Here is a 72089-nt window from a genome sequence, read left to right as displayed (position 1 = left end):
CTTCTTTTTACTGATTTTATCTAGCTCTCAGCTCCATTCAACATTAAAATGACATACTTTTTCATGAATCATTTATTCACATAAATTCCAAATAGTTTAGCTCTTGTCTCCCTCATTAGGCAGATTATATAGACAGATTGCTACCTTGAGCCAATCATCTTTCTTATTTTTTTTTCTCCCAGTGTTCTAAATTGTTTCTCTGGCTTTCCTTGTCTAAACAATGCTTCTTGCTCTGCCTTCTTTAATAAAGCTAAGTGATTGCTGATATGTCATCCTCAGGATGCTTGATGGGGCAAACAATTCCAATATGCATCTAGCCTAGCTTTCAGTTATCTCAGATTTAAAAACCATAAAGTCTCTGCAATTAATCAAAGGTGCATGAAAGAAAATAAAAAGTTGAAACCTATGAATATCGCATAAAAGAAACTGCTATCCCTGCCTTAGACACAAAACTAGCCGGATGACCTTGGTCCAATCACACTCTGTGTGGGGAGGGGGAGGGGGACAGAGAGAGAGAGAGGGAGGGAGGGAGAGAGAGAATTAGGAATATTTAAAGATACAGGAGAAATCATACATTGAATTGAATTAATAGAGACACAGATTCTATTTGGACTTTAAGAAAAAAATCCTAGTAGAATAGTGGAATCAACTACTCAGAGTGGTGGTAGGCTCCCCTTTAATGATGGATTCAAGTCAACCAGTCAATCAGAATAGAGCTGGAAGGGACCTTGGAGGTCTTCTAGTCCAAATCCCTGCTCAAGCAGGAGAGCCTATATCATTTCAGACAGGTGGCTGTCTAGACTTTTCTTTAAAAAAAAAACCAGTGATAAAGCACCTACAACTTCTGAAGGCAAACTGTTCCACTGGTTAATTGTTTTCACAGTTAGGAAGTTTGTCCTTAATTCCAGGTTGCTTCTCTCCTTGCTTAGTTTCCATCCATTGTTTTTTGTCTTGTCTTCTGGTGCTTTGGAAAATAAATTCTTTGTGGTAGCCCCTCAAACACTGGAATATTGCTATCATGTCACCCCTACTTCTTCTTTTCTCTAGACTGGCCATACTCAATTCCTGCAACCGTTCTTCATATGTTTTTGTCTCCAGGCCTTTAATCATCTTAGTTGCTCCTCTTTGCACTTTTTCCAAAGACTCAGCATCTTTTTTGTAATTCCAGGTGTGGTCTTACTAAGGCTTTATTAAGCAGTATTACTATTCATGTGATTGTGATTCTATGCCTCTGTTAGCTTTTTGGCTGCTGCCACACACTGCTGGCTCATGTTTAAGTGATCATCCACTAGAACTCCAAGGTCCCTCTCACAGTTACTGTTTTTGAGCTAGATTTCACCTAATCTGAACTTGTATCTTTGGTTTTTCCTGCCTAGATGTAAAATTTTGACCACATTAAATTTCATGTTATTGTTATTGTTTTCATTGTTCAAGTCTGTCAAGATCTTTTTGGATCCAAAGTTTGTGTTCTGGGATGATGGCTATTTCTGCCAGTTTAGTGTCATCTGCAAATTTAATAAGTTCCCTTTCTATTCCTTCATCTAAATCATTTAGGAAGATATTGAAGAGTTCTGGACCTAAGACAGAACCTTGTGGTTCCCCACTGCTAACTTCCCTCACTTAGATGTAGTACCAGGGGTGAAATCTAATTTTTTTTTGCCACCAGTTCTGTGGGCGTGGCCATTTTTTTTCATTTTAAAGCATTTTTAACTAGTAAAAAATGCTTTAAAAAGTAAAAAAAATAAATTCCGATGATCAGCACCTGACCAGCCTGGACTCTCTCACCAAGCCAGATCCAACACCTCCTAGCCCCAAAGATTGCAAGCCTTTCTACCTCAGCCACCCAGTCTGGGAGATGATGAGGGGGGGGGGGAGAAAGAGAAACAAAGTGCTGGGCTGCTTCCCCTTTTCACTCACCCCGACCTTCCTGTTGCGGATTTTCATGCCTTGCTTCATGTGCCCAGGATTGTCACCATCGTCTTCTTCTTCCTCCTCCTCTCCAAGTGGAAAAATGCCAGGAGCAAGTGCAAAAAGAAGTGCTTGCTTGCTCCTGGCCTTTTTCCATTTGTAAGGAAGCTTTCGTACCTGTGAAGGCAAGTCTCGCTTCCTGCGCTAAAAATCTCACCAGTTCCGCGGTGCGTGGGGCTCGTGTGTGTGTGTGTGTGTGTGTATGTCGGGCATGGGCTGCTGCGAAGACCAGGAGCAAACACACACACACACACACACACACGCTTTAAAAGAACTTTGAATGAAGGCGGGGGTGGATTGGAAGGGTCATTTCCTTCCCCCTCCCTGCCTCCGCACTGACATTCAGTGCAGCACACACACACACACACACACACACACACACACACACACACACACAGAGAGAGAGAGAGAGAGAGAGAGAGAGAGAGAGAGAGGTCTTAAAAGACCTTTAGAATGACTTGGGGCTCCTTCAGGTTGGCCTCCAAAGAAAAGAGGAATGAAGGCGGGGGTGGATTGAAGGGGTGAATTCCCCAACTCTGGTTCAGCTGACCGGGGATGGGACGGCAGGCACAGGCTGCTGGGAAAGACCAGGAGCAAAAAGACACACACACACACACACACACACAAGCTGCGTGCACAGCAGTACTGGTGAGGTTTTTAGCGAGCAGCACAGGAAGCCAGACTTGCCTTCACAGGTACAAAAGCTTCCTTACAAATGGAAAAACGTCAGGAGCAAGCAAGCGTTTCTTCTTGAACTTGCTTCTGGCGTTTTTCCACTTGGAGAGGAGGAGGAGGAAGAAGAAGACGAGGGCGACAATCCTGGGCGTGTGAAGCAAGGCATGAAAATCCACAGCAGGAAGCTCGGGGTGAGTGAAAAGGGAGAGCAGCCGAGCACTTTGTTTCTCTGGAACCGGTAGAAAAAAATGCTTTAAAAGTAAAAAAAAAAAAAAAAAAAAAAAAAGTTCCGACGATGGGGCATTGCTCAGCTGATCATCGGAACTTTTTTTTAACTTTTTAAGCATTTTTTTACTACCAGTTCTCTGGAAGTAAAAGCAGGAAGTAACCATGACTGGGTGGGTGGGCGGAGCCTCGCGCCGCCATCGCTACCAGTTCTCTGAACCACCAGCCATCATCGCTATCGGATTGGCCAATCCGGTCTGAACTGGGAGCATTTCACCCCTGTGTAGTACCATTAAGGACTACTCGTTGAGTATGATTTGTCAGCAAGTTACAAATCCATCAGGTGGTGATACTATCTATCTCACTTTTTCTAGTTTACCAAGAAATAGGTTGTAGTCTACTTTGTCAAATGCCTTACCGAAGTCTAAGTATATTATGTCCACATCACTTTGCTGGTCTATTAATTTAGTCACTTTGTCAAAGAATGAAATAAGATTGGTTTGGGATGATCTGCTTTTAACAAAACCACTTTGGCTTCTACGTATAACTTTGTTTCTAGACAAATAAAGTTCTTTGCAGACCTGTTTTCTGATTATTTTTTCCAGTATCTTCCCAGGTATTGATGTTAGGCTGATTGATCTTTAGTTTCCTGGGTTTTTATTTTTCCTTTTTTGAAGATGGGAACCACATCAGCTCTTTTCCATTTGTCTGGTAATTCCCCAGTGCTCCAGAATTTTTGGAAGATATGGTACAATGGTTCTGAGATAACATCTGCCATCTCCTTCAGAACTCTGGGTTGTACAGTAGCTCAAAAAGTCCCGGTGATTTATGTTCATCAAGATCAGACAGGTGTTCTTTTACCATTTTCTTGCTTTTTTAATTTTTATTTCTAGTCTTTTACAGTTATGCTTTGGTAGGTTGGGCTATAATTTATTTTTACATGAAGACTGATGCAAAGAATGAGTTAAGCAGCTCTGTTTTCTCTCTGCTGCCTGTTATTTCTGTGCTATTTTCTCTCTTTAGAGGGCCAACTGTTTCCTTGACTTTTTTCTTGTTGTTTATATGTTGAAAGAAACTTCTTTTTTATTATCTTTGACTTTTGTTGCAAGTATTTGTTCATTTTGAGCTTTGCTTTCCTGACTTCACCTTTGCAGATTTGGGCTATTTGCTGATATTTTGACTTGGTTATATGTCCCTCTTTACATTTTTTGTATTTGTCCTTTTTGTCTTTCAGTTTATCAGAGAGATCTTTGTGCAGCCATGCTGGTTTCTTCTTGGATTTCTTTTTTTCTTTTTCAGTGGTATTGGGTTGGACAGTCAAGGTTAGATATTCTTTTTCAGAATATACTTTCAGTATGTGGCATCCAAAGTTGGACTTGATGACTTAAATGGTCTTTCAAATGCTAAACATAATAGATATGTCTTTTTTTAAAAAAAATTCAAGGCAAACATACCATGAAAACAACTCAGAACCATACATACACTTTAGAAAGAAATTAAGTACAGGACATTTGGAATAAGTGAGTAATTCAACAAGATAGTACTAAAACTCTCATGGTGTTTATCTGTTTGTTTGTCTCTTCAAGTTAGCCCCAACAGTGTTGAGGCTGTTTATGTTTATGTTCTGTTTCAAGGTTGTTGATATGCACACAGAAATATGTCATTCAAAGCTGACAGATTTACTGCAGTTTTAGGCAGATAACAGCAGACAATAATGTGAATCAAATGTCTAGCATTCAAGAGAGGCAAATACAGTCTAAGAAACAATAGTGTAATCCAAATACATTCCAAGAGTCACAGGATGCCAAATTGAGTAGACAGCTGGTCCAATGGTCAAGAGTCACAAACAAGAAGCAGAAACAAGATGCAAGAACTGGAAAATCAAACAGTTACCTCCAACAAAGACTGGAAGTAAAAGAGCTATCTAAATCTCTGGAGCCAGCTAGCTACAATTACACATGGCTCACCCTTTGTTTAATGAGAAATCTCATTGAGGAACATTGTTCTGCTTGTCTCTGGATTCACCTAGACCTGAGGCTTGAGGTGTATGCCTTGTCATCCTACTGCTTCAGCTAAACAAGAGATGCCTATGGCTGATCATCTTCCACTGAATCCTGGCTCCCTGTTTTCTGAGGCTGACCATTCTAAAGCATATGCTCAGCTGAGCAAACATTGTCAGATTCCAGGTCAGAAAGACTGTGGATTATAACCCATTAAAACAATAGCACTTATATGCCTTCTCTAAGCATATTTTCCCCAATAATCTGAATCCTCATTTTACTGACCTTGGAAGGATGGAAGGATGAGTCAACCTTGAGCTGGTCAGGACTGAACTCCTGGCAGTTGGCAGAGTCAGCCTGCAATACTACTAATCACTGCACCAATATGATTCGTTATATTGTAATGCTCCTTATTACATTATATTACAACAATATTTTAACCAAGGTATCTAAAGCCTGCTAACTTAAAAAATGTGTAATAAACTGGACAACTATTACTCCTATGGAATTGAAATGTACACAGTGTTCAGACCAATTTTATTTGCATAGTTGTGGCCATTGAAGCATTCTCACATTCAGTATTGATTTCTGAAGCTCCTTGCCAGTTTCCCACCAGCAAAGTCAATAGGGAAGTCAGCAGGAAGTTGGATGTCACTCCCACTCCCACTCCCACTACTTTTTGTCCACCTGTGATCATTCTATTTATCTGTTTAGGTAAATATTGACTTATTATTGAAGTTTGTTTGCCACTACAATTATTTTCCTATTTGTGATACATACTCTTCTTAGATGATCATAGTACCATTCAGCAATAGGATAAATAAAAATATTTAAAGTTCTTTCTGGTCATATCAGGCTGCTTCTTTCTCTCAAAAAATGTCCCAACAAGTCACAGGGTTTTCTAGTAATTCATAAATGGAGAAATGGCAAAATGAGTTATTCATTATTCCTAAATCTCCTAAATATGACCGAGTAGAAGCATGAGCAACTCAGTTCAGACGAATTCAAAAAGAATGTCCTACAGTGCCAAAGCTTTACAGCAGTGGTGAAATCCAAATTTTTTTACTACCGGTTCTGTGGGCATGGCTTGGTGGGCGTAGTGTGGCTTGATGGGCTGGCAGGGGAAGGATGCTGCAAAATCTCCATTTCCTCTCCACTCCTGGGGGAAGGATATTGCAAAATCTCCATTCCCACCCCACTCTAGAGCCAGCCAGAGGTGATATTTTCTGGTTCTCCAAACTGCTCAAAATTTCCGCTACCAGTTCTCCAGAACCTGTCAGAACCTGCTGGATTTCACCCCTGCTTTACAGCCCATGGAAAATGAAATGCAACTGAAACTAAACATCCAACCACCTATTTTAATATTCTCTTAGACTTCTTATTATAGTTGAACTTGCCAACATCAGAAAAGCTGATTTGCAAACTTTCCATTTCACCTACAAAGAATTTCCATTTTAGGGAGATGTTAAGACTGGTTGAAGAAGAAAATGTGTAACATTCTCAACATGGGATCTTTTTTTTTTTTTTTTTTTGCTCAAGTAAAACACCTTCATTTTAAATAAATGAAAACAAATGAAAAGAACAAACCATTAACCTTTAAGTTTCAATGTAGTCATATCTCTTTTTTTAATTTGTTTCAAGACTGTGTTTAATTACCCATGCAAAATAGTACAACTGCATAACACAGAAAATACACCGTTCTTATTTTAAAAAAGTTATATATTGGGTTACATTGGTGCAGTGCTAAAAGATCCAAAGAAGGCCTATGAAGAAAACACTGCTGAGACATAAATATTTAAATATAGGTTTCTTGTGAAAATAATTTTCTCCATGGCTAGAATGAAAAGAATTTTTTACTGAGAATCTGTAGAAATAAATAATCAATGAGGTATCTGTTTCAATATAAAACTGTAATTTACAGAACTGAATAATTATGCCATTTTAAACATAGGCCAGATGTTTGATTATTTCTGACAGCAATATAAAAGGTTCTAAGCTTCTATATTATATTTGTTCTTCAGTAGCACCTATTCAGTGTCTAGGTTATCATGATCACTTATCCAACTCAGTGCATGTGTTACAATAAGAACTCAGCCACCAAGGGCATACTGCAATGGTTATCATATTCAAGGTAAAAAATATAATCAAGAAAGTTTCAGTTTATTACAGTCATAGACCAGAGACCAGAACAAATAAAAAGACTCAGTGAATATCCAATTAAAAATTTCAGAATAAAATAATAACAGATAAAATCTATGTTAAAATCCAGCCTGTCAATTACACATTTCACATCCTAAAATAACAACCCATAAACTGTGAGGCCCATAGTCAATTTAATACTAAAATGCAAAGGAATAAGCAATGCAAAAGGTTTGCCACATTTGTTGTATAAAGTAGCCATGATGGATTAGACATGTGTTTCTGATGAATCCTCAGTGCCGCTGCTTAGAATCTAGCCAATCAAGATAGTTGCTGCCTGGGTACCCTCTATTTGTAAGCAAAATTAACATTTCAACCAATTACTCAATTAAATTAAACTATTCATATTGGATGGTAGGCTGCTCTATGTTATGAAACTTTGGGATATAAAAATAGCAGTATTATACAAACAGAATAAGGAACAGGTAAAATGAGTTGACTAGTACTGGTATTAAAGAGCTTTTCTGTGCTAACTTTCAATGTCTCTATAATAGTGACCATGACATCAATAGTGCATCTAAGTTGCTCAGAATAAAAAGACTTCATGATGTAAGTGCTGCTAATAAATGTACACACTACTAAGTAATGTCAAATTGTGCCTCTCCACTCTTTACATTTATGAGAACCGTTGCTGTGTAGGGAAGTAATACGCTCTTCAGCAATATCCTCACACACACTGGTTACAATAGCCACTTCTCACACCATAATTTTAGCACTTCAGAAACTTATAAGCACCATTGTCACATGTGATAGTGCTTTTAGCGGCTAAATATCACTCACACATACTGCTTAATGTTACCAATACTTAACTGTGTTTTATATTAAACATAAAATGCTACTTGCAGAGATTCAGTAGAGAAATTCTAATAGCAGTCACCAGAATAATAATTCACGAATGTAGAAATGACAAGGGTGATTATAGTTTCATAAAAGCAAAACAAAACCATATTGAAAGTACAAAAAGGAACATTACAAGTGGGAATAAACTTCACAGTTATCTTGGCGAATTAAGGCATGTGAAACATTGCTAATCAAACTTATTAATCACTCTGCTGGCATTGGATAGAAGTGATCTTAATCTTTAGTCACCATTTGACTTTACTATCATTTTCACTTTTCCATCAGTACGCTGATGATACTCAGTTGTACATTTCCACCTCGGGCCACCCCAATGATGCCCTTGAAGTGATGACCCGGTGCCTGGAGGCCGTACGGATCTGGATGGGGAGAAACAAGCTCAGACTCAACCCTTCCAAGACCGAGTGGCTGTGGTTTCCGGCGTCCCATCATAGTCAGTTGGTTCCATCACTGACTATAGGGGGTGAGATCTTGGCCCCCTTAGAGAGGGCTCGCAACTTGGATGTCCTCCTGGACTCACAGCTGTCTTTAGAGGACCATCTGATGGCTGTGGCCAGGGGGGCTTTTTATCAGGTTCACCTGATCCACCAGTTGCGTCCCTTTCTGGACCGGGATGCCTTGCGCACGGTCACTCATGCCCTCATCACTTCCCGTCTGGACTACTGTAATGCTCTCTACATGGGGCTCCCCTTGAAGAGCACCTGGAGGCTTCAGCTGGTCCAGAATGTGGCCGCGCAGGTGATTATGGGGGTGACTTGATGCTCCCATGTAACACCATTCCTGCACGAGCTGCACTGGCTCCCGGTGGTCTTCTGGGTGCGATTCAAGATGTTGGTCACCACCTTTAAAGTGCTCCATGGCATAGGACCTGGGTACTTACGGGATCCCCTTCTGCCTCCGATAGCTTCCCACCGACCATACGCTCCCACAGAGAGGGTCTCCTCGGGGTGCCGTCGGTTAGACAGTGTCGACTGGCAACCCCCAGGGGGAGAGCCTTCTCTGTGAGGGTACCTACCCTCTGGAACGAGCTGCCCCCGGAGATTCGTCGGATTCCCGACCTTCGTACCTTTCGCCGCGCCCTTAAAACACTATTATTTCATCAAGCAGGGCTGGCCTAAAATATTATTTTTAATGGGTTATTTTATGTTATTTTAAATTATGGGCCAAACTATTTAATAATTTTAAATTGTTTTTTAACTTTTATATTGTTGGTTTTTTTATCCTGGCTATACACCGCCCTGAGTCCTTCAGGAGAAGGGCGGTATATAAATTTAATAAAACTAAAACTAAAACTAAACTAAATCTGGGCTGCAAAAGTCTGGATGGCCATTAGCTGGGACAATGAATTAAGAGTTTTGTGTGTCTCTTCTGTCATCTGTTGGATATCTGGAGTTTTTCAGCCCAGATATGGTAGATCTAAACAAATGCTTTGGACTGAACATTAGGTGAAATTTGCTGATGTTAAGAGCTGTTAAGCAGCAGAACAGCCTATCAAAAGTATCAGAGCATTCTAGAGAGCCACCTGTTGGAGATGATTTAGTTCAGGGCTTTCTAAACAATTCCAGGGCATGGAACATAGTAGTTAAAAAAAAAATAAAAGAAGAAAGAAATCCCAGAACTCCTGATCAAGAGATAAAGCACTAATGGCCAAAAAGTGGAAATAAAATGAAAAGCAAACTGTTTACTGTAAAAAGAGCTGCTATAAATAATAAATGGCAACAAAAGCTTTAGGAATATTGGCTTACAAATTGTTAAAGTTATTGAGCTTTATTTATCAAAATTGTAGTTTGAAGCGTGTGTGTGTATGCGTGCAAGTTTATTGTATGCAAATGATAATCAGTTTCTGTATAAATATATAACTTGATTATTTGGTTAGTTTCCCCAGTTGTCCAATCTGAGAGCATAACTTGAAACTTTAATTTGAAAGTCTACTTTTACCGGTACCCACATTTCCCCCTGAATGGAATATTTTGTTTTAATATCCCTGATTTATCAACATATACCTACATATTTCTGCTCAAGTATATATTGATTTTGAACCCTCATGTGGTAATCCATCTAAAAAATTACTTCTTTTATGCTAAATGACTAATATCCAAACCCAAAGACCATATATTTAAAATGTGTTCTTACTTCGTTTTGATAAACTGATTCTAAAAGCCAAAGTTGGAATGCTCGGCAGGCTCAGGACTCATTTGTTCTCTGTGCATTCCTTTGACAAGGGAACACTATGCCAAGTAAATCCAATTTCCTTTCTTCTAATGTTCCTCTAAATGGTTATAATTTTCTGTTCACATCCTTCTCATTGATTCAATTCCAAAAACATCTCTGAAGACTGTATGAAGCTTTAGGTTATTAAGGCTTTTTGGTGTAATAAAAGGATGGGGAGGGTGAATGGGCTGCTATTTTCAGCATCTTCAAATTGTATTTCCTTCCCATCACATCTTCACACTTGTTTCTTTGCTGCTATGCTTGCAGAAATACTAATATTATTAGAATCTATGTCAGATTGCCCAGGCACAAGAGCAGAATTAAGTCTTCACATATGGTAAAACACTTCTGATGTGGAAAAAAAACCTGTTTGTTCTACATATGTGTAACCCAACATTCCCCATTTCACACGTTTGAAATAAAACACCATCCAAAATATCTTAATTTGCATTTCTTTGCATTCTGTGATGGTAGTTGCTAAGGAGAAATGCTGTATAAATATATGTGCTTGTAAAAAATAAAATGAAAAACTCCACTGACTTATGTAGGCTTCTTGCAAAAATGTAGGTGTCAGCAACAAGCACATGCAAATATATATATTAGGAGAAAGGAAAATGGAAAATGCATGGAAATTTTCATTCAAGTTGTTAAATGATAAATCGTCCAAAATAAAGGGATTGGTAAGAATATGAGATAAAACAAAGAGAAATGCCTGGAAAGCCTAGCATTATTAGATTCCCTTAGTATTTCTATAATAATATGGTTTAGTAAGTTATTTCCCTTTGTGTTCTCAAATATTTCTTTTTTCACTGAATTGAAAATTCTGGAAAGAGTGCAGAGAACAACAAAGATTAGGGAGATAGAGGCTAAAATATGTGAAGAACGATTACAGGAATTGGGTTTCTCTAGTCCAGTGAAAAAAAGGACTACAGTTGACATAATAGTAGTATTTCAATACTTGAGGGGATACCACAAAGAAGAGGGGGGGCTAACCTATTTTCAAAGCATCAGAAGGCAAGACAAGAAAAAATGGATGGAAATTAATCAAGGAGAAAAGCAACCTAGAACTAAGGAGAAATTTCCTAACAGTGAGAACAATTAACAGTGGAACAGCTTGCCTTCAGAAGTTGTGGTTGCTCCATCACTGGAGGCTTTTAAGAAGAAACTGGGCAGCCATTTGTCTAGAATGGTTTAAGATGATCTGCTTGAGTAGGGGTTGGACTAGAAGACCCCCAAAGTCCCTTCCAACTCTGTTACTCTATTGATTCAGATGTATATAAACTACAAAATATAATTAAAAAAATTAGATCTTATAGTCACCAATGATGAGCTAAATTAGACTAGCCCCCACTTTGACACTCTTTCATGAGGCCCTGAAGACCTGGTTTTGCCAATGGGCCTGGGGAACCCAGAGTGGGCTGGAGCCAATCAAGTGATTTATTTGACTGACTGCTGTTAGGGGTGGGGGGAGGATTTTTTTTTTTTTATTGTTGTATACAGGTTTTTAGTTTTTTTAAAGCTGCCCAGAGTTACGGAGAGTGAGTGGGCAGCCATATACATTTTCTAAACAAATAAATGCTTCCAGTAGTCTCAAAGTTGAATCAAAAGAGGATGGGGGAATGATATCATGCACCTGCTGTCTTCAAGCGGTGACGTGCTATGGCTCCCAATGCTCTTCTCATTCCCTGGGTTGTCCAGAGCCTCAGAGCCTGGGTCTTAGGCTGATGTTGTGCAACGCCGTGGTTAATAAAGCCCCCCTCATTTGTGAGCTGATTCAGGAGGGGGGAGCGGACCTGGTGGGTATTACAGAGACCTGGTTGGGCCTGGAGGGGGGGGTCCCCCTTGTAGAAATGTGCCCACCGGGTTTCTGCGCATTTCATCAGCCGAGGGCCCAGGGTAGGTGTGGGCTGGTGGCGGTTATTGTAAAGGAAGGTCTTGATCCTAGAGAGGCCACTGTACCTCAGATAGCCAGCTGTGAGTCTCTCCTTGTGAAGTGGGGCCATGGGAGGCAGATGGGCTTGCTGATTGCATACCTGGCTCCTTGCTGTGTGGCAGCAACCCTGCCCGAGCTCCTCAATGTTATAGCCGGGGTGGTGGATGATACCCCCAGGCTTTTAGTCATGAGGGATTTCAACCTGCCGTCCATCGGTGAAGCATCTGAGGTGGCTCGGGAGTTCATGGCTTCCATGATGGCCATGGACCTGACCCAGTTAATTCAGGGCCCCACTCACACAGGAGGAAACACGCTGGACCTGGTTTTCGTCTCTGGTCAGTGGTTGAATGGCCTAGATACAGGGGATATAGTCATTGAACCCTTGTTATGGTCAGACCATTCTCTTCTTACACTTGACTTCCTGACTGCTACACCCCACTGCAGGGAGGTGGAACCAACTAGGTGGTTCCGCCCCAGGCGCCTGATGGATCCTGATAGGTTCCAGATGGAGCTTGGGCCATTTCCTGAGACTCTGGCTTGCGACTCGACAGAAGACCTGGTGGTCGCCTGGGATAGGATGGCTGCCGGTGCTTTAGATCAGGTCGTGCCTTTGCGACCTCTGACCCGGCACCGAATCTACCCAGCTCCTTGGTTCTCCGAGGAGCTGAGGGGGATGAAGTGCCGGAAAAGACGCCTAGAGAGCAGTTGGAGGGCTAGTCGTTCCAAATCTGACCATAGACTAGTGAGGTCTTATATCAAGACCTACTTAGTGGCGATAAAAGTGGCGAAGTGTAACTACTTTTCCGCTCTTATCGCATCGGCAGATAATCGCCCAGCTGCCTTGTTTAGGGTGACCCGCTCCCTTCTCCATCTGGGAGCGCAGGAAGACCCCTTGCAAGGACATGCTGAGGATTTTGTGCATTATCTGCACGATAAAGTTGCTCAAATTCAGGAAGGTCTGGACTCTGACTGGGTGGATCCAGGTGGGTTGTCCGAGGTGTGTCTTGAGAATGTTATCTGGGATGAGTTTGACCCTGTGACCCCCGAGGACATGGACAGGATGCTGGGGAGGTTGAACGCAACCACATGTTTATTGGACCCATGTCCCTCTTGGTTGGTGCTGGCTACCTGGGAGGTTACACGAGGCTGGCTCCAGAGGATTATAAACGCTTCTTTGAGTGAGGGTTTCTTGCCTCCTGCCTTGAAAGAGGCGGTGATAAGGCCCCTCCTCAAGAAGCCCTCTCTGGACCCAGCTGTTTTGGCAAACTATTGCCCAGTTTCCAACCTTCGTTTTCTGGCAAAGGTTGTTGAGAGTGTTGTGGCGCGACAGCTCCTGCAGTACCTGGATGAAACCGTCTATCTAGATCCATTCCAGTCCGGCTTCAGGCCTGGGTACAGCACAGAAACGGCATTGGTCGCATTGGTTGATGATCTCTGGAGGGCTCGGGACAGGGGTTGCTCCTCTGTTCTGGTCCTATTAGACCTCTCAGCGGCTTTTGATACCATCGACCATGGTATCATGCTGCACTGGTTGGAGAGGTTGGGAGTGGGAGGCACCATTTTACGGTGGTTCTCCTCCTATCTCTCCGACTGGTCGCAGTCCATGTTGGCTGGGGGGCAGAGGTCGACCTCAAGGCACCTGGTTTGTGGGGTGCTGCAAGGGTCGGTCCTCTCGCCTCTCCTGTTCAACATTTATGTGAAGCCGCTGGGTGAGATCATCCGTGGTTTTGGGGTGTAGTGCCATCTGTACGCTGATGACACTCAGCTGTACATCTCCACCCCAGACCACCCCAACAATGTCCTTGAAGTGATGTCCCGGTGCCTGGAGGCCATGCAGGTCTGGATGGGGAGGAATAGGCTCCAACTCAACCCCTCCAAGACTGAGTGGCTGTGGTTGCCAGCGTCCTGATATAGCCAGCTGGTGCCATCACTGGCTATTGGGGGCAAGACATTGGCCCCCACGGAGAGGGCGCATAACTTGGATGTCCTCCTGGATGCACGGCTGTCTTTAGAAGATCATATGACGGCCGTGGCCAGGGGGGCTTTCTATCAGGTTCACCTGATACGCCAGTTGCGCCCCTTTCTGGATCAGGACTCCTTATGCACGGTCACTCATGCCCTCGTCACTTCCCACCTGGACTACTGCAATGCTCTCTACATGGGGCTCCCCTTGAGGAGCACCCGGGGGCTCCAACTGGTGCAGAATGCAGCCGCGCGGGTACTTATGGGGGCGACATGGCGCTCCCATGTAACACCTCTCCTGCGTGAGCTGCATTGGCTTCCAGTGGTCTTCCAGGTGTGCTTCAAGGTACTGGTTCTCATCTTCAAAGTGCTCCATGGCTTAGGGCCCGGTTATTTACGAGATCACTTTCTGCCACCAATAACCTCCCACCGGCCAATACGCTCCCACAGAGAGGGTCTCCTCAGAGTGCCGTCAGTCAGGCAATGTCGACTGGCAACCCCCTGTGGAAGAGCCTTCTCTGTGGGGGCACCCGCCCTCTGGAATGAGCTACCCCCAGGGATACGACTGATCCCGGACCTCCGAACCTTTCGCCGGGTTCTGAAAATGTTTTTATTTCGGCAAGCCGGGCTGGCTTAGAATTTTTTATTGGTGAATTTTATGGGTAAGGGGTTTTAAATTGGGGAAAGCCATTGGATTTAATTTTGTTTTAAATGCATTTTAATGTTTGTATTGGATGTTTCTTAATCTTGGCTGTTCACCGCCCCGAGTCCTTCGGGAGAGGGGGCGGTATAGAAATTTAATAAATAAATAAATAAATAAATAAATAAATAAATAAATAAATAAATAAATAAATAAATATCAGCCCAAAACAAATGTTTTCAGATTAGTTCAATGGATCCCATAAATTCTATAAGAAAAAGACAATGGTATTTCCTATCATTTGGTTATTTGGGTAGTGTAAATCTTTTTCTGAGCTTTCACCCCTAAATAAGTTGTACTTCCTGATCAATGCTTAAAAGACAAACAAATAACAAACAGCTTTTTCTTGGTTTGTTTTAATCATATAAGAATGCTGCCATAACCTTACATCTTATGCAGATGCCCATGTATTTTTATAGAATAATTGATCAAAATCAGAAACTCACAGTAAGTCATCCTAGACAAGTGTCGGAAGGAAATTAGATGATCTCATTATAAGATCTATATGATGTATTCAAAATGCTGCAAAAAGCAATTGTATTCAGTTGTGCCTTTTCTATTGATCAAACAAAAGATACTAAAGTCAAGAGTTTTCTATGGCTGATTTTATTGAAACTTCTAGAAGAACTAATTCCAGGGGATCCAGTGATTTCCAATTCCAGGAATTTCAGCATATATATGCAGGCACAGATGTTTGCATAGTGTGATCAAAAAAAGACAAGATGGTAGCCGGGATGATGTAATCAAAGCTCCAGTGTTTAAATGTGCATCAGATAAAAATGGGCAGAGTTTCTATTGCACTGTCATGGCCATCATCTTTGACCATACCCTATGGACATCCTTGCAGGGCAGGCCAAGCTAATCGAATAACGATGCAGGATCCCGGGCATGTCCCAAAGGTGCTTCTTCAAAAGACAACTGGACTTTGTTTTTCCTTGAAGACATTTCACTTCTCATCCAAGAAGCTTCCTCAGAACTGAAGAAGGAAACACAAAGTCCAGCTGCTTTTTGAAAAAGCACCTTTGGGATAACCATGACCTGGATGACTGAGAATCTCCATAAATGATCACAGGTATGCTTAATCAATATAACTAATAACCAAATACACTGCTCTCTCAGAAACCACAATTGTTTCAATAACTGATGCTACTAAATTCCCTCTATCTTAGCAATACTGTCCATATTAGTAGTTTCTTTTTTACTTATATAATTATCCATCCTTCCTTCCTTCCTTCCTTCCTTCCTTCCTTCCTTCCTTCCTTCCTTCCTTCCTTCCTTCCTTCCTTCCTACCTACCTTCTCCCTAGTCCTACATGTTAATTTTCCTTTAGCTAATACTTTGAGAGAAGAAGAGTAAAGAAGACTGTTATATTTTCCATTGTTTTTACTATGAATTTATGACAATATGTCTGATTGGGTATAGTAGAAAAAAATTAGCCTGATATCCACAGAAATAATATGTACCACAGCAAGTGATACAGAAGAAAAGATAGCTATTACTTTCTGATGACATATATGATTAAAGGGCCACTACCTTTATTTCATTTGTTCTTATCAAAGCATAGATCTCATTCATTCAATAAAAATGTACATTGTGTACCAATACCTGTTGCAAGATCTTTCTATGGAGACACTGGGAAAGAAAGAGGTAAGATATTAGTTATTCTATTCCAAAGATGAATACACTGTTTTTCCTATGTAATATGGACAGGGCCGGATTTTCCTATAGGCTAACTAGGCTTCAGCCTAGGGCCTCAAGATCAAGAGGGGCCTACATTCAAATTGTTAGCAAAATTAAAATTACACTTTCACTATAGGTGAAAGGGCCTCATAAGTGGAATAGCCTAGGGCCTCTTTTCATCTAAATCCGGCCCTGAATATGGATATGCTTTAATTGATTTTTAACTCATTTTTTCAATTGCACTATGGTCCAAAACAGCATTCAAAAAGAAATAAAAACTATAAATGCACATAAAACCATAACGTTACATTATAACAAGCATGCAAGTTACTAAACTTGTTCAATTATAATACAGTCCATGTGACAAGAAAAGAGAAAGATCTTTAGCAGCATAAAAATGAACACATCTGTGAACAAATAAGATTTTTAGCAATATAATTCTTTTTGCTTAATAGGTTCTTCAGCATGTAATGCATATACTGTTGCATTACATTGAAGGCAGATCTCCTGAAAGAAATAAGAGAATGAATAGGCAGTACCAGAATGTGAGCAGTTTGTGGACCTGAAGAAAAGGAATGGCTTCACACTCAGTAAATGAAAAAACCTAGAATCCAACTCAAACTCAAAATAAACACATCCTCAAATATAGTGAAAAATTAATTCTAAAATTCATTGTGGAGCAAAATCAGTGTGCAGTCCCCTAAAACAAGGCTTTTTGCATGGCAACTACACAATGATGTGTATTGTTAGTGTTAGCCCTGCCCCGGCCTGATCTTCTAGGAAATTAAGACTCTCGATTCCATATGTAGTTAAAAGAATACTTTTACTAAAAGCCAAGCAATTACAATTAATCAAAGCCAGAACTGAGGTTTTGCGCATGAAAGCTTCCCAGTTAACTTTCTTTTTCCATCCCCCTCTGCCATCTCCCATTTGTCCAGTCACATTAAAAAAGTTGTTTTGGTAACTGTCCCTGCAAAGGCAGGCTAGATCTTGAATGTGGGATTCCATTTCCCAAACCCATGACTTTGGGATGATGAGCCAATGTCCTGGGACAGCAGCACTAAGTTTAGTTTCAGTTTCCCTGTTCCCACAGGTCCTTCCTTCCATAGTTTAAGGCAGGCTGGCATCTAGCAAAGCAGGGCTGGAGTGAAGGATGACAGTTCTGACAGACAGTCAGCCTGATGTAATATACAGTATGAATTCTTGACAATAAGTTCCAAAATAATAATAAGTCTGCTTAGGGTTGTAGTCTTAAACACCATTTTCTACATTGCAGAACTTCTATATTCTACCTACGTATAAAAAAACCTTAAGACATTTATTTTTTAGTCCTGCACTTTCATGTCATTGAATTGCTTAGAAATCATTTATTTCAGTGAAAGTTGCTGGTAAGCAAAGTGTTCGTGCTTCAGCATAAATGGAAACAGCTTTAACTGCAAATGAAGCAAAACATATAAGTGGCATAGAGACCCTAAGCCACTTCAGCAGACTCTTAAAATCTAACACAATATTCAATTCACATCTTATTGTCCAAATGCAGGGCACAGAAGTATTTTTATTCATTTTCAGCCAGCAAGAACTTTCTTTTTTTAGTTATTGGGTTTTTGTTTTTTTAAGGAATCAAGAAGAATGCTTTCTTGCTATGCTTTCTCTGCTTTCTTGCTATAATTGCATCCATGATTGTTTATCAAGTCTGAAAGAAAATATTTTCTTGTGTTTTGTTACATTTGCTTGTTAAGAAATCCCCTTGTTTGTAAAATGTGGTATCTTTTTTTTTTTTAATTTGATTTCTATGCCGCCCTTCTCCGGAGACTCAGGGCAGCTTACAATGCGCTTAGCAATAGCCTTCATACTTATTTATACAAAGTCAGTTTATTGCCCCCACAAACTGGGTCCTCAATTTACCTACCTTAGAAAGAATGGAAGGCTGAGTCAACCTTGAGCCTGGCAAGATTCAATCTTACTTTAATTGCAGACAGCTGGTGTTAAATTACAGAGCTCTGTCTGTTGAGCTATCCAGGCTCTTCAACCAGGCTCCAGGCTCCTCCAGGCTCCTCTCTCTAACAAGAGGATACATACGGTGGCAATCTCTACAGTGGCAATCTCTAAAAAGGAGTTTGAAGAAACTGAATCTGCAAGAAGTACTTCCTTTATTAGAATTATATTTAAAACAACCGTACAGCTTTTATTAGTATGGAACTGATATCTAAAGATTATGATTTGGGGGCAATAATAAAAGTGCATTCTTTCTTCTGTCACTGTCTATAGAGCTAAAGGGTTTAAATAGTTTCAAGCGGAAGAGGATTCTTGCTTTCTACCAATCAAGACCAATATGTTCACTGTGGTCTTATTTGGACTGGTAAACTTTTGCCATAGTGACCCATGTTCCAAAGAGTCAGATAAAATTGCCATAATACCCTATATGTGGAACTATCTTTTCTAATCATCCAATAGCTTCTCCTGGTCCAGATAACAGTTTAAGTGCTAGGTAGGGATGTCTGCAGCAAAGATCACGGGTTTCAAAATAATAGGCACAGCCAAGTGAGCAAAGTGCCAGAGCTTTTTTTTCTGTGTATGCATGTGTACACTGTTAGGACTTTGGGGATGGGACTTTGATCTCCTAATCATACCTATCATTTTGAAGCAATAGCTGTCATTGTAGATCTGCCTGGTGCTAGCAAATGCAGTTATCAGATCATACACCATTTATTAGGCTCCAGCTAATAGATAGAGCACTGGATTTCCAGGAGTTAGGTTAAAGTAACATTTTATTTCATGCTTGGCCTTTGATATTCTGACCCCCACCCCCCAAAAATGGACAGTTTAGACTGGCCCAGGAAGAGATAAATGCCTTTCAGAAGGCATTAGAGAATTCTAAAATGCAAGTTAAATCAAAAACCTCTTCTGATTTGATTATAGGTTTCAGGTGTTGATACGTATAATCTCAACCTCAGAATAAATACAAAGACTATTAGCGCAGTGGGTATAAACAAAATGTGCAGAGAACACATGTTAAAAAAATCAATAGAAAAAGCATGAGTCAGTTTGCACAATACCTATTTTTCTTCTACTATATTTTGAATGTCCCATTGTTGTCGGTCTTTGTGTTTATCCCACATGTTCAAAGGTCTTCTTGTTTATGCACTACACCTACCTAGTTCTTACAGTGAATCTTTCAGTGTAAGATGCATCAAAAGTTTTTGTTTTTCAGTTAGCTTACTGCAGAACCTGATGCTGGTTTAGGCTGAGATAGAGTAACTGGTCCAAGGTCACTTAGCCGGCTTCCATGCCTATGGCAAAGCTATAATGAGGCTCTCCACTCCTAGTCCAGCATCCTAATACTACACCAGGCTGCCTGTTCTATTTTGAATATCTAATTGAAACTATATTGAATTTTAATGCCTTAGTTTAAAATGGAATCTTTGTGAGGAGATTGCATATACCTGGTACTGAAGAAAGCGGAATTCAATCCAGGAACTATTGGATAAAGTTATTTTTAAAGAATAATTTCAGTCTTGTTTCAGGCCCATATTGAACATAGAAGTTTTGTTAAGATAAGTATAGGGTGGTCTTTGCAACCATGACATCCTTCTGGGCCAATTACCTAAATTGAGAATTGGGAGCTCTGTTTTATACTAGCTGACCAATTCCAGAAGGTGGTGCTGGAGGATTATCATTATGCTCTGTGGCAGCTTTGTGTTGTAGCATGATGACTCAGGTCCATGAGGATTTGATTTTTTCCTCGTGCTATGAAATACTTATTTGAATCCACTGGGCAAGAACTACTAAGATATGAATTGACCTGTGACCAATATGCAGATAATAAAAACTTTACTTTTCATTTAGCTTAGATAAAGTAGTCAATCAAGACAGCAATGTTCAAGTACCTCAATTTTAAGCTTCAGTCAGAAATGACAAAGATGCAATTTGTGGATAGGTTATCTAACTACCCTGTTTTCCCCAAAATAAGACATCCCCTGATAATAAGCCCAATTGGGCTTTTGAGTGCATGGCAATAAGACCAAGTGCTTATTTTGAGGTTCAAAAAAATATAAGACAGGGTCTTATTTTCAGGGAAACATGGTAGATGGGAGAAGATCAGCCTTTCCTGGCATATATGGTTTCAATATGGTAGTAGAGTCATCATTATCACTATAGGAATAGGTGATTTACTGCTGTAAAATTGGCTACATATTAAGCTTATACAAGTACATGTGCTTCTTAAAATCCACCAGTATAAAGTTTAAATTCACTGAATTTAAATTTACTATTTACTTAGTCATACTGATGGAAATGGTTTAGATTTTATAACGCTAATCCAAAATGATTCATAATTTGAGGCTTTACAATCAATGAATACCACGGTAATATCAATCAGTATACATTTATACCAAATTCCAATTTCAGCATCACTTTTCATCACTTTCAAAAAGTAACAAATATGAAATTGATTATTCTATTCATATGAATTAATAAGAAACTCAGTCTTACTTCATATGAAAATTGATTGCTTTCTCCTTTTCTTACAGGGAAATGTGTAAATGTTGGAATATTGGGGAGATATGAAAGAACCCCTATAAAAATGTCCACAATTAATACTAATGTTTTTGTCCATAGATAAATATATCTATATATAGAAATATATGAGAGAGACAGAGAAAAAGAGAACGTTTCAATTTCTCAATACTTTTTTTTAAAGCAATAGGGCTTAGGAGTTTGGCACTTAAGTAAGTAAAGCAGAATATATATTAGTTTTTCATTAATTTTCAAAAATATTTACCAGTCAAAACAGAAATATAACATGAACATGGAGGAATTGCTTTGCATTTTCCTCCAAAATGAAACTGAATTTTAGATACTCTATTAAAGGTATAGAAGCTGTTCAAAGGATCAAAATGTATAGCTTCCTCTCAATAAAGAACAGGAAATGATTTATCTTGCAGACAAGGTAGATAATGGGTGAGTATCTCATCTTCTTTCAATTCAATCCAGAATAAAGAAATTTTTATTTCTTTAGTTCACACAATGCAAAAGGAAGAAGATAAAGTTGCCACTAAGTCTTAAATTTGAAAGATCTTCTGTTAATACCATGGCAAGGATTAGCATATTTTAGATTAGCATATTTGATTTTATTCTCATGAAAGCAACACTTATTTTGGCCAGACATTTCTACTTCTGTAGCTGATACTAATGTCTAATTATTAACAGAATTCCATATTAAAACCATTTAGCCTATTAGGGATATTATGAGAGTACAGGACAGGATAGCAGGATCTTTCCATAGACCAGGAAAGGAAAAGTTAAAAAATAAAGCAGCATATCTATGTTCTGATCTTTTCCTTATTCTGTAAGAGCAGGATATTCTTAAGGAAAAGCCGAGCTCATACTAGTTCTATTTTTCAAATGAAATCTCAAGTATTCTGACATAATTGTTAGTTCTTATTTTGTGCCAACATTTAATTTTTTTTTTTTTGTCATGAGTGTTTTACCAAAACAGATCCTAGCATCATAGATTAAGAAAAAGGGTTTAACACCCTTATTAAAAAGTAAGGGGGTAGTAGGTTATACTGATATATACATAGAACTGTACTATTCGGCTGAAGGTCTATTTCCCTTATTAAGGAGTTATTCCCACTGGATTCAGTGGCAATTGTTTCTCAGTAGATCTGGAAAGGAGTGCACTATGTATTACCAACTGCTCTTTCTTTGAAGGTTAAATTATAGCACAATTCTTCTTAACAACAGCTATCACCTTAAAAGATTAAATACATAATTTTCTGTTTGCTTATCGATGTACATACGGAGATTTATTACTATATGTGTATATTACATTGCAGTGTGCCAGTGTGTGTACATGTGAGATGTAGGATAAATGTGGACAGAAAAAAATCTTGCAATTTCCCAACACAGAGAGAGGGAGGGAGGGAGGGAGGGAGGGAGGGAGGGAGAGAAAGAGAGAGAGAGAGAGACAGAGACAGAGACAGAGACAGAGACAGAGACAGAGACAGAGACAGAGACAGAGAGAAAGGCAGAGAGAGTCAGAAAGAGAGAGAGAGAGAGAGATGGAGATGGGATGTCTTTTGGTATTAAGCTTAAACTCTTTTCATAGGAACACTGAAAGATGCATTCCAAATCTCTATTTCATTATATTTATGCATATTATATATTCCACAACAAAGAAGAAAGAAAGGAGAGAGGAGGAAAGGGTAAGAAGAGGAGAGGGAGAGAGAGGAATGGAAGAAAGGGGAAAGGAGAGGAAGAAAGGACAGGGACAGGAGTAGGAGATAAGGTGAGAAAGGGGGGAAAGAGGGGAGGAATGGGGGAAAGGAAGGGGAAGTAGGAAAGAGGAATAATAATAATAATAACTTTATTGTCACTGTACATGTATACACAATATACCCACACAACAAAATTCACTTAACAGCCAAAGACCAGGTCCAACACACATAACAATCCCCAAACACACTCCCACCCACCACAAGGAGAGGAGGAGGGAGAAAGTAGGAATGGAGAGGAGGGAGGGAAGAGAAAGGAAGAAAAAGGAGAAGAAGGTTTGTTATGAAATGAGGGAAAACAAAGGGTAGAAGAGCAACCCCAAATGTAATTAAAATGCCTTATTTTTATGCTTTCTTTAGGAAAAATATGTATATGTATGATCAATTATGTATAAGAGAATGTATATCTACATTATGTGTATAATGTGCATAAAAAATAAAAAAATATTTTTTTAAAAAAAAGAAATATAGAAATGCACAAACTGCACAGATTCAGATAAAATGCTAACTTATATGCAAACAAGTATCTGCCATTATCAAATTTTCATCATAAACCGAGTATACAGGAGGTCAGCTGCAGCTCAACTGTCCCAGTGGCATAATGATTTATTGTCAGATAGGGGAAGGGGCAACAATAATTTAGCACTATGAAGATGGATAAATATATAAGATTAATTTCCAGGCTTTAGGAGCTAGGAGTGGCACATTTCCTTTTTCAATGGAAAAATGTACAACATTCGTTTTCTTTAGATTTCAGGTTTTAAAATCTCAGATTTTTCCATATTATTTTGAAAGTGTGACAATCAATCTTGATGGCTTCTTATAAAGCTAAACAAAACTCTCACTCTTCCTTTGTGGCACTTCAATAGGTGAAAGTGTTCTGTTCTAACACACTTTAACTATAATTGACATTTGGCATTGCACTCTCTTGTGAGCACATGAAAGACGATAGCCTGAATCCCTGAACACATTGTTAGTCCCTGCAGTACCACCCATTCAGATCTGCTTGATTGTACAAGCACAACCTCTGAATGAAGAGGGCAGATGCTTTTTTCTTGTGATCATGAGTGACAAGCAATAACTTTTGAATATCTACTATATGGCTTTATATCTAACTCAGCCTTTTTCCACTAGGGCAGCCAATAGATGTGCGGTCCTTAACTCCTAGAATTCTTAAATATAGCTAATTTAGCGTGAAAACTCTGGGAATTAGTAATGATCCAGAGGCTCTACTCTGGGATGGCTAGCCTTGTTATAAATCAATAACTGCTGTAAGTTTATGTTATCATGTAATGGTAAGTTAAACTTTGTACTCAAACTGTATCGATTTTATTTCTCTGTTTATTCAGCTGATAGTCTGTCTATCAGAACCAAGTGCATGCAATACATTAAGCCCTTTGGCATTCTAGATATATAACTGTTCAAAAGTTATTTAAAAGTTGCCACTGTTCTTTCTCTATTACCCACACCCTCTGCATACATGCTGTACATTTAATATTTGTTACAGAATGCAGATAGATAGATTTCACATTTTATCCGAAAGGACAAAGAAGTGGTAATCAAACCCTTGTTTATTCCAGGCCTGAAAGAAAGAGGGGGAAAAAGGGGGGGGGGGGTTGATATAGTCTAAATAAAACAGATAATATAATAGGTGTGAATTGATTAGGTGAAAAAACATTGTGCCACAGATGTGCTGAGTGATATGAATTATCTTTGAAACCATAGGGCCTATTTGCTTCACAAGTGTTTATCCACAATTGTGTATGCATATATGCTTTATGGAGATTTTGTTGAATTATGTTGAAAGCTTGCTTATGATCCCCCCCTCCAAAAGAAAACAAAGGACCAAATGGTATCCAAATGATTTTGTATCAGAGTAGCTGGAGCCAAGTACAGAACTTAGAAATATGGTTTTGAGAATGTTCTTTTGTTCTTCAACTAGTAAATCTCTCAAAATCATGACCATAAGCATTCTTAACTAAACACAATAGCACATAAGCATTCTTAACTAAACACAATAGCACATAAGCATTCTTAACTAAACAAAACACTATGACACAAATATATAAAAAAGGTGAATGTTGTGAAATCTAACTCATTGGATGCAAATATGGGAGGAAAGGGTGAGAGTTGTACTGTGATGTCATCATGCATGTTCATCACTTGTTCCATATTTCCCTGCACCTCAACTGGATGCTAAAAATCACAGTTGCATTTCTTATTGACCTTTTATTGATAGCTTGCCCATGTCTTCGAAACAGAATTCTTCAAGAGAAAGCAGTCATTCCTCATTTCACATTTTGGCATACGTTTTTCAATTTTTCAATTTGTGGAAATATAATCAAAGTCATAAACAAGGAGATGACATTGGTAATCAGATATACTGTGGGTATAGCAAATTTGACATCTTGAATTGAACAGTTTTGATTGGAAAACTCCAAAACTGATGACAATGCATCATGCATTGCATCCACAAAGTGATGTTGATTGATTATATTGAGCATAAATATTTTGAGACTGTGGTTTAGTGCAGATCAGATAGTTGGAAAAAATGTGGATTAAATAATTAGATCAAGGCAAACAAAGACAAAATGCTTGTAACAGTTTGCATAAACAAACTGTTTGCATTAACAAATTGTAACAATTTGTTACAAGCTGCACAAACAAAAAAAATTTACTATAAACATGAATTCTTCTAAAACTGTTTAGAAAATTGGAGAAATAAATCTTTACGTGGCCAATACAAAAGAAATTGAAAGTTAAATGAACAAGACCAAGAATTGGCAATTGTTGGTACTTACAAAAGGGAAATGATTATTTTTGCAGCGGAAGGACGAACATTAAAAGTAAGCACAACGACATCAAAAATTCAACATGTATAAAATAGAAAATGCAGATTTTGTAAAGAAAAAGATGGAATCATAAATCATATAATTGGTAGAGAAAAATTGCTCAGACTGACTATAAACAATGTCATGATAAACATTCATATAAAAATTATAATTTCCAAGTTTTCAAATATAATCAGAATTGAAAAAAGTTGTTGTAAGTGATATTAAAATTTTATAAGACTTTTGTATGAAAACTGATAGTCCTAGAATATGCCAGATACAACAATAATTAAAAAGAAAACATTAACATTTATAATTGTAGCAATATCTAGGGAGGGTACAAGGAAGAAAAACTGAAAAAAATACAAAATATAGAAAATTAATGATTGCAATCTGTAAATTATAAGGAAAATGCAAAGTAGTTCCCATAGTTCATGATGCATTAGACTAAAACCAGATTTTACATATTTTTGCTATATAATTTATGAATTTATTTAAAAATCATCTTATTGGGCATGTTATTTCTTTGTATTTCCAAAGAACACCAGTCAGAAACCTAGTTACAATAGTGGCCAAAATTGTGGAAACCTTTTGGGAAAAGTGTATTTTCTAAAACTAGCTAATAACACCACTTTTTTTTGGAGGAGTACCATAAAATTATATATCAATGGAAAGATAATTTAATCAAGAATGTAATGCAATAATTTTAATGAAGGATTTGCTATTAGAATAGGAGTTACAGTATAAAAAAGAAAAGCGAAACACATAGAAAAATGAGATATACAAAAATTATGTCAGTTAATACTTAGTTGGGTAACCTTTAGCATGAATTACGGCCTTACAATGACTTCCCATGGAATGAACCAACTCTTTTAGTTCTGCAGCTGTTATAATGTAAAACCAAGATTGAATGATTGCTCCTATTAACTGGGTTTTATTGCTGAGTCGCTTCTGACTAACAAGTTTCTTTAGTCGGCTCCATAGATTTTCAATTGGGTTAAGGTCTGGGCTATTCCCAGGCCATTCCAGCAGTGGAGTATGATTATCTTGAAACTTCAAAAAAAAAAAAAAAAGTGGTGTTATTAGCCATCAAACCTCAAAAATACACTTTTCCCTAATGGTTTCTACAATTTTGGCCACTACTGTATTTTTGTTCATTTTGTATACTGAATGAACATTTCATATAGCAATATGGCTTTACTACAGCATGATACAAAACACACCACATAAAAATATTTGCAATTCAATAAAATTATCTCAGAGCTTAACAGTAACCCAATAAACAAATATTAATTCTGAATCCTCCACCACCACAACAATACATTTTAAACAATATCCTGTGACAGGGTATGACTATCCATGATCCAAGATGAACAGGTGTTAATGTAGAAGTGTCAGCTAAATGAGAGTAGAGTGGAACAGCCAGACCTATAGCAATCCACTAAACAAAAGAAAGGTCTTTTCCTCACTTTAAAAGGCCATCAAATTTTGAAGATGTGAAAAGTGTTACAAGGAAATTGATCCACAAAGGCAGAACTAATGGTTTGAAACCTGGAGTTCACATCTTGGAACGGAGGAATTGACAAAGGTCCTATTCAATGTAAAGAACAAACATAATTGCAGATAGTAATAAGGGTAAATGAGGGGAGATTGTTGGGGAAGGAGAGGAAGATCAAAGACCTCTAAACACAAGCACCAGTAGTTTAAACTAAGTTGTCGCTTGAATAAATAGCCAGGAAGAGCTCTGCTATTATTCTAAGGCATGAGTATACGGTGGAAGGTCCAAAAGAACTCAACAATTCTGTTGGCTAATATCTGAGTATCTAAAGAGGAACTGAGAACACACCCAGGAGAAAATTATAGTTATCTGCACTTTAGACACATAAGGCATACACCAATAATCTGCAACCTGCTCCATCCCAAATCCTTGCAAATTGAAGATCCTGCAAATATTAATAAAGTGAAATCAATATATGCTATACAGGGATATCAAACTGGCGTCCCATGGGCCAGATGCATTGCACGCTCCACGAATGGGAAAAACTTTGTGAAACGGCAACATGACACAGCATGACAACATGACACCCGTGCTATAAAATCAGTAAATGGGCACAAGGATCAATAGAAAGATAAATTAAAAGATGGGGAAAATGATTGGGGATAAAACTGAAAAATCTGAGTTTTGTTTATGTTCAGCTGTTCTGTTTCGGTGTGTGGTACTGTATCATCTTTTCATGCTTAGAAATTGTCTGCTCTATTTATGTACTGGATGAAAACAATTATTGGACTAGGTGAGGGTTGAAAACATGTGACTATCCAAATATTTAACATTTATGATCTCCAGTCAGCATGGACAATAATAACTGATAAGCAGAAATATAGTTAAATGCTATCAAGAGTCAAACATTGCTCATTCCTGGCCAAGGGTAATTGTGGCTGACACATAGTATAGGCCCTATTTTAATATGTCTGCAATTTACCAAAATGTCCTAGTCAAACCCAAAAGCTACACAGTATCCACCTGGGATATTTTTGCAATAACATCATGTTGATCTGAAAAGCCAGGAGATATGAGAAAGACAATCCAGTAGCATTCCTTTAGTCTGGTCCATTGGTTTTTGATGAAGAATATAGTTTGCTAATTCTGTTATGTGTTTGGATAAAACTCAGTGTCATGAAGTGGGGAAAAATACACATAAGTCGTACCCTGCCAAAGAACACATGCACCCTACCAAGCATGCACACGCACATGCACACACACACAAAAATGATCTACAAATGCCATATGTGATCTTTGTTAAAGTTCCTAGAGATTTCTAAGTGAAGGCTAGAAATTGTGTGTCATGGTGGATAGTTTAGAGACAAGAATTGTTTCATGTTCTTCCATGTTATATCTACTAATTCGTCGTTCCAAAGAGGAAGCCTACAGAAAAGGTGATAAAATGCTGTACAATCAGGCCAGAAATGTATTAACAAGGGAGATCAGAGCAGCAAAAAGAAGCTACTCTGAAAAGCTAAGGGATCAGTTCTAAACAAATCAACCAGCAAACATGTGGAAAACTCTTAAAAACATCACCGGCTACGGCAAACCTCCTTCCCAGGCTGAAGGAAATCAGCAACTGGCAGATGACTTGAATGTGTTTTACTGCAGGTTTGAAAAGAAACTACAGCCACCTATCTCCACAACCCCCATCTCAGACACACCAACAACAGCCAAGCCTCCTACAACTGACCCCATCCCATTGGGTTCACAACCCCTAGTGATCACAGAAAAGGAAGTGCAAGACCTATTTCACAGACAAAAGCCAGGAAAAGCTCCAGGCCTAGACAAGATAACTCCTTCTTGCTTAAAAGCCTGTGCTGACCAATTGGCCCCCCATCTTCACCGGTATCTTCAATAAATCACTAAAGATGTTCTTTCTTGCTTCAAACTACTATCATCCCAGTGCCAAAGAAGCCCACCATCAAGGAACTGAATGACTACAGACCAGTTGCTCTAACATCTGTAGTCATGAAAACCTTTGAAAGGCTAGTGCTGTCCCACTTGAAAACCATCAGGGATCCACTGTTAGACCCCTTGCAATTTGCATACGGAACAAATAGATCAACAGATTATGCGGTTAATATGGCTCTGCACTACATCCTACAATGTCTTGAATCTCCAAAGACCTACGCAAGGGTCCTCTTTGTAGTTTTTAGTTCAGCATTCAATACCATCATTCCAGACACACTTCTAACTAAGCTAAACCAGCTACAGGTACCTGAACACACTTGTAAGTGAATCATAAGCTTCTTAACAAACAGGAAGCAGCAGGTGAAGCTAAGCAGAATCGCATCAGATACCTGTATAATTAGCACAGGGCCACCCCAAGGCTGGGTCCTCTCCCCACTTCTCTTCTCTCTGTATACCAATGATTGCATCTCTAACGATCCATCTGTTAAACTACTGAAGTTTGCAGATGACACAACAGTGATCGGTCTCATTCGAGACAATGATGAATCCACATACAGACAGGAGGTTGAACAACTAGCCTCATGGTGTGACTGGAACAACCTGGAACTGAACACACTCATAGAAATGGTGGTAGTCTTTAGGAGAAACCCTTCCATACTTCCACCTCTCACAATACTAAACAACATAGTATCAACAGAGACCTTCAAATTTGTAGGTTCTACCATATCGCAAGATCTAAAATGGACAGCTAACATCAAAAACGTCATCAAAAAAGCACAACAAAGAATGTTCTTTCTGCACCAACTCAGAAAGCTTAGACTGCCCAAGGAGCTGCTGATACAGTTCTACAGAGGAATTATTGAATCTGTCATCTGCACCTCTATTACTCTCTGGTTTGGTTCTGCAACCCAACAAGACAGACACAGACTTCAGAGGATAATTAGAACTGCAGAAAAAACAATTGCTACCAACCTGCCTTCCATTGAGGACCTGTATACTGCACAAGTCAAAAAGAGGGCTGTGAAAATATTTACAGACCCCTCGCATCCTGGACATAAACTGTTTCAACTCCTACCCTCAAAACGATGTTATAGAGCACTGCTCACCAGAACAACTAGACACAAGAACAGTTTTTCCCTGAATGCCATCACTCTGCTAAACAAATAATTCCTCAACACTGTCAAACTATTTACTAAGTCTGCACTACTATTAATCTTCTCATCGTTCCCACCACCCATCTCCTTCCACTTATGACTGTATGACTGTAATTTTGTTGCTTGTATCCTTACGATTTATATTGATATTGTTTCCTGATTGCTTATTTGTACCCTATGACTATTATTAAGTGTTGGAGCTTATGATTCTTGACGAATGTATCTTTTCTTTTTATGTACACTGAGAGCATATGCACCAAGACAAATTCCTTGTGTGTCCAATCACACTTGGCCAATAAAAAATTCTATTCTATTCTATTCTATTCTATTCTATTCTATTCTATTCTATTCTATTCTATTCTATTCTAATAGTAAGCTGAATGCATAAATAGAGTTTCTGTTTATTCTGGCTAATTATCATTTTTTTTACTTGTTTACCTAATATTTGACCATCTATGGCCCTGTGAGTTCCACAATTTTTCAGAATAATTTCATATTTCTGTTTCTTTCATTTCTAGCATTTTACCCAATAGACCATGAATAATATCATCTAAGAGGCACAAAGTGATTCACTGTTGGTACACAACAATTTGATGTGATAATTTAATAATAGTGCATTAGTAAAGCTTAAGTGCTATTGCATAATTAATATTAGAAGCATATATTGAAGGAGAAAATTAAACTGAAAACATGTAAGCAATTTCATATCCTAATTCTCAAAGGAATAACAAGAGACAACTGTAAATCCCTATTAACAAAATGTTGTTGATAAAACAAATATATTTCAACTGTCATTCTTGCATCCCTTTAGTTTCTGTAGTTAATACACTAGATTTACCTGGTTAGTAACATATGTTTATATCATAATGCCAATTCATTTTTTTGACAAATACAATTTTACTGTAGTTTCCTGAATAGTTGGATTGTTATAATCAGATAGTAATATAGTAATATGGAAAGCAAGAATAGCTGTGCTGGTGCCCAGGGAAAAGTGAGATCCATTGTTAGTTGCTAACAAAATGTCGCATAATGTGCATAATAGCAATAGCAATAGCAATAGCACTTAGACTTATATACTGCTTTACAGTGCTTTACAGCCTTCTCTAAGCAGTTCACAGAATCAGCATATTGGCCTCAACAATCTGGGTCCTCATTTTACCATCTCGGAAGAATGGAAGGCTGAGTCAACCTTGAGTCTGGTGAGATTTGAACTGCCCAATTTGCAGGCAGCCAGCAGTTGGCAGAAGTAACCATGGCTCTTAAGTGTTTGTATTACATATTCAGTCCAGAATGTAGGAAAAGGGAAATAAGCAAACCTACTGACTATAACTTTGATACATTTAGACTCAAGCTGATGACACAGACTACAGATTGCATTAATCACAAATAAGAACACATGCTATACTTAAAACCTGCCATGCAGTTGATACTCTTAATTTAGCATATGAAATGTGTGAGGACCTAATTCAGTTCACACTCTTTCCCATCTGTTTTACTTCTAAATAGCATTTTAAAAAATGATTGCTACATTAAATCTACATTATAAAGAAGAATATCCATGATGTTTGTTCTGTACCCAGCCAAGAATCCCAAAAGCATTAAACTTGGCCTCTAAAAAAATTTGAAGGAGCAGAAAAAAAGAAGACATTTCACCTTTTCCCTATGAAGCCAAGTATTATCTAGTATTTCAAACAATGTGTTTTTGACCTGTTGACCTGTCTGCAAATACCATCTTCAGACAAAGACTAAATTATAATCCATAATGGCACATCTAGAATAATTTTTCAACTCTTTGTTTCTACTATTATCTTTATATATATATATATTAGTTTGTGTGCTGAGAATAATTTAAAAGTGTTTATATTCTTGTTTTTGGTTGGTCTTAAGCAAATAGATTATGCTTCATGTACCAATGTACCAATGGCCTCTTAAACTTGATGGCTCATCAAACAATGGTCTGCCTCAAAAAGCAGAATAATTATTCTCCCATTGCAGATTATCACAAAGCTCTGTAGAGTACAGTATTGTCCTATGCAGTGTTGTGTACTCTTTCTGCTTTCCTCTGCTTCTGAGAATTTGCCACCTCTCTTGTAGGTGTGATTTCCCAGAATGATTTGAAATATTGGACTTGATGCTCATTATCACCTGTTAATTACCTACTGTGAATTATCTGTGACTTGATAATGACACATTGTAAAATATTGATTGCAGTTTCTTATAGCATATCTAGGTAGCAGTGTGAAAGCTTTGATGTTCTCACCACCTACAAGCAATATTGAATATATAACATATATATATATATATATATATATATATGTTATAACCATATAGCTATATCAGCTTTATCTTTCTATAGATGGGCTTTTTTCAGCTATAATTTCTTCCTTTTCTTGTGGTCTGGTTTCACGGCTTAAAATATGTGTGATTAAAGTTTTCCTTAAAAAAGGCTTTAATGCAATTCTGTCTGTGGTTGTTCAGAAGTAAATTAAACTGAATACAATTGGTTCTCTAGGGAATGTTTGTTCATGAAGGGACTAAAGATATTCTGCCCACCAATTGGGCACAATCAGTTTCCCATTCTCTGGATTTATCACAATCCTCAAGGGACTAGTAACCTTCAGCCTACTGACTATGGACTACTAGTTTCCTGCTCTTTGGGATTAATTCTTTCTAAGCATACTCTGTGTTTCATCCTGCCATGGCAAATATATATCCTCATGATAACCCTTCATGTTCTTTAAGAAGTTCTAAGATAAGGACAGTAATCTGACCAGTTTTGCACTTTATTTTATTATTTTTATTAAAAACTCAGGTGATCATGAAGTAATCGTATTTAAATACTGCTTCTTCTACTTTAAGCTCAGAAATAGTTTCAAAATCTTAACTTCAAGGATAGAGAAAGGAAGAAAAGAAAAGCAAGAGATGGATGAAAGGGCTTCAAATGATTTCTGGTATTTAAACTATAGACATGTTAAATTGCCACCATCTGTTGTCAATTAATACTTAATTTTCTCAGAGGTAGACTCAGGTAAAAATGGGGTGCTGAGGAAATCAGGAAAGAAGAGGGCATTTCATCCTGGGAGGAAAGCCTAACCTCTCCCTACACAGACACAGACACAGACACAGACACACACACAGACACACACACACACATTTTTGTGCAATCTTTAATTTTCAGCTCATTTCTTTCATTCGTTTGATAACAGTTCATTCTTTCATTCCATAACAGGTTGGAATGTATTGTCTTTGCAGAAAAGACTCATGATCTTGGAATCCTCTTGGAGTCATGTCTCCTTCTTGAACAGCACATGGAAGCTGTGGTCAAGGCAGCATTTGCATAACACTTTGTGATGTGCCAGTTGTAGTCATCCTGGATCAGGACACTTTATTGATGATTACTCATACCTTTATCATCTTACATTTGGACTATCACAATATACTTACATGGTGCTATCCTTTAAGATCAGAAACTTCATCTGATCCAGAGAGAAAAGGCCTGAGTAATAAGGAACTCTAGTTGGTTTGCATACATGAAAGTACTACTTCAGAAGGCACATTGGCTATCCTGCACTGGTTTCAGATGTAATTCAAGGTACTGGTAAACCAAAGGACCTGGGTATCTACCGGTCTACCTCCTATAGATGGCAAAATTGGGTTCCTAATCACAATGAATTATCAATATCAGGGATTCTGAGAGGAAGTATTTTTTATGACACCCTTGCTCTCAAATAGCATATCTCTAGAGACAAGAGTGGTTTCTTCCTTGCTTTCTCTTCTTATTCTCTTCTATCAGAGAACAAACAAAGATCTGACCCATCTGGATATCTTTGAGTATAATATTCTAATGGTTCCTAAAAATAAAATGGAAGTGTTGGACATTAGGAATTTTTAAATCATGTTTTTGGGTTATTTTGTTTTGGTTTACATTTCCTCCTCTGCCATTGGATTGATGGTGGTCTTAATTATGTTTTAATTACCATATTGGAAATGTGTGCTGCTTAACTGTTTTTTAAATAGGGAAGCATGTAAGCCTAAATAAATCCTTATAATTGGATTTCATTAAGGCATTTGACAAAGTAGACCACAACCTATTTCTTAGTAAGTTAGAAAAATGTGGGATAGACAACTTCACCACCTGATGGATACATAATGGCTGTCAAATCTCACTCAATGTGTAGTTCTTAATGGAACTATATCTACATGCAGGAAAGTAAGCAGTGGAGTACTAAGGTTCTGTCTTAGACCCAGTATTCTTCAATATCTTCATAAAGGCTCCAGCTGGTCCAGAATGCAGCCGCGCGGGTGGTTATGGGAGCAACGTGGCGCTCCCATGTGACCCCCCTCCTGCGCGAGCTGCACTGGCTCCCGGTGGTCTTCCGGGTGCGCTTCAAGGTTTTGGTTACCACCTTTAGAGCGCTCCATGGCATCGGACCGGGGTATTTACGAGACCGCCTTCTGCTACCAACAGCCTCTCACCGACCAGTACGCTCCCATAGAGAGGGGCTCCTCAGGGTGCCGTCGGCCAAACAGTGTCGACTGGCGGCCCCCAGGGGGAGAGCCTTCTCTGTGGGGGCACCTACCATCTGGAACAAGCTCCCCCCAGAGATACGGAAGATCCCGGACCTGCACACGTTTCGCCGTGCTCTCAAAACTTTTCTATTTCAGCAAGCTGGCCTGGCCTAACTCCCCTCTTTTAAATTTTTTAAATTTTTTAATTTGTGGCTTTATAAATTGGGTGTTTTAATCTGTGTTTCGGCCAAAATATTTAATAATTTTAAGGGATTTTTAATATTTGTATTATCTGTATTTTATCTTGGCTGTTCACTGCCCTGAGTCCTTCGGGAGTAGGGCGGTATAGAAATTTGATTATAAATAAATAAATAAATAAATAAATAAATAAATAAATAAATAAATAAATAAATAAATGACTTAGATGGGAAAATAGAAGAATTCATTAAATTTATAGATTACACCAAGCTGACAGGGTTAGCCAATGACCAGAAGATGGGCTAGTGATCCAGAAGGATCTCAACAGACTTGAACACTGGGCCCTATTTAACAAAATGAAATCCAATGGTGAGAAAAGTAAGGTTTTACACTTAGGCAAGAAAAACCAAGAGTACAGGTATAGAATAGATGGAACTGGCTCAATAGTAGCAAGAGGGATCTAGGAGTCCTCATAGATAACCATTTAAATATGAGCCAGCAATGTGCTGCTTCTACCAAGAAAGCCAATATAATTGTAGGCTGCATTAACAGAAGAACAGAATCAAGATCACATGAACTGTTAGTGCTGCTTTATAATGCCTTGGTAAGACCACACTTGAAATACTACATCTAGTTTTTGTTGTCACAATATATATAAAAGAAGATGTTGAAACTCTGAAAAGAGTGAAGAGAAGAGCAACAAAGATAATTAAGGGGGCTGGAGGTTAAAGATTATGAAGAACAGTTAGAGGAATTGGGTATGTCTAGCCTAGTGAAAAGAAGGACTAGGGGATGACATAATAGCAGTGTTCTAATATTTGAAGAGCTGCCACAAAGAAGAGAATCAACCCAGAGGTGAAATTCACTTACCTTCCCTACCCGTTCGCAAATGTGCGTGCACCATCATCCGTGCAAAGCCTTCTTTTATGAAAATTGTTGCAAAAAAGTGATGTCATGACATCCGCGTGGGTAGGCAGAGCTTCCCGCAGCTGCTGCTACCGGTTCACCCGAGTTGGATAGAACCTGCTGAATTTCACCCCTGAGTCAACCAATTTTCCAGAGCATCAAAAGGCAAGACAAGAAGCAGTGGTTGAAAACTAATAAAGGAAAGAAGCATTCTAGAACTAAGGAGAAATTTCCTGACAGTGAGAACAATTAACCAATGGAATGGCTTGCCTTCAAAATTTGTGGGTGCTCCATTACTAGAGGTTTTTAAGAAGAGATTCGACAGCCATTTGTCCAGAATAGTATGGAATCTCCTACTTGAACAGAGGGTTGGGCTAGAAGACCTCCAAAGTCCCATCCAACTCTGTTATTCTGAATAAAAATATAATGTATTTTAAATGGCATTGAAATATTCAACTTAGCAAAGCTAAGGAAGTAACAATATTTCAATTCTGCAAAGGACCTTCACAAATCATCGCTATTTTATAACTTTTTTGGCCTACTTCTCATATTTTTTATCTATGCATAGAAATAAAGTCCAGTTCATAGAATCTTAATCTGCAATATATCTCTTAATTTTGTATGCTATGATTTCAGGAGACAGATTTTTGGTCTCGGTATTTTAATCAATGCCAAGTTGTATTTCAGTATTTTAGATTTCATCACATACTCCCAATTACTGCAATATTGTCTTCAGTGGACAAAAAAAAATAGGAGAAAAATATAGTTTGATTTAGAAGACAATGAGAAGACAGTAGAGTGGGGGACTATTCCAATGAACACATAGCCTCCAGACTTCTCAGAGACCATAATGGGCCTTGTGACAGTCCTTATATAAGGACCATTGATCCACTGCCATTTTCATTTCCAATCTTGAGAAAATTATTTCATTGAATCTCTAATTTTGGGCTCTTAAATCATGAGTTTGAGGTATCATTATTTAGTCTCTATTATCCTTTTTTAAAGAGCTGACCTAATACCAGTAGTCAATTTGTTAAAGCACTAAATATGTCAGTCTTTATACCAAGGCTTGGCATTATATCATAGCTTCGGATCTTTAACCCATTGTTTTGCACTTGCATGAATTTGAGAAAGGACTCTTCTATACAACTTAGATCTTAATCACAAACAAGAATGAAATCTTAAATGTACTGTATGTTTGTATAACAGCTTTCTTTAGCCTGACAACTTCTGGTTCCTGCCTTACCAATCTCAGCCATTTCAAGATATATAATGTGTTCCCTAATTTAAAATATTTTGTGCCCCAACCCCCAACTTTATAAAACACTAAAACAGCACTATTGTCCAATATTGAATTAATCTCAGTTGAGAAGCATTCTAACAGCTTTTCAGAAAAAAAAGCAGAAATGAAAACCAACATATGAGCTGTTTCTTTCATAAAATGAGCTGTTTATATCATATTTTTGTATAAATAAGGCTCTTCTATTATACAAGAGGCTGTGTTCTATTCTTTAATATTGTCCAGTGCAATCTTTGCTCCTATGTTACATCGGCCATGTAATTGATTCTGGGAAATATCGTTCCTACAAATCTGCAATTGCTGTCTTTGGTCTTATTTCAATTACTTCTTTCTTTTCATTTAGAATTCAGGAACAACTTATTTCATAAAATATTTCATAAAGAAATGTCTGTTAGAACATCCTATAAAAATTATTTGCTGTCATCATTTGCGCTGGTTTCAATTATAGTTATCTTGAGACTATGTGATCTGAAGTCAGTAATAACTGCTTTGTAAATTCTATTCCTTTGCGTACTAATTTTCTTATGTTAAATGCTATATGCATAATCAAAGAGATAAATTATGTACCCGGAAAGCAGGAATAAAATAAAGTGAGATTTTACAAGCTGTTGCCTGTTCCTGATGAAACCATCCCCAACATTCTCATTTTAAAAGCATAGCCACTGGTGACAGTTGTGAAGAGTTTGCTTTCTTCCTTGCTTGTTCTGTTAGAGATTAGAACGAGTTGCTTGCTGCGGCTCATTTGTGCCTGTCTACCTCCTTGCGACTTTGATGCAAACTTCAGCCTCTCTCATCTGTCTGTAGTCTTCAGTGCTGTCAACAAGCAACCGATTTGGCTATCACAATGCTATTCCGTGTTGTCATTAGAAGCAGCAAAAGAAACAAGGAGAGGTAAGGAAAATGGTCTATAGTAAAACTCTGCAATGATAATCTGAAGAATGACTCAAACATAATGGTCAGTAATTGCAGATTTGTAGGAACGGTATCTCCCAGAATCAATCACATGGACGATGTACCATAGAAGTGAAGATCGCACTGGACATTTTAGCAGCAACAATTGCTGGCCCAGAAAATCAGAAGCCCACATACAAGAAAATCATGTTTATCCATTAAACATATGCAATACCTGAAGAACTACCATACTGAGGCATTTTTTGCCAGTGCAGTGCAATGAGCATGATATTTGAATCAACTATTAAGAACCATTCAGGTAAACAGCTTGGTTTGTGATGATAACATTCTTAGGATGATTCCATGGACACTATTTGGGCTTAGATATTTGTGAAAATGGATCTACCTAATATTAAAGTAGACTGAAGGAGGCAGCTGAGGATTTCTTTAAAAAAAAAAGGCAGAGATAAAATAAAACCTGGCTTAAAATAACAGTGACACATTAAAAATATTTCACCAAAAATATGCTGCTTAAATTTTAAATGAGTTTGCGGACATCTGCGCCAGGGTAAAATTCAGCCGGTTCTATCCAGCTTGGGCAAACTGGTAGCAGCGGCTGAGGGAGGCTCCGCCCACCCACGTGGATGTCATGACGTTGCTTTTCTGTGATGATTTTAAGCCTCTGCGCATGCACAGAAGGTTTTGTGCATGCGTGGATGATGGTGCGTGTGAGCGAAGTGTGTGCACCTGCGGAGCGCATACATTTGCGAATCGGTAGGGAAGGTAAGTGAATTTCACCCCTGATCTGCACCAAGTGATTTTGTTTAGTTTAAAGAAGAGATTTGCCCTGGGAAGCCTTTTATGGATGTGATAAGTAACAAGATTAGTCCTATAAACACCAGTCTTATCACTTCAGATTGTTGTGGGCTAGTGCAAAGGAGAAGGCTCCTCTCAGCCTTTTCCAGCCTGGCACTGACAGCAGTTCTTCTAGGATAGGTGATTTCAGTGGATCTGCAAGAGTCAGCATGTGACAAAGTTGCCCTAACCTTCTGGTATGCTCTGAAGGGCTTCAGGCTTGATGGCTTTGATGTGTACTATGAGATTATCTGCATTTGCTTGGTTTGGGGACAGAATAGCAGAAGAGTAAACTCTATCAAGGTCAAAACTTTGCCAAATTTAACTGGATATTAGATTTAGCTGATTTTATCAGAAGATTGGCAATAAACTGTTTTATAATAATCTCTAACTAGAATAAGGAGCCTAACCTTTCTGTCTAAGCCTACAGTTCTGTGCTACATGGCTATCCCACTTTATGTTTCCAACAGTAAGTTTCTAGCCTGGTGCAGCAATGAAGAAAGCTCACTTCCCAGATGCTTGATGACATTGCTTGTCAATGGGACAAAAGAAGGCCAACCTGCATTGGATTGCATGGGATGGGTATTGACTATATGAGAAAAGGGTTCCTCAGATAACTAGGTCCTATGCCATTAAGGGTTAAAAGTGATAACAAAAACCTCGAATTACATACAGAAGTTTACTTGCAAACAGTTCATACAGCAGTGGTACTACTTGGACCTATTGAAACCCATCACTGCTCATGCTGCTGCATTCTGGACCCACAGAAATTCCGAAAGAGTCTTCAAGGGCAGCCCTGTGTAGAGCATTATACAGTTGCATATTGTACCCTGAGATGACTACTGCATGGTGATTGCAGGGGAGCACCCAATATAAGTATAGGTAAACTGGTACAAAAATTGATCCTGTACAAAGGCCTTCCCAGTCATCGCTACCATCTACAAGAACTAAGAGTTTAAGAACATTTCCAGTTTGTGCATCAGTCTTGAGTTGGGCAATGGATATGGAAGAATAGAAGAAGTGGCAGGTGCCAAAAATTCAGTGGTCCAAGAATCCCCGGCCACTTATTCTTGCTAGGTTTAAGCCTGAGCCTGTTCTTAGCAAGATCTCAACAGTCTCCATGGATTGGTGGGGTTGGTAACTTTGGGTTCCATCAGTTAAATAATGTCATTTATCAGGAACCCAGAAGCCCACCTGTAGCAATGTTTGCCCTTTGGAATGAGGTTCCTCATGAGGTTTGAGTTGTTCCCATCCTAATGGTATTTCAAAGGACCTTAAAGACCTGTCTCTTCATCCAGGCTTTTGGTGAAGATGACTGATATCTCTTTTTAGTTCCCCTAAGGGTTTGTTTTCTTTGCCATCATTGTTCTTTTGTATTCTCCTAGTTTTGCATTTTTGCAGGGGATGCAATGGCTCAATGGCTAAGATGCTGAGCTTGTCGATCAGAAAGGTTGGCAGTTTGGTGATTCGAATCCCTAGCACCGCATAATGGAGTGAGCTCCTGTTACTTGCCCCAGCTTCTGCCAACCTAGCAGTTCAAAAGCATGTAAAAATGCAAGTAGAAAAATAGGGACCACCTTGGTGGGAAGGTAACAGCATTCCGTACACCTTCGGTGTTTAGTCATGCCGGTCATATGACCATGGAATCGTCATCAGACAGCGCTGGCTCTTCAGCTTAGAAACAGAGATGAGCACTGCCCCCTAGAGTCAGGAACGACTAGCACGTATACGCGAGGGGAACCTTTATCTTATTTTTGCATTATTCTTTGTTTTTAAATATTTTTAGCAATTGTAAACTACCCAGAATCACTGGATATTTGTCAGCACTTAAATTTAATAAATTATTACTGTTACTATTTTAATTATTATGGCTGGTCTCACAATTAGCCAGATACTTAATTCTGAATTTGACATTTTTGTTCAGCTATCAAGTCCTTCCCAAGAACATGGAATAGGCAGAAGTTACCTCCCAGATGATCTTCCCAACAAAGAGGGAGAAGAATCTAACAGGTGGATGAATTAGCAGTTCAAAGAATACAGTGCCCATCTTCAGGAATAAAAGATTAAACTCTTTGCAGCTAACCAAGAAAAGCCAGGTCTTCATTACTTGTTGTTACAGACACAGAAAACTCGTATGTTTTTGCTGCCATTTTATGGTCATCTGCATTTTTTCAGCCTAAATTTCACAGTCCTTAAAACATGGTTGAAAAAGACCCTTCTTCAGAGCTGGAGATAAATTAGAACAAACTTACTAATTTGAATTTTGATAAATAATTAATCATTGCCACAATCATAACCATTATATACATAGTTTGCTCCCCATGACATCTATTTTGTGAGACTGACTAGAAGTTGTCAAATTTCTAAAAATAACCTGTAGCCTGCAAAGCTTTCTACATTAGGTCTCTCATAAGAAAATACAACAAAGGAAAAATTAAACTATCTTGTTCTACTGATTTTTATTTTTGTATATTTCTCTGTAGCTCCAATTCCACCATACTGTACTAATAAACATTTTCCAACAATTTACAAACTCAGTTCTTAACTGAATGAATTCTAAGATGTAATAAACCACCTTATCTGATAGTTCATATGAATACAGTGGGTGTAATAGACACATTTAATACAATGTAAGATATCTTGAAGAGAAATGTTAAGTCACACATGCTTTACATCGAGAACTTAAGACTGGAGTTGTTTGATCTTACTTCTGTTCTATAAAACTATAATTCTAACAATATACATACAATTAGACCTGGTCTAACCCTAACCCTTTCCCAAATTAAGACAAACAGTATTTTATAAGGCATCATTACTTAGTAGTACATTTTACTTAGATTAATCAATCTCATTGCCAAGCAAATGTAGACTTAAACATTATTATGATGCTGTTACTGCCCAATATCTCATCTATAACCACATTTTTTTAGTATAAAGCTTGCTATTTCTGGTGATCTAAGATGCTTAGCAATGATGCATTTTACCTTTAGTGTTTAGTAGGCTGAAGGTTCCATCGTATTTTTCTGGCCAGTATATACAAGCTGATACTGTGATCTCATTTCTCTAGTTCATCCTTCACATCCTACCTCTGACAAAATGGACATGGAAGTTGTCATGCATTGTTGTCAGTGACACTGATCAATTGTGCAATTAGTGTAATAAAGAAGATATACAAAACAATAAATATATTAAAAGCAATACACACAATATTTGTATCATTTCTAACAGAAGGATATACAAAGTAAGGCAGATCAGTAAAAGTCAGGATAAATTTTGTTCTTCACTCAAAATATATCAAAAACAGAAGTATGAAATTCAAGGTCTTTATGAATCTTTTACCAATCTCTTTCTAACATTACTGTGATGAAATCCAGCATGAATAACAAGACTGTTGATCTAGTTTGAAGATAAACATTCTGTTGAAGGTAGATAGTCTTTCCTTCCTCCCTCTCTAAGTCAGGAGTATGTTCTTAGCTAACCTGAGAGCCACAGATTGGAACTAGAAGGAAATATCTACTACTCCTTAAAATTCCTTAAAAGCAGAATGGAGGTAAATTGCTACCACTGGGCAGTTCTGATCTGCAGTGTTTGAGGTCTGTTTTAGTTCAGCTTTGGAACATATTTTCACAGCAAGGACAAGCATAGAGTCATTTCTAAAAAATGAGTCAACAAAATGGAGCAATTAGTGACCATACTTCAGCTGAGTGAGGAACAAATTAAGGAAAGGAAACCAAGTGGTGAATTCAGTTGGTTTCATTTCTCCTCCTACTGAGTGTCTCCAAATATTCTTAATACATAGTGGGACATAGTTGGGAAAGTGTAAGCAGATATTTTGAACAACTTGGATGACTAATATGTCACAGGTGTGGAGGTGCTCAGTGCCTATGACTTGTCACTTACGCTATTTTAGATCACCAGTTTAGAGCTGTTTTGAAAGACACTAAATGTGTGTCCAAAAATAGCTCACTGACACACTTGGAAAACAGGTGTGGGACAAAGCAGGTTGGAGCGCTCTCTACTTGTGATCTGTCAGTCTATTTCTGAAGATGGTTTTCTAAAAGGTCATACCAAGTTAGGGAGATAAGGGTCTGCACAGATGGTAATGGGGGTGGGGGGTGGGGGAATGAATGTATTGGAGAAGAATGAAGGAGGTGAGAGGAGAAGGAGAAAGAATGGAAAATATTTATTACAGGTGGCATCCGAGCAAATTGTGGTAAGGAAATTACATCTAGGAAAAAACCATAAGCAGAAGGGTAAGGAAGAAAATTAGCTAAAAGATTCTTGTACAGATTGGTTCATAAAATGCAAGAGACAATTATGAAAACAGCAAACTACACACTTCTATGTTATTAGTAAAAAGACCCACCATGCTATTGGATCACAGGAAGGTTTTTTAAGAAAGAAATTCCAAAGACTATGCTCTAATATTCTGGAAACTTTTAACACAGTCCCTTCTGCTTAATAAAATTTGCTAAAGAGCAAGACTGATTTATCCATTAGGCATAACAGGCACAGGGTTTAGGGCTCATGAAATGTTTTATACTGTTTTTAATCAGAAATAATAAAAATGAAATACTGTAGAAGTTATTTACTTTGATGTCTTGCCTTTCAGTCTTGAAAACAGACATAATAAATAGAATAAAATTAAATAAAATTAAAATTAAATATATCAGTAATATATTAAATACCACCAAGATAATTTTATTTTATTTTTATGGAGAGGGGGCCAAAAATGCCCAGTACCCACAAAAGTCATAATGTGACCCTGCTAAAGAAATTCTTTGAAGGTCATGCTCAGGAGGAATGATTTTCAGTTTTAAGCTGCTGCCAAAATCTTTTGTACGGAAATTGGGTAATGGGGACATGGAAACTGGAACAGCCAAGACAAGAAGACTGCAAGAAAAGCTAAAGATTTTGATTCATGCATACTGTAGAATGGGAGGGCAAAAGAATGAGGAATAGCTTACGAGAATGTGAAACCTAGTAGGTTTCTGCAGGTCTGTGAACCTGAAGAACCAGGAATCTCCTTAGATTCCTGTGTCCAGGTTGTAGAAATAAAGGTCAAAGCAGGGCTACCTCCTCTGCTGTCCCCACACCCAAAAGCAAAATGCAAAATGATTAGATGTTAATTCAAAAAAGTGCTCCAGCAAAGCTTGGACCTTCAGAGAGGCTGGAAAGAGGGGGTGGGAAATACAGAATCTGTGATTTTTGTCTTTTTGTTAAACATTATAAATCTGAGGCAGTCGTACAGTAACACAGAATCTGGTGTATATAGCTTGTGCAGTTATCTTCTTTTATTCTTTTTTTTTCAAACATTTGGTGAGGGAGGGGATGTATTATCCATAGGAGAAATGCCACCTCAGACAAAGCTAAAACCCTTCCAATTAACTCATGTAATTAGACTCTGAAATATCTCCAGTGAACTTTTCATACTTACTTTAAAAGAAAGTAGGAATACATTGATGCTCAGAAAGGTATGAAAAAGATATTGTCCAATAAAGAAAGTTCAAGAAAGACTTCTCTGTGGATCTCTGTGGGAGGAACAGAATATTACTTCAGTGAACACCATATGGCATAGCAGAAAGAACTATACTGTAAATTACATAGCTCTATTTCCAATGTGTCATACCTATATTTCATTTGAATAGAGAGTCTTTGCAAATCTAAAAAGTGTAATTTTTACAGTGCATCCTAACTCCTTAAAAGAAATAAGGATTTGATGGGAGTTTCATTACTACAGCACATAAAGTTACTCTATAAAATTGCCATAAAATTGCTCCAAGACTGTCCCCACTAGAATTTGGGGAGCTGGAATAAGTTTCAAAAATCGAACCATTAAGGTGGAATGGTAAAGGCCTAGTTTTGAAGGATCCAGAGCCATTTATATTCTGGATTACCAGCTGCCCATTATAGAACTGACACAGCTAATTTCTTCCCTTCCTGAATTTTCTTTGGAAGGGGAACATTTAAATACAAACCTGTGCCAAACTGCACTATCTAGGAAATATTCATACACACACACACACACACACACACACACACACACACACACACACACCATCTGGTAGCCTGACTAGCCAAAATAGAACTTGGGAACAGCAGTAGATATGCTATTCCACTCCTCTCTAGTCTAATTTAGGATAGCTTTCTCTATACTTATTTACACAGAATTTGACAAAAACATTAATCCCATGACTCTGGAACTCTTTTTGTTTCTAAAGTGCATCTGACAGCAAGTAGTGAATAGTACTTAAATTAATTCCAGGTTTTTAAGAATTGTTCATAATGGAAATCAATAAGAACACTCACTTTCCTCCCTTTATCTGCTAGTTAGTTAGGTGGCACTGAATCATGCTCAGCTCTGGAAATTGCATAGTCAAATGCCTGCCATCTCAAATTGTTTCTGGTAATAATTTATTGACATGCAATTTGCAATAACTCCAGATTTTTTGGTCTCCAATCTTGCATGCCAAACACCCTTCTTGTTGATTTAATCAAGTGATTTAGTACCTCTTGAAATTTGCCATAGAATTTTTCAATTTCTGCCACTACAACACTTGTAATAGATGTGTATACTTGCACAACATTGATGTTCACTGGATATCCACCAATTCTTACAGATATGATTCTGCCGTTTATTAAATGATGGCTGAGTACATACTCAGCAATGTCCTTTTGGAGTATCATTGCCACCTCATTACTTTTATGTTCTCATTTCCTGAATAATGCATCACATAATCATCTGATTTTAAAGTGCCTCCCTGTGGTCATCTAAATTCAGTTATTCTTGAAATACCCAGTTTAGTATGCTTCATTTCCATGTTGACAGTTTGAACTATTCCTTGAGGCTTGTTTTACATACACCATGTTTCAATTCAGGAGCCGTGGTGGTGCAGTGGTTAGAGTGCAGTACTGCAGGCTTAATTCTGCTGACTGCCGGCTGCCTACAATTTTGCAGATCGAATCTCACCAGGCTCAAGGTTTACCAACCTTCGGAGGTTGGTAAAATGAGGACCCAGATTGTTGGGGGCAACATGCTGACTCTGTAAACCATTTACAGAGGGCTATAAAGCACTGTGAAGTTGTATATCAGTCTAAGTCCTATTGCTATTGCTATTTAGTTGTATGTGTCCATGTAGGAAAAGAAATCCTTCTTTCAAGACTGACATCAAAGTGATCAAGTTTTATTTCAGCTTTAGGCTGTTCAGCAGTGACTGTTCAACACAAGAATATCTTCTGATCTTTATTCTTATTATCCACCCAAACCTGCCTAAATGTTTCCGTAACACGCATTCTATTTTCTTGCAGAAATGGTTTGCTATTATCTTAGCAGAAATTCAAACTTGCAAACATCACTTTAAGGTCACTGAAGATACTGAATTCTCCTATCAGATTTCTTTTATTTATTAAATTTTTATGTCACCCATCTCCCCTACAAGGTGACTCTGGGTAGCTCAGGGTAGCAATTGCCCAGGAAGGATTTTTTTTATTATTTATTTATGCTTATAATTGCTAGTCTGTCTGACTGAATATACATGGAATGAAAAAAACACTATAAAGCATTATTTCATGTCAGCTGCACCATAGAGATCTGATCCCGTCCATCAGGCAAAAGTCATATCTTAAAACTTCAGCAAGTTATAGCAAAAGCCTCCTCCTCCTTCTCATTGATGATTAGGATGATGTTAATTTTTATGAGAGCTTCTTATAAAAGCTGATTGCCATCTAGAACACCACAAACCACAGATAATTATAATCAAAAGAATAATTTTTGCAAATGCAGTAAAACCTGAGTAGAGCAAAACTGAGAAAAGAGTGTAACCATCCTGAAATGGTGCACCTATCACCTCTGTAAATGAGTCTACCCAATTTTCTGCTGGCCATTCTCTTACTTTTGTCTTCCATCTTTCAGAGCATTATACAATTCTTCAGAAACCTAGGTTTTTGCATAATGTGTCCAAAAAAATTTGTAAGTTATATTACTGATTATTTCACTGATTATGTCAAAAATGCCAATAGCAAACATCAGAATATGATGGATGAGCCCATTTTTTCATGCATCTGGATTTGGGATTTATTCTTGTGTAACCTAATTAGACAAAAGGTGAACAGATCTGAAGTCTTCTGGTATCAGTGTACTTCTAATCATAAAACTGCATGTACTGTATGCATATAGTTGTATGTATTCCAGTCTTACAAATTTTAACAATTCTTTTGTAAAGAAGTACTCTTATGAGAGATTTAATAGCTCCACTACATGTTTTTCATTAGCTGAACAACCTCCAGAAAGACATGAAAAAATATATGCTGGCTTCATCGTATCTCTATTCAGTATAAAATTATATAATTAGTCCCATACATAAGTCTTCAGTTAAAAGGCACTTTAATGGTTATTAATTATTACTTTCCAAACCTCTGAAAATAATAAGTTTGTGAACAGATCTACTGAAAGTTCAGTAAGTATAAAAAGGACTGTCCAATGGAATACTTTTTTCCCACCTTGTCTTAATTATAAAGAGACACTATTAGAAATCATTACAAGTACTTAATTTTAAATTCTGTCATTCTATCTAATGCTATTGGGATTAACACTGGTAATTAAACTCCCAGATGTAGAAAGGTCAAGTCTTTTTTCTAACATCCTTTGGTTACTTATGTATGGCATCTGAGCAGCACATCAAAGATAATTAAGAAATACAAGCTGTTTTTCCTAAGGGTAAAGTATAAGGACATCCAGTCATTTTTCAAAAATGAGAAACCACTGCAAAGTGTAAAAGTGCAATTGTAGGCATAATATTCATATGTAAGGCAATTTAGATCCGATGAGGTCTATTTCCTTATAAACATGTTTGAGATTGCAACATATAAGTATGAGATTGTATGTGTATAGTTCGGTCAGATACAATGTTACCATGATCATGGGTATTATATGAGGCTGTGTTTTATTTTCATGAATAGCAGAAAAATATCATTTACAAATATTTTCTAAATATTTTTTAAATTTCCATTGATTTGTTGAAAAATCATGTGGACATTTAGTTCAATAATTGCTCTATGATGGATCCAGCTCCTGGATAGGCCTAAGAGACTGTAAGTGCAAAGTTCTGCAAAGTTCTATGATTGTTGAAAATGTTGATTTTATAATATTTTGGTGTTGTCCAGGTATGCAATAGATAGTTGTGGAATTAACCTAGCTGATCATGGCTACTGGAATGGCTGGAATATCAAGGATAAATTATTATGCCTAATAAAGACAAAGTTCAATGGAAATGAATGAAATTATTCTAATAGAAGACAGGGAAATCTCTCTCTCTTCCTCCTTCCCTGGTTTATTACAGACCAAATCTCAGTGAATCTGGGACTTGCAAATCAATATGCTTGCCAAACGTTCCATATGGCCAAATGTATTATTGATCTAAACCAGTGTTTCTCATTCTTGGCAATTTTAAAATGTATGGCATTCAGTTCCCAGAATTCCTCAATCAGCCTGGCTGGGAAATTCTGGGAGATGAAGTCCATACATTTAAAGTTGCCAAGGTTAAGAAACGCTGATCTAAACAGTATTACATTAGGGTTCAACAAATATAAACATAAGTTGTCACATGATTGGTATTATATAACAAAATAACTTTTACCGAAAGGAATATTATTCCTTTATCTTGCAAGTTGCTTGCATAGCAGTCACTGTGATTCATAGATCTAAAGAACTATGGTTGGAGCATGGCATGAGCTTTGATGTTGTATCTTCATAATGGAAAACCATTTTGGTATTCCATAAATCATTCCAAAAGAGCCATATTTTAGAAAGAAGAAACAATAGGCTTGAGCAACAGATACAGGCAAAACAATACCTTTATTGATTACCTATCTTTTAAGTTTGACAAACCAATTCTTCTGAAAGAAAAGAAGTCATCCATGGAATCTATCTAACAACAGTACTGTAGACTGTAGACTATGAGAAATGATTTAACTTTTTGATTCCAAACAATTTCTTCTTCTTGGTAGCCTCACTTTATTTTAATTTTGTTACAGAATTGTTGAGTTTATCTTATTTCTTTAATGTAAGCTGTAATATATCTAGTGCCAACATTTTCCAAAAGGGATTGTGTACTTCTCATTAAGTATTCTTTATTTTTTTTTACTGTAGCTCTCATAATAAAACATCTGAAATAACTTAAGTAATCATTATTTTTACCAATTCAAATCTTTTTGCACTCTTACTTGGAATTCTGTAAATTTATTCTTATAAATTGGAAGGAAGAAAATTAAATTAATTCCACACGAAACTTTCTTCAGATTTTTTGAGCCGCTGAAGTGTGAAAAAAAATAGATATGGGATTTTAGCTCAATGTTCGCTTTTTCTTCCTAGCCTGATATTAAATGCAAATGCTATTACACTTATTATAAATATATTTTACTGATTTATAATAAATAGCAAAAAGAAACTAAATGGATTGATGGAGTAAGATGAATATTAATGATAATGAATTGAAATGCAAATCTCAAAGAGGTTCATGTGAGCTGATTGTTACAATTTAAAATCTTAAAAATGATTTATGTAGCCTCACACTGTAACAATAAGCAAACTGATTAAGCAATAAGATTTTGTAGGAGATGGGATAAAATTTCAGTACTTCCTATAAAAAAAAATCTCTTTTCTTCACTTGCTCCTATTTACAACATAAGTGCGTCCCAACATCATCGTCATAGTGTCCTTGTCTGCCCCTGCATTTTAAAAAACCATACTGTTTTCACTTTTTCTCCAACATAGTATTTCCTGTGGAGATGATATGGTGGGCTTCATTGATTATTTGGATGCTCATGAAGGTGGGATTGGCATCTACTGACCACTTTAGATTGTTGCAGACACACACTCTACTTTTCAGTTGCTGGATATTGTCTTCCATGATCATTTTGGTTTAGATTTCATGAGACACTTACCTTCTGAAAGACATTTACCCAGGTCATGCCTGAGTTGTGAATTCCATGTAGTTTGTCAGGTTTTTATGTAAGCTCTTTATAACAGTTTGGTATTAATTTCAAGAGGAGCTAAATCTCTGTTTTAAACAGCACTCTTGAGAGAGTTCTACTCCTATGTTGCACAAAAGAAATAATATCAATCAGGTCAGATACAGATTTTCTGCTGCTTCTGTCAGCAAAAGTATTTGCAAGGTCATATTTTATTGGTTTTACTTTTCATTATTTCTGACCATGAACACCTGAGCACAACTATTACCCCAATCAATCAAAGATTCCAGAACCATTCCTGAGCATCTACAGTTCTTTCGGCTGTTTGTGCAGTGATCATGCTTACTAATGTTACCCTCGGTGATAAGAGCAGAAACATTTTGGGCATCTTAGTGGAACAAGGAGCCATGGTGATGGTTGTAATTGTTATTACATGTGGACATTCATATGAATGTAGAATGTGTCTTTAGGGGGTATGTGTTCTTTATGGCCATCCAGTGGTGACTTTTTGATACTTTCATCCATAAGGTCAAAATGGATTCCTTGGTCACTTGTTAACAGAGCAGCCTCTCCTTTGTAGGACTATTCAGAGCAGACCCTCACTCATTATTGATTGCTTCCTTTTTCTTTATCATCTTGTGCTCCTTTACAGTTTTTGCTTATTAGCAAAACTGACAGTGTATTTCTGAGTACAGGTTTAGCTCTTTTTCAAATAACTACAGTATGTCCAAAAATAGCCTGACTGACAGGTAATGGGAACAGAGAAAGGGTTTTGTGCCTGTGGGCATCATGTTAAAATTATATACTGAATATGTGTGCAATTTGACTAGTCTGAATTTGTCATCCATCAAATATATTCAGTTTGGTTGCCATAATTGCCTGCACCCATCTTCTAGTCCCATTTAACACAAAAGTGATGATTCTCTTTTCCCCCTCACATCAGAAATCCAATTAAATGGGGTGTATATTTTAGTGATCAGGGTATTATTAGACTTAGATGTGGGAATAAATTAGGCTCAAATACTAACTAATCAGGGAAAATCACTCAGTGGATTTAGGCACATCAATTAACCTTCTCAGCTTAATCTAATTTAGAAAGACATTGCCAAAACAAAAAGTCTCTACTGCTGTTAGCTTTTGAAGGAAAGCAATGGACTTTCTGAATTAGGGAAATCAGGGTGGAATACTGAAAGTGGCTATACTAAACAATTTCTTTTACTTTTTTAAAATGTAGTTTTTAAAAGTAGAATAAATTTAGTGTAGTTTAATGTAGATAATTTCCGTATTCCATCCTGGTTTCTTTAATTTTTAATAGACAGACAGACAGACAGGCAGACAGACAGGTTTGGTGTCAAGACAAGCAAGAACATCAAAGGTAAAGATATGGATTTCTGATAAGGAAGAATCTTGCATTTCACTAATAGTACCGCTTTTGTTATAACCTTTTAAGAAGGTGAATCTGGTGGAGCTTACAAGACATTTTCATGGGCAACATATGTGCTGGGACTCTAATGCTCAGATTTCTCAGCCAATATAATCACTGGAAAGCCCATTTCCTACAGCCATTGACCCAATTTATTTGAAAGATATGAGATTCAGAAAGGCCAGATTTGGTGTTGTCAATCAGAGTCAAACCGTGCATTACATTAGAAATGTAGCCATGACTACATTAAAAAATGTTTTATGCCAAGAGAGAGAGGGGGGGGGAAGATTAATCTCTACCAATATACACAGCTATGAGAGCTTGGAAAAAAGATCCCTACTGGCATTAACCATGCCTTTTTTTTCAAAGCCTCATAGTTGTACAGGAAAAAAAAGTAGTAATTATTAATATGATCTTTTGTAAAAAGGGAAATGCACAGTGGGAAGCCAAATACAGATGCACCTTTACCAATTTTATATATATATATATATAAATACATAAGATATGGGTGTGGCCTACTGATGACAGCTAACGAGCTAGAAATGGATCTATTTAGGTCTCCCACCTAGCAGTTAGAGCTTGCTAGGTGTTAGAAAAGAAAAAAGCCCAGAACCGAGTAGATGTGATTCTACTGAGCTGGAGCTACAAAAAAAAACCCTTGGCTACGTAGGGAAAACCTGGCTAGAAGAAAAACACACATAAACCCTACAAAGAAGTAAGAAAATTGATACTGTACCTTTACAGGGAGGATACATAAGATATGGGTGTGGCCTACTGATGACAGCTAACGAGCTAGAAATGGATCTATTTAGGTCTCCCACCTAGCAGTTAGAGCTTGCTAGGTGTTAGAAAAGAAAAAAGCCCAGAACCGAGTAGATTCTACTGAGCTGGAGCTACAAAAAAAACCTTGGCTACGTAGGGAAAACCTGGCTAGAAGATATATATATATATATATATATATATATATATATATATATATATATATATATATACATATACATATACATATACATATACATATACATATACATATACATATACATATATATATATATATATATATATATATATATATATATATATTTGTTTTCTGAGGTTTTCGCGGATATTTGTATGTAGGTCTTTGGTTATTTGGGTTTTCTCCGTGTAAAACTGGAAGTACCTTGGTGACGTTTCAACAAAGTCTCATTCGTCATCTTCAGCTCCTAGAAGCACAAGGCCGAAGACACCAGCCTGAAGATGACGAATGAGACTTCGTTGAAACGTCGCCAAGGTACTTCCAAGTTTACGTGGGAGAAAACCCAAATAACCAAAGACCTACACACACACACACACACACACACACACACACACACACACACATATATATATATATATGTATGTATATATTGGCCAGAAGCGTTGAAACCGCATAGCAGGAAGGCAAAGATCAAACTGAAAGGATCGTAACTGTATCTAATTTAAATTGAAGGCAGATCGAGAAACAAGCGGAGTGAGTAAAACACAACAATAAGTGAAGCAGAAAACAGAGAGCGGAGAATTTGAGACCCCCAGACAGTGGAATAGCGGCGACGAAAGACGACAAAGGCGGAAGAAGAACTGACAGGCGGTGACTGCGTGAAAAAGAGAGACTGCTTGGAGCATGAATTTCCAAAGGGATTTATGTGGAGGCGATTGAGACCAGGCTGCAGATTTGAACTCCAAGAGAAGAAAGATCTTTGGACTAAATTTTTTTTTTAATTTGATTTATATGCCGCCCTTCTCTGGAGACTCAGGGCGGCTTACAATGCGTTAAGCAATAGCCTTCATACTTTTGTATATTTTTATACAAAGTCAGCTTATTGCCCCCACAAACTGGGTCCTCATTTCACCTACCTTAGAAAGGATGGAAGGCTGAGTCAACCTTGAGCCTTGGAGAAATTCGAACCAGCAGTAATTGCAGGCAGCTGTGTTAATAACAGGGTGCTTAGACCACTGTACCATCAAGGCTGTAAGAGCTGTAGCGAACTGGACGGAGGTACTTAAGAATAAGAAGACAGCGAAATGGCGAGAGTGAGAATGAGAGTGACAGAGGGACGGAGGACATTGAAGTGGGGAGGGCGAGTGAAAGTGTTGCAACAGATCGGCAAGCGGAGAAGCGATGACTTGAGAAATTAGCTGGGAAAATAACATAAAGACTGGACTATATCAAAGTGTTTGAACTTGAAAAATTGGGCTTTCTGACAATTTGGACCCTTTTGGAGAGAGGGATACTAGGACATTAAAGACTATAAATACAAGAATTTGGACATAAGAACTTTATACGTAAGAGTGAAAATAACGAGATACTGACTGCAAAATAATTTTATATATTTACCTGATTAATTCTTGCAAGATAATATAATACTTTTTGATTGTGAGACGTTTGATTTAACTGGATTAATTAATTATTAATTACCAATTAACTAGAACAAATAGTTTAAGTGGACATTAATCTAAACAATATTTAATATTTAAATTTTACTTATATACTACCTATCTATATATTTATATCTATATATTACATATCCACACTAGTAATAGTTGATTTAATATTGATTTGAGCTGATTTGATTCAATATTAATCTAAATAATATTTAATATTTAACTTTTACTTATTTATTACTTATCTATATATTACTTACAGATTTATATGAGTGTGACAGGATTGGATTGATTTGATTTGACAGATTCTTCAAACTGAAGAAAGAAAAAGAGAGCAGGACAATACATCAACTACAAGATGATGCAGGAGAGATACACCACAGGAATGAAGACAAAAAGAACATAGCAAGAACATTTTTCCAAAACCTATACAAGCAGGAAGAGCCCCCAGAAGAAGAGATCAGACAATACCTAAACGGCACCGATATCCAAGAATTAGAAGAGGCACACAGAGATCTGTTGGATAGGCCAATTACGATAACAGAAGTAATAGAGGCAAGGAAGAAACAGAAAACAAACAAAACCCCGGGCCCAGATGGAATACCTGCAGAGTTTTATAAAAACTGCCAACACGCAATAGACGAAATCCTACTTGGAGTATTCAATGATGCAATTCTGAAGCCACAATTCCTAACTCCTGGACAGAGGCCATCATTACATTGATACCAAAAGAAAAGATTGACCACACACATATTAAAAATTATAGACCGATATCACTTTTAAATGTGGACTATAAATTATTTACATCAATTATCACAGGCAGAATCAAGACAATAATTAGCAAATACATTCAGACCAAAATGGTTTTATCCCAAAGAGACAGATAAGAAACAATATGAGACTAATAATCGACGTACTAGAATACTATGAAATGAATGTAGATAAACGATCGGCCTTAATTTTTTTAGATGCGCAAAAGGCCTTCGATAACTTAAATTGGAAATTTCTCATACTTCAACTGGAAGCTATGAAATTTGGCGATAAATTCATAAATATGATAAAAAAAATCTATTCTTCACAAACAGCAAAAATAGCAATAAATGGTGATTTGACAGAACAATTTCAAATATCAAAAGGGGTGAGACAGGGGTGCCCTCTGTCCCCCCTATTATTTATACTAGCTCTGGAAACCCTCCTGAAACAAATTAGAGGAGATAATGAAATAAAAGGCCTAAAAATTAAGAGGGAAGAATACAAACTACAGGCTTTCGCCGATGATATCGTATTCATTACAGAACAACCAATAACAACCAGCATTAAACTATTAGATTAAGTAGAAAAATATGGGAGAGTAGCCGGATTTAAAATTAATAAACAAAAAACAAAGATACTAACCAAAAACCTCACCAGCGAACAAGAAAAGGATTTAGAAGACGAATTAGTCATACAGACGACAAAGAAAGTAAAATATTTAGGAATATGGCTTACCAATAAAAGTTCATCAATTAGAGAAGATAACTATGACAAATTAACAAGACAAATTAAAAAAGACTTAGAAACTTGGAAAAAACTACAATTGTCATTTTTGGGAAAGATCGCCTCAATTAAAATGAACATCCTACCCCGAATTCTATACTTATTCCAAGTAATCCCAATAAAACCGGGGAAGAATTTTTTCAAGGACTTTAATTAATTAATATCAGATTATATTTGGCAAGGCAAGAAAGCAAGAATTAAATTAAAACATCTACAGGATACAAGAGAAAGAGGAGGATTTGGCGCTACTGGATTGGGATCATACAGCTACAGCTGTAGCCAGGGGGACCTTCTGTCAGGTTCGCCTGATTCGCCAGTTGCGGCCCTTTCTTGATCGAGATTCCCTGTGCACAGTCACTCATGCCCTAGTCACCTCTCGCCTGGACTACTGCAACACTCTCTACATGGGGCTCCCCTTGAAGAGCACCCGGAGGCTCCAACTGGTCCAGAATGCGGCCGCGCGGGTAGTCACGGGAGCCGCATGGCGCTCCCATACAACACCTCTCCTGTGTGAGCTGCACTGGCTCCCAGTGGTCTTCCGAGTGCGCTTCAAGGTGTTGGTTATCACCTTTAAAGCGCTCCATGGCATAGGACCTAGTTATCTTCGAGACCGCCTGCTGCTACCGATGGCCTCCCATTGACCTGTGCGCTCCCACAGAGAGGGCCTCCTCGGGGTGCCATCAGCCAAGCAATGTAGGCTGGTGACCCCCAGGGGGAGGGCCTTCTCTGTGGGGGCACCTACCCTCTGGAATCAGCTGCCCCCAGAGATAAGGAGAATCTAAGACCTCGGTGCCTTCCGTCGTGCCCTTAAAACCTTCTTTTTCCAACAAGCCGGGCTGGCCTAACACTTTTTAAAATCTTTTTAATTATCTGTTATTGTTTTAATCATGGGGCCAAATTTATATATATCTTTTTAATTGTATTTTAATGTTTGTAGTTTATGTTTTTACTTGGCTGTTCACCACCCTGAGTCCTCAGGGAGAAGGGCGGTATACAAATTTAAAAATAAATAAAATAAATAAATAAATAAATATTATAAAGCATCAGCATTAATTTGGATCAAAGATTGGATGGAATTTAAGAATAAAAGATTATTGAATTTGGAAGGATTTGACCTAGAACGAGGATGGCATGCATTTTTATGGGAGGGCACTGACAGACGACATGGATACTTTCAGAGACACATGATTAGGCATGCATTATATCAAACCTGGCAGGGCATCAAAAAAACACATTACAATAAAATTCCAGAATGGTTGTCGACCATGGAAGCTCAGATTTACCCAAACACCATGGAGAACACCAAAATGAAAACATACAAAGACTTGCTAAACAAAATCAAGGGGAACTAAGAATAAGGCAAGTATTGAAGGATATGGGTTCAGACATTGACTGGTGGCCATACTTACAAATTAAATCGAGGTACAAAAAAGATTTGGCACAATTTGGATTCCAAAAAGGCCAATATGAATTAGATAAAATCCTACAAGGACCACAAGACAAATTTATAATTTTCTACGAGGATATAAATTAGAAGAAGTAGTAGTCAAGGAAAACATGATAACATGGGCAAAAAATTTCGGCTACAACATTGAATTAGACAAGTGGGAAAAATTATGGACAATAAACTATAAATTAACAATGTCTGTACCCTATAAAGAGAACCTATACAAAATGTTCTATAGGTGGCACCTTCCACCGGCTAGACTGGCAAGAATGTTCCCTAACACCCCCTCAACATGCTGGAAATGCAAACGTCACAAAGGGACTTATTATCATATGTGGTGGACCTGTCCACTGGCAAAGCAATATTGGCTAACAATCAGAAAACAAATAGAAGAAATAATTCAGCAAAGAATAGAAATGAGACCAGAAATCTTTCTACTAGGCATAATAAATGGACAATATGAAAAGGAAATCAAATACTTAATTATCCATATAACGACAGCAGCGCAAATAATTTTTGCACAAAATTGGAAAGGAAGTGACATACCAATGGAAGAAAAAGTAATCAACAAAATCATGGATTGTGCAGAAATGGACAGACTCACAAAGGAACTACAAAATAGAGAAGAACACGAATACTATTTAGTATGGGAAAAGTGGTACACCTGGTTGGAAGGCAGAAAAGGGAAAAATTAGCATGTAAGTGAAGTAACTTAATAGAGTAATATGAATATAAACTTACGAACATGGTTTAACAATGAACCAACAAAATAGAGATAAGAGATAGACCAATAGTAGTAAGGAGTCGAAAACACAAATAAGAACATACAGTACAGTTACGATAAACTTGATATATATTTGAATTCTTGTTTATATGTTTACATGTTTTGTATGTTTTGTTGTGATTTGTTTTGTTTAGTTTGTATTTTCAAATAAAAAACCTTTATAAAAAAAATAAAAATAAATAGTTCTTAAGTCAAGCATGATCCATCATATAAGGCAGAAGTTCTGTATCTTAAGTCTGTCAAAGAATCTGGGAATCTCCAGGACAAAAACAATGCTCCTTCTGCCCCTCATATATACTGATTCCAGGAGACACATGTTATTTTTTATTTAAGTATTTTCAGCATTGAGCTTCAAGGGATTTACAGGGCCACATCACAAGAGTTATAGAATATCTTGTGACTATGGAGCTTCAAACTTCTGTCCCCCATTTAGGTTTTGTGAGATAAAGTGACTACCTTGGGAGAATCTTTTAAAAACCTGAATAGTGAAAGGTTTGTACATTGTTCTTGTTTCTTTTCCTTTAACATACTATAAGTTTGATATAAGCAATTTGCTTTTGAAAAATTGGCTTGATTTTCACAAAATGACCCATGTATTCTATGCACTGAAGAATTAATAAACCACTAGCAATATTATTTAATGCCCCATTCTTATGAAGTCTTGCAAGGACTATCATCACATACCACTCATGTGAATCCATTATAATCTCATATTTCTAAATGTTGATGTGTCCATTAACGTAGAAGCAATTCAGTCTTGCAAGTTGTACAAGAAAACAATAGCATTAAACAATTGCTCTTTTTTACCCTTATCACACTTTGCCAAGATATGTGTAAGGCATCTTTATTCCTTACTTATTAATATGAAAATGGATCATTCTATCAAATCGTATACAAACTGTTTGGCAAACAGGGGCTTTTAGATTTAATTCTCATATTTCTGTACAGGAATAAAAACTGATTTGGATAAAGGAGGCATTGGAAGCTGAACTGAAGAACTTGAATAAGGAAAGACATTATGAACTAAGCCTGTGATATCTACCTACATTATTTCATGCTAGATGATTAATTAGTTTCTCCATACATTTACCTGGATTGCAAAATACAAGTATCAAAATAATATGTAAAGGGGGAAAAGAACTCATAGCAATTAATAAACACAATATTTATGCCCACAAACGTAGAATTGGAGATGCCATTAAGTCAGCATCCTGCTCATAGAGGAGTCCAAATTAAAGTATTCCTGACTTGTTGTCAAAAGTTGTGGGAGCTTCATCACTGGAGGCTTTTACAAATAGATTGGACTGCCATTTGTCAGAACAAGCAGGACCGTCTGAGGTGTGTGTGAGCTACTGGAATAGTTAGGCAGGCAGGCAACCTTGACTATTCAGCCAGTTTGCAGAACTCCACAAAGAGTTAACAAATGGTTCTCCTGAAACAGTGCGAACCGGATGAATCCCACCACTGGCTAGAACCTAGCTATGTATATCCTACCAATAGAAGAGTTTTTTTTAAAAAAAAGAAAATGTGATTTGTTTGAGTAGAAGACAATGACTTCAGATTAGCAAACCCTTAGACAAAGAACACAGTGAGGACAAAGATGAAATACAGAGTAAATCCATAACTACCCATTTGTACTTTATTGCTCCTTTGTCATCAGTAAGTCATAAGGTATTAATGAGGCAGTACTATTGGATTTCAACCTTCAACAGTCTCTATAGTCAAAGATCTTTCTTTTCAGAAAAGTGGCTATTTCTAAAATTAATATGTAGTAAAACAAAACCAATACAAAATTAAGGGAAGTAAATAAAATGCCTCCCTTACCAAATAGAAGAGTGACATTGTCTTCCTATCCCTCTTGGATGAAAGCAATTTTAGTTGAAGTATTGCTAAGTAACTCTGGTCAATTTTGTTTTCTGCTTGCTTATATGGGTTAGTGTACAAGGTTGGAATAGATACAGAGTAGGTTAGACAAGAATAGTTGGCCAGAATCAATCTCAAGGTTTTTTTTATGGATTGAGAGCTGAACTGAGAGTTGGGGAAAAGAAAAGCTGTTGATTTGAATAAGCTGTAAGAATTAACATAATATTCTGCAATCAAAGCCTATCCATTTTAATTGGGCCCACTGGCCTGAATCAAGGATCTCTGAACAACCTTTTTTTTGACTCATAATCTTCAACCATTTTCACATTGCTTTAACTCCAAAGCATGAAAAAGTGCAGATAGAGTCGCAGCCAATTAAACACAAATCCAACCCCACTGTGAGTTGAGGAAGGCCATCTGTTTATCTGGCTTAAACTGCTTTGATTGATTCTATCTTAACTACAATAGCATTTCTTCATTCAGAAGGCACATCCAGCTACTGTCACACAAACTTTAGTGATATTTGGATTAGGCTATTACAACATGCTCCAGATGGGGCTGCTTTTGAAGAGTATAGAGCTTATGACCACGATAAACTATTATGTTACTGGAATCTATTTACATGGTGCATTTACTACTGAATGATTTTTGTCATACATATTTTCAAGGAGCTGAATAAGATCTTTAAATCTTTACTAGTTTGGCCCAAAGATGTTTAAAGTAATAGTCATTGTAAGCTGATTTCTAAACTGAAGATTCTAGCTTGCATAGATTTGTGTGAACAGGCTTTGGGTAAAATTACTAATTGTACCAACATATGCTGACACTGATGGACGCTGTCATTATTGTTATTCAGATTGCATATAACATGAATGTGAGTAAGCCTAGTAACAGTCTATACCTTTTATATCTATATCTGATTAAAAGATTTAAATAAGCAGTAGTTAAACCCTTACTCTCCAGTGAATTGTGATAGAAAAACCTGAGATAAGATTTAGGGTTTTTTTTTTTTAATGTTCAACCTTTTTCAATAAATGTGAACCAGCCTGGGTGAGGTGGAAGAGATTATTGAGTTAGGTGACATGAATGAGAATGAAATGAGAGAATATAAAAATAATAACAACAATGATGGGGCTTTTAAGGCACCGTGAAATGAATGAGAAAATGATCATTTGGTGAATATCTGCTTAGAAAATGGTATCTTCCTTTCAAGTACCTGGTTGAAGGAACTCTATTCATTCCTACATATGGCAACAATGAATAAAAAAACCTATGATTTATTTCACTATTAAACATAAAAGAGTGAGAACATTAGAGATGGATATAAAGGCAATCAGGGGTTATGAATCTGAGGCAGACCACTTTTCAATAGAATCAAAAGTGGAACTTAGGGAAAAATTATAAAAAAAGAAAAGAAAGTGAAAATAGAATGACTACAGGAAGAGAAAGTATAAGTCCTCTATGAAAAAGTAATACAAGATAAATTAATTTCCCAGCATGATAAATAGAAAGTAGATATAAGGAATGACGATATGTAAGCAGCTTAGAACAGTAATAGAGAGAAAAATGTTACAAGATCTTCAAAAATGTATGAGCTATTCTAATATATGCTGATTTGATTTTTGGTTGCCATTTTTTATGTTCATTGTACTTTTGAAATGTTCTTACATTTCTATATATATTAATTATATGGGCTGCCAAGAGAGACATTTGGGTTGCAGTGGCATAGAAATAAGATTCTATGGCCAAATAAGTTAAATAAATAAATGTATGAAGAGAAGTATGGGAATGATTACTTAAATGATTTGTTTGAGAATGACAGTGATGGGGTGAAGAATACTACAAATGGTAATGTCCAAAACAAGAATGATAAAAAAGTCATATAAGATGTGGAACAGTTGACAAATGGAGGCTGCCCATGTGGACACTGTAAATAGAGAAATGTTAAAATATGGGTGCACTTTGTTTCAAAAATGTCTGGTTTTTTTAATGTGTGTGTGAATGTTATTTCAAGACTACAGAATGAGTTTATTAGTTGTGCCTAGAAAGGTGCTTTGTTCTGACTGAAAGCATTAAAGGAAACACTGAACAAAATTTTAAACACTCCACTGTGGGTATATGCTCTAAAGGATGTACCATTTTCAGAAGAAAATTGAGAAAGGTACCATTATGAGAAAGTTTATTGTGCTGTAAGCAAGGGTGGGTTCTAAAATTTTTTACTACCGGTTCTGTGGGCGTGGCTTATTTTGTGGGTGTGGCTTGGAGGTCATGTGACTGGCTGGGCATGGCTAGCTGGTCATGTGACCGGGTGACCATGTCTATGTGTATAGGGACTATTCAGAGGGCTGGAAAACGTCATTTCTGACAGGTCCTTGCACTTTTGACTGGTCCTCACACTTATGACCATCCTCACATTTATGCCCGTGCAGCATTCTTAACAACCATGTCACTCATTTCACAACTGCTTCTCTTCACCATGGTGACAAGATAGGGCAAAAACGTAAAATGTGAGGACAGTCGTAAGTTCGAGGACTGGTCAAAAGTGTGAGGACCAGTCAAAAATAACTTTTTCAGCCCTCTGAGTAGTCCATATGCATAAAAGGATACAGCAATAAAGAAGGATGAAGGAAGGGAAGAGAAATTAGAGTAGGAGTGAGGGTAAGAAAGGGAGGAAGAGAAAAGGAGAAGGAGAAAGGAAGAAGAAGTAGGGAGGAGAAGAAGAGGGGGGGAATAGAAAGTAAGAAGGAAAGAAAAGAGAGAGGTGGTAGGTTTGAGGAGAAAGATTGCTGTACAATAAAAAAGATGAAAGGGAAGAAAGCCAACCCCAAACAAATATAAAGATATTAAGATAAAGAATGAATTGTTAAACTTTAAAGAATAAAAGAGAACAAATATGAATAAATAGCAATAATTAGAAACACACATACAAACATACAATGTATTTTCTTTGAACAGAGTATTTGGCTGGTTCACAAATTTAAACAGTGTTTAGTCATTTCAATTAAATTTACAGTTTCTATATTTCCTTTTTGCCATATTTATTCTTCATCTATTTTTTTAAAAAAACCAATATTACCCTTCATCCTCATCTCTAATCTTAATCAAATTCAATTTTTCGCTTCTATTCTATATTATACCCCTTCCCATTGTCATCTATTTTTATATCCATCCTCACATTGGTTAATTATGTAATATTACAATTGTTTAATACAAATTCAACATTTTAATATAAATCAATTAGTTATATAACTATCTTTTTTGTATATTAATCAATATGAACATGAATATTCCAATTATTTCCATACAATCCAATTTCTTACAAATCAATTAATTATATTTACCAATAATAATAAACCAAATAATTTCCCCCATATATTCCTCCCAACCACAACTTAACCATTTCTGCTTTCAACACAATATACAATTAATAGTATCTCAATTATTAAAATTCCCTAGTTAAATAGAGCTTTTTTTCTTTTGTGTTTTAAAATCTTGAACTCTCCTCTTTTGCCCTAAATTTCCCATTGTTTGCAGTTTTGCACCTACCTTTTTTGGTGAGGAAAAAGAAAAAGAAATCTCTCTCTGCCTCATTTTGCCACGTTGCAGCAAAGACCCTGCTTTACTTTCAGTTTCTTTTTTTCAGCATAGCTAGGGGGAAAAAAATCTGCTCCAGCACTCTGCAGCTAGCAACAACAGAGCCCTGCGCAAAACAGCTGAGAGCAAATCAGCTGAGAGTCGGGAGGCTGATCTAATCAACTTGTGCTAATTAACCTATGCTGAAGCTGTAAGGGGCTGTTTTTTCTATTTTTGCAAGCACCGGTCTACTCATTTGTTTTCTTTTAACACCGATCAGCGGCCCTTTGAAGCCCCGTGGCAAGAGTTTAAACAGTTTTTTTTCCCTCTAGCCCTCAGATGGGACTCAGGAGGCAGCAATAGATTGAGAGTGGGTGGGATAAGCAACCGGTGACTGGGCCGGGAACTGATTCAGGGGCGTGGCCAGCCAATCTTATTACCGGTTCTCCAAACTATTAAAAAATTTTACTACCGGTTCTTGCGATCCGGTGCAAACCGGGAGCAACCCACCACTGGCTGTAAGTGAAAAGACTTAAGTTACAGATAATTTTTCAGAAATATTGAAGTTAATTTTATTGAATGTGATGAGAGATACATGTATATGATGAATAACGCATGAATGAGAATGAATGGAATGCTTAGGAAATGGTTCAACAATGAGCAGGGAATAAAACAAAAGATGTGATATTCCCTTGGTTGTTTAATTTATTTATAGACAAATATAGAAGGAATGTGGCAACTTTAAAGATGTGTTGGTTTGGATGTCAATGTTGTATACTTTTCTATGCAGACAATGCCTTGTTGTTTGGCTAGAAGCTGGATAATGTGCAGTGAATTGATTGTGTGATGCAGTTGGAAGAATAGATCTGAAAATGAATGTTTCAAAGATAGTTATACTTGGAAGAGAAAACTGAGTGAACAATTTGCCAGTTATTTACAAAAAGCAAGAAAACTAAAATTGATGAATGTTTATACCTTGCTTGAATGTTTACTGAAAAAAACTGAAAAATAGAGGGAGAAATTTTAGGATTTACAAATACTATTAAAAACAGTATGTGGTCTGTTGCAAAACATGAATGGTTGTCAAAAAAATTATAAATGCCCGTGTAGAAGTGATTTCTTCTGCTCATTGTTATATGGAAGTTTAGAGCTCGGTAAAGCAGGAAACAATATAAAGAAAGGTGAAGTGGGACTGATTACTTAAGAATACGTGTAATAAAACAAAATATAGAAGCAAAAAGAATGGATGCTAAAACAGTGTGGATTGAATACAAAAGTATTGATCAAAACAATAGAAATTTCTTGTTTCTATTGAGGTGCTTTGTCATATGGTTAGAATGAATGAGGAATAGATCATACAACAAATATATGAAAGAAAAGTGAATGTGTTGAGAGGAAAGGGTTCTCACCAATCCTGCTGACTTCCTTCTGAATGCATCCTCTGCAGGGCAGGAGAAGTCTATGGGACCCACCTCTCTAGTCAGGAGTGATGATTCAGGAAACCGCAGCTGGCTCAGGGTTCGCAGTCACTCTGCCCTCAATTACAATGGTCACCTTTCTTATCACAGTTCACCTCTCTTACAAAAGCAGAAATGCAGTCTACAAGCCAGAATGCAGCTGCATTCTGGAGCAGTGCTTCCTCTCCAGCCTTTTCCAATTTCCCTCTCCCCAAATTACTTCTCCTTTTCTTTCCCTTGGGCTGATGGGCCCTGTAGTTGTATTTCCTGACACTTTGATTCAATCATTTCTTCCTCCATCTCCTAGAAGTCCACTTCCTATTCAGAGTTGGGGGTGGGTGGGAATTTCCAGCCAGCCAATCAGAGACTGCTGGCTGACTGGTCTATCAGAGAACAGCTGTTTGCAGTCAGTCCCATAAGTTTTTAACCTGTATAAAAATACTTGGCTGGTCAGGGAGATGAACAAACAGCAGCAGTTGTAAATCTTTCTGTGAATCTCAGGTATGAGAAAAAAGCTGCTAAAAGAGGAGGACTACGTTTACATATAACTTATGGCAGAAAAAATATCCAAAACACCTTCCCTCGCCTATTTTCCCTACAACAACAAACCTGTGGGTTGGGTTGGACTGAGAGTGAATGACTGGCCCAAAGTCACCCAGCTAACTTTCATTGCTTAAGGCGGAGCTTGAACTCATGGTCTTCTGCTTTTTAGCCTGGTGTCTTACCATGAGACTAAACTGGTTCTAAGTTATGTTATATATTAAGGCTTATTTCTTTTCAAATGGTGATCATTACAGGGTGTAGATACAATTTATTCTGCTTCATCATCTGGATTCAAGCTCTGCGAATGGTAGAAACTATTCAGCACTTTTTTTTTTGAAAGCACTGCTATCTGATTCAGTTCCCAGATCAGAAGCTCTGCCCTCCATTTATTTACCATGGGGAAAAACTTCATAGCTATAATTTTTGTTTGCTTGTTTATCAGAACAGAATGACAGTTGTGGGAAAGTTATATAGGGAGGAAACAAGTCAGCTTTCATAGCTGATTTCACAGCACAGAGGTTTTCAACCCACATGCCCTTTAAATTTGCTTTTAAAGTGCCAGTAACACTTTTTTCTTTCAGTAGAACACAATGAATTTCAGAGGGTACTTAGGTCACTCGTCACTTTGAAGGAAGAAGGTGTCACAGAAGTTCACAGAAACTGGTGCTGGTGTTTTCAAGCTAAACTCCTTTAAATCTAATTTTTAGAAGGTGCCAATTTTTTGTTTGTTTGTTTTGCTTTGAGACGAGTGTAATGACAAGTGTAAAGAAAATGGATTTTAAAGTGAAGGAATTCTGTGGTAAATTACTGATAAATAAGAAAATAATGGTTCTGTTGGTGTAAAGTGGAAATGGTGTTGATAAGGAATATTTATTCCCCTTCCCAAATGTGGTCAAATTCTACATTGGAGTGATTAGCTAAAAAGTAGAAGAGGGAGGGAGGGAGGGAGGGAGGGAGGGAGGAAGGAAGGAAGGAAGGAAGGAAGGAAGGAAGGAAGGAAGGAAGGAAGGAAGGAAGGAAGGAAGGAAGGAAGGAAGGCAGGCAACCTATCATCATACAATGGTCATAATAAGGTAATAACCAAGTCACTAAATTAAGGATCTTTGTTATAAATTCTCTCTTCCCTTCCAAGGGAGAGGAGAACAGCAGGTGGTCTGATTGAAAGGATCACTCTGATATGAAGCAGATTTATCTGTCATTAATTCCAATCCTCCTCCTCCCAATCCTGATATTTTGACTCAGCCTTCCATCCTTCTGAGGTTAGCAAAATGAGGAACCAGACTGTTGGGGGCAATAGGCAACATTGTAAACCACCCCAGAGTCCTGTAAAGCACTATGGGACAGTATATAAGTGCTATTGCTATTTTATTTTTTTAAAAAAATCTTTCTGATTTCTTTCTGCCGCCACTGCTATTTGCATATAACATAGAACAAAGCAGGTTGGACTCATTTTCTCTGCCTCAGAAAAAAGAAAAATCTGTTACAAATCATTCCAATCTGCCCCAAATTCAGTTTTCCCACTTCTATATAACACTGCCTTATTAATTAAACTTGCACACTGTGCTGTCTCAGAAACAGTATTGCATGCTAACTTCCCAATATGATATAATAAAATGTGATTATGTGTGGAGTAATAAGTGCTATCTTGTCACAGTCATCAAATACTATCAAATGCAGTATGCTAGCAGTTTTCAAGCAGTTATTATGAGGAATCCAAGATTATTCATATGTTCATTAGAGATTATTTAATGAGAAGAACAGAGGAACAAAACTTAAATCTCCATTATGGGAATATAGAGCCACAGGCAGTGTTAAGTGTATTGTAGTTCAGGTAGAATCTATATAAATTGAGCATTCATGTCCCGAGTTCCTTTGCAATATACAAAAATTTAGATTTTCCCTGAGAGAGGTTGAAGTTTCCCCTGGAGAGAGTGAGAGCAAGAATTGCATAGTAGCTATCAGCATTGTTAAATAATGAATGAACAGTTTGATCAGACTATGAAGATATTCCCAGAAGAACAATGCTTGAGATTGCCTAAAATGCTCATATTTTGAATTAATTAAAAGCCACAAAGAAAGAATGGTAAAGGACCTCAATTTTCTCTCTCTTCTTACTCTTATTCTGCATTTCACTTCTATTACAAACCTATGTATACTTTTCACTATGCTGTTGGGAATTCTCTCAACTGACAATGATGGATCACCTAGATGCTTGTTAAGAGAAAATGTGAGGAAAACTGTATTTGATCACTGTTGATTTCTACCAGCAATCTCTTAGATAATAATAAGTGGTTGTCAAGTTTCCTTTGACTTTTTTGAATCCTTCTCACTTCTTCCTTCACTATGTTCTTGAGACTTGAGTAAGAATGACACAATTCAATACCAGTATTAAAATCAGGAAATGATAACTAACATTCTATAGCTTTGTGGAGTTCCCAAAAACTATTAAAGGAAGGTGAGAGAATAAACAGCTGATCTTTTATTTAATGAAATGTAACACAGTGAATTTACCACAAAAGTGAACATTGCTTTCTCCAAAAATAGGGAGTTGCTCATTTTTTTAAAAGAGACATTGGACTTTTTTATCCTATTGTGGACAAAAATGTTTTTAAAATGTCAATGATTATTTAGTTCCTAGTGCTTCTGAACAATCCAAATTACTTTCTACTATTTCAATATTGTGTCCAGCCTGATTAAAGATAAATTGCTTTCATTGCCCTAATCTTTGCTGGTTGAGAGGCAGCATATAAATGGCATCTGCAAAATCTATTTTATATATATGATTTCATAAGGGCTACTAGATGTTAGGTTGAAAAACATCTAGTAGCCTCTAGAATGACAGCAAAGAGTATATCTATTGCCATCTAATAAGTCACCCAGATTTTTGTACCCCAAATCTGGTATCCCTTGGTTGCAATTGATATATGCAATATTTTTGAAAATTAAGTCTTCTGTAAAATAATAAAAAGAAATATTAACTGTTCATGGTTAAGATCAAGGGTATGTAAATCAGCTCCAATCCAATTTGATTTAGTTCAGATAATTGATCTGCTGTGATTCAGAAAATTTGTTCAGTTTAGAAATTTGATCAAACTAGCTTTTAATCATCAGTTTGAAATGCTTTGGGAAATTCGAAATAAGGTGTTATTTAAAATGCTTCTGATGTTAAACTGGCAAAAATATAGCACAAAAATGCTGCAGGTGCTGTAAAAGCAAAAATAAAAAAAAACTTAGAATCCTAAAGGAAAATGTTATATGTAATTTATTTATTTATATTTATTTATTTATTTATACAATTTATTGGCTGCCCATCTTACCATAAGGTAACTCTAGGCGGCTTACAGTCAAAAGATATATATGCACTAAAACATAAACAAATTAAAAGTAAAAAATTAAAAACCAAGGTCACATGGGGAGGGCAGGGGCAGAATGGGGAAGGTGGGATCTATTGTATAATATAAGTGATTACATTATAAAATAAGCCTACATTTTAATGTATCCACTGGGTTTGGTTAGCACAAACTATCAACAAATAGAACAATTTCTAGCCATCTCCCCTTTTATATGTCTTATAACTGTCAGCTAAAATGTACAGGAACTTCATTACCTATTGTTTAGCATTCTGTACACAGATATTATCAGTAGTGCTCTCTACAATGATCAAAACATATTATTTTGGGGATCCAGATAGATGTCATTCGTTATACTGAGTTCATATCCATAAATCAATCTCCTGGAACCTAGATATTTAGATTATAATTGGGGAAGATGTGCAAATGAGAAGCCATTTAAAACATAAATGGAAAGGATGTCCAACCAAGGGGATATGGGAATAATGAGTTGGGCAGAGACAAAAAGCTGCAAAATGTTATACATATATGTGTGTGTGTGTAATGAAAGAGACTTGCAAAATAATATAAATATACAAATAATGTTTTTGTTTTAGAATATCTAGAGATCAGGAGAAAACAGAAAAGTTATATCTGACTATATAACTTTTGGGATCTGGCAAAGTAATAAAAATGAATTTAGCACCTTATCCTCAAATGATGTCAACTCTTTTGAATTAATAGTTGAAGTCAATATAAATAATTATAATCAGGTTTGGTAATTCATGGAACTTTCATGAAAGCTTATAATGTATAAGCTTTTATATAAATGTTATAATGCATAAATACATTAAACTTTATAAAGAAAGTTTACAACATATCTTTTCTAACAGCTCTCTGAAACTGTTGTTAAGTTTCTTCCTGAGATTTTTGTTGGCTTTGGCTTCTCATCTTGGCAAATTTCACAGTTTGTTTTGACATCCAATTTACTTTCTTCTGTTTCTTTATCTTTGACAGTCTCTACACATTCATCCTTAACAACTCCTTTAAATTCATTCCACAGATCTTCTGGCTTTTTATCAATGAGGTTAAGACTTTATTGCAATTCCTGATGTTCTCCTTGAAAACTGTGGTTATGTGAGCTAGATCATATTGCGGAAACTGGTTGACTTTCTCCTTTAGCTTAACTTAAAACTTGCAAATGAACAATTGATCACTTTAGAGAGTGAGATTGGTGGCATATAAATTTAATAGATGATAGCTAGATGAGAGATAGATTTATGATTAGATTTATGATTATGTCTTTGGTGACATAACTTTTCCTGTTCCTGTACCTTGTGTACCACCTTTCAGCAATAATTTATTTCTTAGGCAAATTTGAATATCCACCCATCTTACAAAATGTGACTCTGAGCAGCATGAAACAATTAAACAAGAAATATAAAAAATAAATATTATAAAAACAAAATATAGTCAATTTGATTTCCATTTGGTGATGTCTAATTACAAAATGTCAACTAAATCAGAAAATTTCATTGACATTTTTTCAGTCATTGATTTTATTGTAGCAAAGTACTGTCCTTGCTAATTATAAAAGTAATGCTGTTCTTCCTTTGCTTTTTTTCCTTCAGTAGTAAACAGTGTGATGTTCTGATTGAAAGGGTCAATCCCAGTCATCTAGTTGATGCCTAAGATGTCAAGGTGAAGTTGATAATGCCATCTTTTACTATGGTAATCATTCCTGGGCTCGTGCTTCTAATGTTCCATGTTCCAACTGCAATTTGTTCTTAAGGTTCAGATTTTCTTTTCCTGTATAATATCAGCAACTAGATATCCCAAATGTTTTAGTCGAGGCACATCATAAGCACTTTTAGTATCCAAAAAGATTGTCAGTCATTACTCAGTGCATGTTGAGTGCTATCTGACTGGAGGGAGCCATAATGCATGGCTATATTATCAATTATTTTGTTTTTTCTGTCCATGTTATTTTCTTGGTAAAAATACAGAAATGCTTTCCACTACATTATCTTGAGCAGTATGAATTGATGCCTTCATCACTGCCTCCAAAACCTTCCTGTATTGCTGCTGCACGATATTAGTGACCCCTGGGCAGCTGGGATGACTTTCACATTTTAGCTGACCTTGCTGGTAATATATATTCTTGGCATACAGCATTCCTTGCTCATTCCTGTAGGGAACACCCCACTGCCACAATGAGGCAGCACAGCTGGAATATTAATGGGAGGACAGGTAATGACATCGTAAAGACTGCTAAAATTATATTTGGTGATTTATTTAAATATAGACAATCCATGCCCCATTGGTGATCTTTTCAGAGATCTCTCCTAACCTAAACAGAGAAATTCATTGACTAAGGGGGGGCAAAATAGCAATTGGAGGGACAGTAACCTCTAATTTACTGCTGGCTTCCCTGTTGAATTTTCCTGTGGGAAGCTGGCAGGGAGCATCAAAAATCCCTTCCTTCCTTCCTTCCTTCCTTCCTTCCTTCCTTCCTTCCTTCCTTCCTTCTAGTGCAAAGACCAACAAAAATAATTAGGGGACTGGAAGCTAAAACTTATGAAGAACGGTTGCAGAAACAGGGTATGTCTAGTCCAAAGAAGAGAAGGCCTAGGGGTGACTTGATAGTAGTCTTCCAATATCTAAGGGGCTGCCACAAACAAGAAGAAATCAACCTATTCTCCAAAGCACCTGAAGACAGGATTAGATGCAACAGATGGAAATTTATGAGGGAGGAATACAACCTAGAAATAAAGATAAATTTCCTGACAGTGAAAACAATTAATCAGTGGAACAGCTTGCCTTTGGAAATTGTGGCTGCTCCATCACACAAGATTTTTTAAGAGATTGGACAGCCATTTGTCTGAAATAGTATAAGGTCTTCCTGCTTGAGCAGAGGGTTGGACTATAAAACTTTCAAAGTCCCTTCCACCTCTGTTGTTCTGTTCTGTTCCACTCTCCCATTCTTCCAACCTTTCATCCTTTCATTTCTTCTTTCCTACATCCTTCTTTCCCTTCTTCTCCCTCTGTCTTCCTCCTTTTCCCTTCCCTTCCTTTCTCACTAGAATTCCTGCCAGCTTCTCCATTTACTTTGCTTGTAGGAAGTTTGCATAGACAAAGTCAGTGGGGAAGCCAGCAGTGAGTTGCAAAACCAGGTACAGGTCAGGACTGGAATGTGGTATGTGTTAGAGATGCTGTGTGGATCAAAGAAGGCAGCACAGATTGGGAAATATGCCACGAGATGTACTGTGTGGGTTGGCTAGAGCATTCAGGAGGGTGGTGAAGATCAAGAAGAATGCATGGGGGTCACAGTTGTGTATGACTGATGCACAACTGTGGATTGCGCATCACAGGAGTGCATTTTGGAGAAGGTGCACAAGAGGTGCCATATAATACAAAATGAATAAAAATCTAGGTTACTAAAGATGCTACTTTAATTTATAACCTTGAATGCTTGTCTTAGCAAAATGATTTGCCTAATAGGAAGTCTCACTGAATTTGAATGGATTTACTTTGGGGTAGACTGGTATAGAATTGTACACTAAACAAGTTTAAAATTGCTCCCATATCTAACGGATTCCCATTGTAGGAACATTAGGGGTTTAAGTAAAATAAGTTATTGCATTTAATGGGAACTCATATAAATATATGAGGCATAGGGGAAATTGTGCAGAAAGTATCAAACAGCATGCCTCAACCATTTCTTGTGGTAAGAAGTCACTCTTCTTATTTCTGAGTTATTATTTATTGTTACCTAATTTGATATGTTTGAGATACAATTTCTCCAAACATATTTAATTTAATTTATTTAAGAAATAGAGATGGAGGACACATATTCCACAGAATGCATACCACTAACCTATTTCTCACTTCCATAATAATTCAAATTGAAGGACTCAAGAAATTGACTGCTTGGCTTCTTTATTTCTCAAATTCTCTGTCCCTGCTGGACAAAGAATCA

This window comes from Pituophis catenifer, unplaced genomic scaffold (assembly GCF_029215685.1).
Source record: "Pituophis catenifer annectens isolate HBS135680 unplaced genomic scaffold, rPitCat1.0.hap2 SCAF_7, whole genome shotgun sequence".
In the NCBI taxonomy this organism is placed as follows: Eukaryota; Metazoa; Chordata; class Lepidosauria; order Squamata; family Colubridae; genus Pituophis; species Pituophis catenifer.
Note: the sequence above shows the minus strand (reverse complement) of the source record.